The sequence below is a fragment of the Rhamphochromis longiceps genome, linkage group LG6, assembly GCF_057381845.1.
Source record: "Rhamphochromis longiceps isolate RC_006_pf linkage group LG6, R_longiceps_female_GT1.1, whole genome shotgun sequence".
NCBI lineage: Eukaryota > Metazoa > Chordata > Actinopteri > Cichliformes > Cichlidae > Rhamphochromis > Rhamphochromis longiceps.
In genome coordinates, this window is record NC_140562.1 from 14,096,603 (window position 1) to 14,161,133 (window position 64,531).

The following is a 64,531-nucleotide window of genomic DNA, read 5'->3' on the forward strand; positions in this document are numbered from 1 at the left end:
AATTTCTACAGGGGGAAAACGCCCAACCCAGAGAAGGCATAAAAGACTTTTGGACTTGAAGAACATAGAAATGTGAGTTTTGGGTTATGGACTAAGAGGAACATGTGTCAGATCCAGGAATTGTTTCGTCATCTCTGTGCAAAATCTTCCTTGAGATGAAATAAATTTTGCCAAGAGCTGTGGATCACCGTGCTGGGCTACTGTAAATTACACCTTAGATTTACAGCAGGAACACTCAGTGGAAAACCATTTCATCGACAGCAATTTTCAGTGCACTCCTTCTTTCCAGATTATTAAGCCAAGTAAGGTTTTCCTTCATGCTTAAACAGCCTTTGTGCTTTCACTCTTGAGTCACCGTGGTGTTGCGCAGCAGCAGTTCTTTAAACACAGCTTATTTAAGAAAAAAATTGAATACACTAAATGCACAGATAAAACTCAACTATAATTTCCATATCTATCATTTCAAGTGGTTTAGTGTCAGTTGAAAGAAACATCGTTGTAATGGGAAAAAATTCGCGGCTGGTCAGTGATTGAATTTTTAGTTCACAGTTGCAGTGACCAGCTGGTCTTCCCGAGGTTGAACTTGCGACACCCTCAACATCTGGGTCAACTGGTGGGAGGCAAACTGTCTCCCAACTGTCATAGTCCAACTCACTAGGGTCACTCTCAGACATACAGAGCCATCTAATGTTTAAATGCATCAGTGAGTGGATCTCTAAACCAACTAGTTGCCAACTGTTACATTCTGGTTATACTCTTACATAAAAGCAAGGTTACTAAGCAGTCATACCTGCTTTAGTTAGCCCTCCTATCAACTGAGATCTGTGCAGGCCACAGAGGTATATGTTTTTGTCATATCTCAGAGTTTAACGCAGCTGTGAGACATGACAACATTCATCATAATCAATTATTTAGTTTACGGCTATGTCGGCCAGTTTGTTCCTAATGCTACAACATCATTGTGTCACGGTCTGCGGAGACAGGCCGTGCGGTGGTGTGTGTGATGGACCCAGGTGCGTACACAAGTGAGTAGACGGGAGTGAACTTAACAGAAAGCGAGCCTTTATTATGGCCGAAGACAAAGTGTACAAACAAAGCAGGGATAGCGTGACTAAACTAGACTATAACTAAGGTGGGAAGACTAATACTGTGACAAACTAAGAAGACTCAGAGACTATGATGATCACTGCAAAGACTGACCGTGAAAACATGGAGGTGAGAACACAGACGACGCGACACTGAACACAGCAAGACTGAGGACTAAATACACACATGAGGTGATCAGGGGAAGTGGAGACACATGAGGACACAGCTGACTAGAATGAAACATAATTACAGCCAGTGTTGGTCAAGTTACTTGAAAAAAGTAATCAGTAACTAATTACTGATTACTTCCCCATAAAAGTAATCCCGTTACTTTACTGATTACTTATTTTCAAAAGTAATTAATTACTTAGTTACTAAGTTACTTAGTTACTTTTTAAAAACACGATTTACAACCTGAAGAGGTGATAAAGCGATAGATCTTTCAGCCCAGTTCTACTTTTTCTGCATAATCCATCCTACAAAATGTAATCAAATGGAAAAGTCTCTTTTTTTTAAACTTGTTTTATCAGTTTTAATCTTTTAACTTTATGCATCAAGCAAAAATTTAATTATATGCAACATTCTCTGACTTGAATAAATTAGTTTAACATTTAAACCTATTTTCTACACATTCCAGCACATAAGATAAAATATTTTTTGTGTTTACACTCACTCTTTCAAATAGATGCAAGTAAAACACAGCAGAAAATAAATAAAGTCAAAGACTTAGCGGTCCTGTTGCTCTATTTTCACCTGTAAAGCAGGACTAGGGTAGGCGGAGGTTTACTCTGGTGCAGGTGTGCCGCGGTCAGTTGAAGAATCCGCGAGTTTCTCTCTGAGTTTCCCATTACGTCGTTGCGCACTCGGTGCTTGCTTGGAAGTTTAAGGGTTTTTTTCGCTGTAAAAAGAAGTTTTCTTCCCACGCACGATGGACGCTAATGTTTTTGTCACTTTTTATGGAATCAAACTCAAAGTAAGGTCAGTACTTCCACGCTTTAAACGCTGCACGCTCATACTCTCTCCCGCACTCGATATATGATCCATTGTTGATCTGCACACAGCTGTTGTCACTAACGGCGCACTCGCTTACGTCACTGTTGTGAGACATTTTCGCAAAAAATCACGGTTTTAGTAACGCAGTAACGCAGCGTTCCTAGTAACGGTAATCTAATTACCGTTTTTGCAATAGTAATCCCTTACTTTACTCGTTACTTGAAAAAAGTAATCAGATTACAGTAACGTGTTACTGCCCATCTCTGATTACAGCACAGGGGAGAGTAAACCTAAATGCAGTGAACAAAGAACACCAGACTCTTTCAAAATAAAACAGGAAACCCAGAGACATGAAGATAAATCATGACATGAACTTAACATAACCACACAGACATGAAACATGACAGGTAGACGCACGAATCAGGGAGACTGAGTACAGGGGGAGATGACAGAAACGACTAAGAAATAAAGGACTAAATAGCCACCTAGAAATTAACTAAAAAATGGATACAAAAATACACAAAACTCAAACACTGGGTCACACGACCCAGCCCATGACACATTGTTTTCTATTGCTGCTTTGATTAGTGCTTTATAAAAATACAAATGTTTTGGAGTCAAAAGCACCCGTCTGCCTCTGCAGTTTTAAAAAAGAATTGGTATTTCTACATTTAATGTTTGCCATAATGCACTAAGTTAAAGTAACACAAGGGGGGAAAGGGATATTCTGTCAGTCATCATAAAGAAGAAAGACTCAGATGCTATCACTGCCTTCATCATTTGGATGGGGAACTTCCCATTTTGGCAGTTATCGGAACATTAGAGACGCCTACCTGAGGCAGGTGGGGCATTCCCTGTATGCCACACATGAAGAGGAGAGCTGATACAGCTATATCTGAGCAATGAACCTCCTGGGAGTGAAAACTCCATCTGCTGACGTGACCGTCCGATACCCAACTGGAAGATCTACTTGAGAAAGTGCTACCTTTGCTTCTGAAACACAGACACACAGAAAAAAGCATCTGTTTGTTCCTCCTGTCACATACCAGAGTGCTCTGAGAATAACATTGGCTAGTTGTGTGCAATAACTGCATGCAGTATATTTCATTTTAGTTGATTTTAGTTGTTTTGTGTGTCTCTACAACCATAGACAGAGCTAGCTCTACATTACGTCAGAATGCTGGGTGCTGCTCAGTACCAGGGCTGCACTTTTTCACCTATTCTCTTTATATTGTTCACAGACAGAGGCCACAGCAGGGGGTTGGAGAGTGTCTGGTTTGTTGGTTTCAGAATCTCATCTCTGCTTTTTGTAAATGATGTGGTTTTCTTGACTTCATTAATTCCTGACCTCCAGCTCACACTGAAGCAGCTGGGAGAGAGGAGAGGAAATTGACATATGAATTTGTGCAGCATTTGCATTAAGAAGGACACTGTGGCAGTCTGGTGTGATGACGAGACTTGAGTGTGGAAGTGAAGCTGAAGGTTTACAGGTCCTACCCTTAGCCATGGTCACAAGCTGTGGGTAGTGAGAGAAAGAATAAGATTGCAGATACAAGCAGTGGGAATGAGCTTCTTCTTAAGAGTGTCTGAGTGATAAAGATCTCTGTCATTTGGGAGGAACTCAAAGTAGAGCTGCTTCTCCTTTGCATCAAATAGAGCCACTTAAGGTCATTCAGGATGGAGGTATTTTGGTCATGACCTACTGCGGCCCCGGGGCAGACAGGATGGGCTGGAGAGATTACATTTCTGGGCTGACTGGTTACATGTTTCTTTCAGTGGTTTTATATTAGGATTAAAATGACACAACCATTCTCTTAATGAAGCAACCATTTCAAAGGTTTATTGTATGTTTATTGTAGATGGTGACAAACATTTTGCTCATGCCAACAACTGTTTTCCCAAGCATGTCTGTAGCATAACGCTATATAAGAAATACTTGAGTCTCTGAGTCCGGTGTCTCTACGTATTCCTGCCTCCCTTATGTTCCCTTGTCTGGTCAGGTGAAATGGTTGGTTCTTTGTTTTGTCTTGTATGCCTTCGTGTTGCATTCGTTGTAATTCTTCGGTGTTTAATCCCCTTGTTATCCCTTTCTCTCTGTGTTCAGTGCTTTCAGTTTTTGGCCTTCTTAGTTTTACTTTTACTGAGGTTCTGTTGTCAGTTAAAGTTTGCTCTATTCTATCCACCATATTGTGCTTCCTCTGTGTTTGTCACGTTTTTGTCTGTGATGCCATGTTTAGTTACGTCCAGTTTTAATTTGTTAGCCCTTTGTCTTGCATGCTGTGTGTTTAGTTTTTTCCCCCCCTAATTAGTGTCCACCGTGTTCCCAACTGTTTCCATTCTCCTGGTTGACTTCTGAGTATTTATTGTCTGTGACACCCTCTGTTCATTGTCAAGTCCTCTGTCATTGCTGTGTGTTTCCTTGCTCCATGTGCTCCCTTGCTCTGTGGTTTTCCCTAGATTCCCCCAGATCCTTAGTGTTTGTATTCCTGGCTCCTACGCTTTCTTTATTTTGTATCTTGTGATTTTGAAAAGTCTTATACATCAAAGCAGTTTTTGTTTTCACGTCTTGGCTCTCGAGTCCCACATACTGGGTCTTCAAAACATGCCTGCTGCACAGTGTTACATGATAGATGCGTTACAATAGCCTAGCTTTCCTATCTTCTCAGAGAAATATTTAAAGCAATAAAACATCCAGTTCATAATCACTGACTTGCTGACTGCTGCTTGCTGTCTTCGGTCAGAGGTTTAGGCCATTAGTACCGTTTCTTAATCACAGGGTGGTTATAAACGATGGGCCACCGTGATGTCATCCATTGGTTTTTAGCAATGTTCTCTAAATCGTCAGCTAGTCTGGCAAGTCACATCTATAAACTGTGATTTTCTAACACAGAGACACACACATCTAATGAACAAAATACACAAGTTTCGCCCACCAGCTTTGGTGAGTGAAATTCACCAATTTTTGGTGGGTGGAAAGCCAAATCATTTGCAAGGCAAATCAGAGTAAAACCCAAAAATTAAGCCTAAAAAAACAGACAGGTGACATATTTAAAATATTCACCCTCATGTTTTGACTTTATTTCCTAACTGCCATGGAGACGAAAGAAGGAACTTCACGGGTCAGAGTTGAGTGTCTTTTTGGGTCTCACCATTCTGAACCATGTTTCGGTTACAGGGTGCTTTCTTACCTTTAGACTATTATTAGGTCACACAGAGTTTAAACTTAGGTTTGTTTTGTCCAGAATTCTTTTTTTTTTTTCATTTTCAGTTACATATATACTGTACTTTCATATGACCTGGAAACAATTAGGAACAGATAATCATGTGTCACCTAATAAGAATGCATCATCCATCTGGCTGAACAGTACCTGTTCCAACTTCCTTTGTTTTTTCTGGCAAAAAGCTGCATAGCTCCAGCTTTCTCCCGTGAAAGCCTGCATGCATTAATTAAGACCTGCAAAGGCTTCTGATGCCCACACAATGATTGCTGATCCCCTCCTGGATAGTGGGAACGCTGGACTGATTTGACAAGCTTAGAAGGAATACAGAGAAAGTGAAGGTAAGAGAGAAGGGGAACTATAATGTAATTTTCAAAAGGGAGTTTGATTTCATCCTGCAGGTATTTGGAAGGGACCAAGAGGCAGTCTCCAGGGATAAAGGCTCTCCTTTGTGCATACTTTCCGCTGTATGAAAAAAAGATTGACAAAGGGGGGGGAGAACTACTTTAATTTGTGTTTGAGAAGGAGTCGGGGCAAAGTCGGGGGCAAAAGCTGGGCATGGTTTTCATTAAATGTTATGAGGTATTGTAGGGAGAGCTGCCAGAGTGTTTGCACATTGGTAATTCTGGATGTCAGTCAGCACTCAGTCGAGTCGTACCTCAGAGAGGGAAAGACATTAAATGAGAAAAGCAGATTGGAGCTTTAGCTAAGGAAACATGATGCATGCAATGAATTCATTGGTGAATTTTAAGCAACACTGGTGGAACTGTTGAGCAACTGTTGAGCTTATATGTAACTTTTTAGATTATCCAATGCTAAAAAAAAAACAAACAAAAAGAAAAACAAAGAAACACTCCAAAATGTGCTGGATACCTATACTGATATAGATTGGGTAACTGGAATGACAGGATGTTGCATTATTTGACTGAAGAGAGAGTTATCAACCCACAGAGGGCTGATAGATAGATGCTAAGTTATTATACTTCAAATGGACAAGATACAGAAATAATTCACACTGTATACATTAACTATATATAAAAGAAGAGGAATAAGCTATAAAGGCCTATTTTTTGTTTCTATTATGAAGTTGGATGTTTTATAAAGGGTGTCTGCAGGGATTTATTCACTTTTGCAATCGGCCTCATTAAAGGAGCCACAGTTTTGCTGCTTCTGCATTGGCTGCATTTAAAAAAAAAACCCTCATCATCATTAGATTTTTGTTTTCTTTCCTTAACGTGGAGGACTAGTTTCCAAAGGATTTGATAAGATTTGTTGACATAGACCAGCAGTCTCTTCAGCTGTTTCCATCCAAAACACCACTTTGGTGACAGTCAGTGTGTCGACAATGAAAAATGGCAAGTTGAGGAACAATGGCCACTTTTTAATGTTTTTGGATAAAGAATAGTGATTCAACATTGCATGGAGGTGGACGAGAATGAGTCACCAAATTAAATCCGCTCCTGTTGAAGGGATTAGTTTAGAGATTATGGTTTGGAGCTTCACTCCTCTGAAGAAAGTAACAGTCAGTATACAGTATCCAAAATCTAAATTGACCCAGTGAGAGGCCGAGGAAGAAAGAAAGGAACTTTATTCAAGACTGAAAGCAGTGGTTTCTGTGGTTTATCATTTAAGTTTGAAATCTGTGATCACAAGTCTGAACGGGTTTCTGGATTCACAAAAAAGAAAATCATTCACAGAGTTTTAAAATCAGATTACAAAAAGCAGCAATTGCGTTACAACAAATCAAATAAGCCCCATGAGTCATTCCAATAACATCTCCCTGCACCAGTATTTTGAACACTGAATTCAACCAGAGACCCATTTGCAAAGAAAACACCAAAACGTAATTTTCATTTATATATTTTTGACAGTATCAAACCCAGATTTAAACATTTAAAGGAAAATAAACAGATCACACTGTGAAAAAAATGTTTTAGTATTTAATTTAGAGACTCTGTGGCACCAGGACGAGTAAGGAACTGCTTTACAGGAGCTGTCTTGGACTCAAAAAATCACAAACTCATGCATGCGCGTTGCATGCAGCTTCATGATTGTGCAGAAGTGGTCGGACAGGCTGACTTTCAAAGAAGAAGCGGGAGCTTTGTCAAAAGCCTGAAGATTAAGTTGTCATCGCAGGTCTAGTTTTAGCCTCTGCTGGAACTTACTTGTGTTTTTCCTGTTTGACTGCTGCAGCTTCTTCCACTGTCTGTCACAGCTAATGCACACATGTCTGACATTTTGAATGACAGGCTTATGAACAGTGGAAATTTTTCCTCAGAGACACTTAACTGTGTTTATATGAGTCTCAGCAAGTTGGGGCTTTAAAAGGGGTGCTCAAGATTAAACAAATACAAACCCCTGTATGAGGTTAAACTATAATTAGTAAATAGATTATTGAAAATGCAGACATTTAATCTACTGTCAGTTTTTAAGGAATGATGACAGCTAAATTATAAAGGAAGGATAATTACTCACATATTAAAAAAGACTTATAGACGTGTTTGTTTTGAACAAACATGTTCAGTAAATTCTGTCTGTGATGCACTCATAATGCAGTGTCTACTCTCTCAAACACCTCTGCTCCATGTCCTGTTTTTGTTGCTGGTCACCTCCAGGGATCCTATCAACACGCTGCGGTAATTTCTCAGTGTTTCCTTCTCTCATATCTCCTCTCAACGGGCTCCATATGACCTGCAGCTGAGTTTTAATATTCGATCTCCCGCCAGCAAGCTTTTCAGTGATCACACAGCTCACTGCTGGTCTCACACAATCATAATCTCCCTGTAAGATAGAACAAGGAGGACAACAGTGTGTGTGTCTGTGTGCGTGTGTGTTTGTATTATGTTTGGCACAGCAGTTGCAGTGCGGGGAGTTCCAACTGTTTTTATGAAGTTAAAATTAAAATAACAGAAGCGCTTTTAAGCGTGTGTGTGTGTGTGTGTGTGTGTGTGTGTGTGTGTGTGTGTGTGTGTGTGTGTGTGTGTGTGTGTGTGTGTGTGTGTGTGTCCTTTCTATGTGGAGCTTGCATGCTCTCTCTGTGTCTGCTTGGGTTTTCTCCAGGTATTCTGGTTTCCTCACACTGTGGTTCAGATAACTGGTGGTGGAAAGGTGTGAATGGACGCTCTCTGTGTTAGCCTGGTGACCCGTCCAAGGTATACCCTGCCTCTCACCTTATGGCAGCTGAGATAGCTGTTCTAAAGTGTTTGATGAAAAGTTTCTAAAACATTTTTGGCATGAGATTAATTATGTAAGGGTAGCACTATCAGTTCAACAGATTGCTGAAGTTCTAACACTGGATTTTAGCTAAACTCCCAAAAATGATTCGATAATTTGTAAATTCTATATAAGTGTGCTGCTCTTACAGAGAAACAACTTGTTACCCTGTGCGAGTAGACATTTGAATATGTGCAGCAAAATTCAGGAGACATGAAAAAATATTGTGATTCTTTGTCTCTAACATAAAAATAACATAACTTTCCAGTGAATGTGTTTCAGGCATTTACTGGTGTGTGAAATGTATGAAATGATGTATGATGAAATCACAAGGATAGCCCCTCAGATTTGAACCACAACTTGTAAAGCATAACCTACATTGATATACATAACCAAGGAGAAAAAGCAATTGTTATGGTTGGCACCTTATATTTTGTAGTAAAAATATTTCTATTTGCATTTAATTTCTAACATTTACCAGATGACCTCCTCTACCTCTAGAGCAATAGCCACACTGCTGTCTTCCAGGTTGCCTCTAAATGCCAACTTGAAGGCACGTAAACATACTATAGTCAGAAGATTTACTTTCCAAGTTTTAAAACAGATCCATCCATGAGGCATGAGTGCACAGAGGCTTACACAGTGTACTTGTTGGTTTTCATAAAGAAAATAATATAAGTTATTAATTTACCCTCCATGTTTTGTTTTTGCTTTTGTTTCTTACTTTTTGTCATTATTTCTGTCTGATTGATTACATTTTTCTTTTCTTTTTTTCTGTGACAAATTGAGCCTTGCTCTAAAATTGAGTTAATCCTCACAAACCAAATGAAAATCAATGAATATGCGTACAGCCTGGTACAAACAACAGTTAGGCATTTACAGCTAGTTTTACTCTGATTTTTCATCCAGCCCAACAGATGAAATAGTTTTAATGCTTAATTTTGTGTATTATTAGTGGTGTCCATCTTTTATCTACAGTTTATCACTTTTAACATTGCAACTGTATTTTCAGATGGAAGTTAGTAATTACTTTCCAGAATCACAATAAGCCTCATCCAGCCACTCGTCAGCTTGACCAACTTTGGATGTGTGGCATTAATCCTAACAAAGATCGCTTATTAACATCTGAATGGTTTGACGTGTTACATGATTTTATGAGCGTTGCTTGACAGCCTTTGGGAACATGCAGTCTAGCCTGTGTCCATGGGTTTCTCTCAGAATGGGCGCATAGCTGACCTTGTCTGTCTGGTCTCCGAGGTGAAGACATTGTGTCTTCTCTCTGCTGCACCTGCTGATCAAGTCCGTTCTACACGCAGAGTGTAACAAGATTAAAGATTTCATCACACTCACAGTTATTTGAGTCGAAGGAGACACAATAATGTCTTTTGTTGGTGGAGCAAAACCTCATATCTGAGAGTGGAGGTCAGTCTTTTGTTTAGAGACTCTTGGGGACTTATCTGTGTGAAAGGAAATGAACTGGTGTTTGTCAGTCAACAAGCTCCAGGCAGCCAAATATGAAATACAAAAGCTACAAAAAATGTATATAAAACTCAAAGAGTCTGTTATATCAACACTGTGGATAGCTTAGACACGCAGCATTTGGCTGCAGTTCATCTAACATGGAAGGATTCCTTATAGGAGAGAACAGATTTATCTCTGCTGACAACTGAAAAACTATTTCAAATCTAATGAAGAGAAGTAAAAGGGCTTAATATGCTTATAAAAGTGCAGAAACAATATGGGTTTTATGAAATATTGGAGACTTGAGACAGACTACACCCTATATGAAGCCTAATGTTTCCTGCTCTTGCTAACTGTAAAGTTGCAAACAGTCTGCTCACAGTTCATATTGCTGACCTATGATTCATACTCCACAGAATTTAGAAAAATGTCACTCATTTGGTTTCCTTTTTCTTCCTCACCTTCATAAACCGTCACTCACCAGAGTCACAAAAACAGGCTTAACCACTTTTGGTAGGAAACAGTGAATGTGAATGCAGAGAGGGCATGCTCAGAGGCGGGCTGCCAAAACCGCAATGGAAAAAAACCAACATAATTCTCCTTGAGTTAAAAACATATAAAGGTTATGATGACTGCCCATCTCAACAAGCGTTCATAAGCTCCTTTTTTCATTTATCTGCTGCTGTTGAAAGAACTTGAAAAAAAGGTCTACATATGTTTGCACTGAAATCCAAAAAGTGCCTCCAAATCGTACCAACACATTCATTATATCTTGATTATAATTTCTCGTATTTAACTGGTAAAAAATGGAAAGCTGTGGTTTCACAGAGAACTTTGTGCTTGACTATTTGGCTGAGAGCAGAGACTTCCAGGAGTCTCTGTTGATTACCTGTAACTGTATCCGTCCAAGAAATAATCCACCTTAATAAATGTACCACATATTGTCATATTTCATGCTTCTGTTTTTGTGCAGATTAAATCAGAGCTACAACATGTACTTACCGGCCGCTTTTTTAGGTATTATATCTTGAACGGATTGTTAACACAGAGTTGTTCTGCTAGGATGTTCTCATACAACTATCTCTAAGGTTTATGGAGAATTGCTAGAAAAGGTGAAAATATCCATTCAGCAGCAGTTCTCTGGTTAAAATGCATTGTTGATGCCAGATGGCCAGCCTTCTTCCAAAAGAAACTTCAATAACCACTTATTACAATCGAGGTATGCAGAAGAGCACCTTTGCATGCACAACAGCTTGAACCTTGAAGCAGCAGAAGACCACACCAGGTGCCACTCCTGTCAGCTAAGACCAGGAAACCGAGGCTACACTTCACGCAGGCTCATGAAGATTAGACAATAGAAGATGAGAAAAACATTGAGTGGTGTGATGAGTCTCAGTTTCTGCTGCAAAATTTAAGATGATAATGTTGTTGCTAACCATGTCCATCCCTTTACAGCCATCTTCTGATGGCTCTTTCTACCATCATAGCGCTCCAGGTTACAAATCTACAAATACAAAATTAGGGAAAACGTGACTACTTTGTGTTCTTGTATCAATTAATGGCATTTTTAGTTTCAGTGTTAATGACTGGAAACAGTAAAAGAAGAAAAATGTTTCATATCTGGTCTTAACTGGCAGAGGGAGAAATGAGGGACCTACTGTATGAGCCTCTAACAGGGAAATATAAAAAATGCAAAGTTTCCGTGAATACTTAACTGGCTTGTATGTTTCTTTTTTTTCTTTCTCTTCTCTCCCATTTGTCCTCCAGAAAGTCTGATGGGAGTTGGAATTTGAGAGTTAAGGCCACTAACATGTAAAAAATGGCTTTATATGTATTTTCAACTACAAGGTTACAATTTTGTTAGAGCAGAGCTACAATTATCTGATTCTTGCTGCTGCATCCCACTTTCCAAAAACATCTAATCACCATGGTTCCATTGTGGAACTCTTACAAATGTACTGTATTTATTAAAACGAATAAATGCCATGTCACGAGGCATTAACATGTCCAAATTTGTCGGCATATATTCTCTTCTCCTACCTCCAGTTCACTGCTCTCTTTTCCCTCCAATTTCTCCCACCCCCTTCCTGTTCTCCTTCCTGCCAGGTCATGTTAAAACCTGCTTCACATCTGTCCTGACAAACACCAACCAAACAAGGCTCTTTGTTACCCGGGTGGCAGTTCAATAACTCAATTGGTATCAATTTGAGGAGAGGAGGAGAAAAGCCCAGAGGCTTGCAAGTAAATTCTTTAAAATGGGAAGGAACAAACAGAGGCAGGAAGAAGGATAAGATAATGACAGCTGACAGGTTAAAGCAAAGAGTTGCTAGAAAAGAGCTTGGATGTAACTTATGGGTCATGCTGTAGTTGAGAGCCTGGATGGCAAGAAGACAGAAAGGGAGGCAAAGAGGAAGGAGAACGATAATAAGCAAGTAATTAAAGTTGACAAGTAGATGAGACGTGTTACTGAAAATAGCCAAATACTCTAAACACACCCTTTCATATATGAGTGGCTTTAAAGAGCTTGGTTATGCCCTATTTTTGCCCAGGGTGAAAGGTCACCTGTTAAGAGGTGAAAGGTCAAGGGGAACAAGCCCTGCAGCAGTAAAGTGTTTATATAGGTGCTTTCTGCGGGAAAGCTGAGTGGCAGCAATGGTAGAGTAGATCTGAGTGTAGCAGCTGGAAACCAAATTATTAAGAATTGCACAAATAAACTCTTGGTTCAGTATCTTGCCTAAAAATACTTCCGCATGCAGACTGGATCAGCCAGGGATCAAACCACCAACCTTGTGGATTAGTAAATGACCTGCTCTACCTCCTGAACCACAGCCGCCCCAAAAAGAACGTTGCTTGCTTTCTCTACATACTTCAAGTTTCCCCCAAAGTCTAAAGACATGTTAGATTAACTTCCCTTAGGACTGAATAGCTGTTGGTCTCTCTGTGTTAGCCCTGCGACAAACTGGTGACCTTTCCAAGGTCTACCCTTTCTCTGACATCTGGGATAGACTCCAGTCCAACTTCAAACCCTTAATTAGATACATGGATGCATGGATGCATTGATAGATGGATGAATGGATGGATTTCAGTCAAGCTTTGTCAGCGCTGCATCTGCTCTCTGCATGAGCACATGTGAATAGGCCGTTCTCAGAGAGAAAACTAAAATTCAGTACAAGATCTCTCAGTAAGATTTCTTCTTTGTCCACTCTTTTTCTTCAAGACATCAAGCAATATATGAAAAAGTGATACTTCTTAAAAGTTCCTCTTAAAGCCATTCAGTCATGTCTGAATTATAAACAGATTTTCCTTGCAAACAACAAGGGTGCATGACAAAACTTTCTTTGGAGTTCCCATCCTCCTGTCTGATTTATGCCTCTTTCACAATGTATGCATGTTTGCAGCATGTATTTTACAGCCAGTTAGTGCACTATGGTGTGGAATATTAGCGTGCTATTAGTCTTGCTTGTTATGCTTCACCGTGAAGGCCTAAAAAGTGCAAGCCTCTTCTAATCTCTCCTCTGTGCAGTCATGTCATCTCCTATCACAACATGACCCTGCCTGGCCCAGAGGGCCTATTGTTGTGCCGAGAAGTAGCTGCACTGGAGCCCAATAAAACCTCAGCTGCTGCCCCAAGGCTCTGAAGTCCTCCCCTCATACTGTCTACCTGGAAGCTGCCTATGCTGAGTGCACGTTCTTCCCTTTTGCTTCTCTCTGTCCATGGTGGTTAACTTTTCTCTTTAATCTTCTATGGATCCAGCAACTGATGTACCAAATGAAAGAAAGAATTTCTGATTTCATTTGACAAGACAATAATTTATTGGCACACAAATTCAAATTCCTTTCCCTTTCTGCTCTCTTTTCTGCTTTCTTTGTCATCATCACTTCATTGCATTTATTAGTTACAGCAGAGATGGCAAGATCTCCAGTTTGCATACTTTTACAAAAATGTTTTTAGCTAGCAGATCCAGCTCTCTGTGCCATGTCGGGTGGTCCTGTGATATGCAGTGTTAAAGACTTAAATTTTAACTTCTGCCTCAAAGAACATGGAAATCATTAGGGGCCCTGGGTAAGAGGAGACCTTTGGGTTCTATGAGCAGATGAATGGCAATTAAAGCTAATTCAATTAAATGTTGTATTGCATTTCAGAGAGGGTAAGAGCTATTCACAGCTTTATCCACTTTGTTTTTCTCATGAGAAAAGGAACTTGAGCGCTTAACCAAGGCAGTGTGGGAAGCCATTTTGAAGGCAACTACAAAGTGAACCAGCATTGCATCTCTTTAAGTGATGCATTTTATCGAATAGCAGTGCTGTAAACACTGTTACCATCAGTCTGTTCCCCATGAAAAAGGTAAGTTTCCTTAGAAATAAGAAGAGACTGTTTTTAGTATAAGCAGTCAATTTTTATTTTTGCTGCTTCAAAAAAGTTTGTTACAAGTTCATTACAGATATTATGTTCCTCTGAGGAAGATATCTGTTACCTTCAGTGAACAGATTTGCATTCATGTATGCCAGCATGGATACTGTGTGCCTACATGCATGTCCGAGTGCCAAGAGTTAAATGTCAGGTATATGCAGGTATGCTGACATCTGAAACTATGGCAGGACAAATGGAAATCATTGTCAATTTAATGCTCAATTTAATGTAATATTAAATAAAATACATCCTTGATTAGCAAGTGATTAAACAACTTCAGGTGTGAAACAACTTCAGGTGTGAAACACAAATATTAGCTTGCTAATATTTGTTTTCTTAGAGCAAACACACCCAGGGCAGAGCACTGCATGGGTTTCACTAATTCTGAAAAGCTGGCCAATGCAAATTCATCAAGTTTCACCTGATCAAATGTATTTATTCAGTTCAGACCTGAAGCACAGTGGATTTTAGTTTGGAATTTATTTTTCTTGTTTTGTTTGATTTAGTTTTTTACATTTGCTTTACATTAAAGCCTACAAAATTCAGAGATTGTAATAATTATTTTTAATTTTTGGAGTGCATTGTATCAGTGGGACTAGGCATTTTAGCAACTTAGTCCCTAATGATGTGAAAAAACAATTAAAGCAAAACTAGGGTGTTCCTGAGAGGTTAAACACACTGAAACCTAGAAATAAAAAATAAAAGCTTTTAAAAAAAAAAAAAAACCCAAAAAACCCCAAAAAAACAAACAGTGGAAGTGACTTGGGGGACACAATGTGACAAAACAGTTTCTGAAGTGACCGATAGCAATTCCATTCTGAGTACTTTTGCAGCATTTTCGCAGTGCAGGTTACAGTGCATTTGCCCTGTCAGAGCCACTGTACATTTGCTTAACCAAAAGGATTGTTTGAGTCTATCCCCCAGAGCCAACCTGCCATTTCTAACATGATCACCTCCTACACTACAGTACATTCTCTTCTCCTCTTTCATCATGGCCATTTCTTTGTGAGTTATTTGTTCACATAGGACTGGCATCCTCCAAGTCCCCAAACTATTCCCACTGGCACACCTGTATCTCCTTGGCAGTTACACCAGCTGTGATAAAACACCAGTCCTTCGTCACACTCATCACCACATTGTTTCACTAATTAAATGCTAGGCTTGCTTGGGCTTTTTAGCTGCTTGACTTCAATGTGCTTATACTTCATGTATTGGACTTAATCTTTCACTCTCCTCTGCAGAAACTCTGACTGTTGGATCACATTTTTACTTTTACCCCCATTGCACGGTTAAAGAAATAAACTTTTGAATTTACTGTATAAACCCAACAGAAAAAGGGAAAAGTAAGTAACAACTAAATACAACAAACATCATGAGGTCATGTAATGCCAACAAAGGTCAATAGAAGAAAAATGACCAAAAAAGTTTGCTTGAAGTGGTTTGCTTGTAAATATATTTAGCTGTAAGAGAATGGATTTGGGGTTGCAGAGCAGTCTGGTACATGTCTTGTTTCACATGTTGAAACTGGTGAGCTAATTTAAGTCCAAATTTCCAGTCTTAAACTCTACATCTCGTGCTTGAGGGCATCAAAGATTAGTTCCAGAATATTTTCCAATTTAAATGCCACAGCATTAATGTGGCTGCCTTAAATAACAGAATGGCAATTTAACAGTAATGTTATGAGTAATGACAGACAACAGCTGGGTCTTTTTATTTTTTTTGTTATCTGTCAAACTAGTCAATAACCAACCAATCACACAGTGGAGTTGGTAAGGCAGGTGAATTGGTAACCAAGACATTTGTTTAATAAACTGCAGCTCTGCCTAAGGGAACTCCAGTGTGGATAATCAGCAGTCTCTGGCCTGGCTACAAACCCTAAGACATAAAGTTGAAGTTGCAAATTTCCCTTCAAAGATTAGAAATGCATTCCAGAAAAAGACCACAGATCTCTGATAAGAATTCTTGCCAAAGTGTTTAGCGCATTCAAAACAGATTTTAAAACCTATGAAGCGTGTGAATCTTTTTGAACTGAGATATGTAAGCTTGTTTGTGCCAGAATTTTCTTTGTCCTAAACATATAAAGCAGTGTCCAAGCAGCAGTAGTAAACATCTCTCTATCTCTGTGTGGTACTTACTTATATATTACACAGGTATGTGAGTACTGATAGGAAGATATATTGCAGCACAAATGAGCTGCGTGTGGTATTCATGGTTGGAAGTTATGTGCAGTATCTACACATAAGTATGCATGCACATTGAAGCAGTGAGTTGAGGGATTTCTGGGGTCTGTTCAAAACATTATCAAGACCAGCGATCTGTCTGCAGTTGGATTTCACTTCATTCACTCTTCCCTCACCTCTCTTTTCACCGCTCACTCCATCTATCCACCCCCAGCAAGTCATGACTGCTTTCATTACAACCAGACTGTTCAAATAAATCAAGCCTCTCCCCCATTCCCCGCCTTCTTCGTTCTCTCTGAACACCAAGCACATTAAAAAACTAATGAGGGTGACAGACTCTGAGGTTAAGGTTTGTTTTAATCTAAGGACTTTTAGTAACCTTAGTTAATATTTTGTATGGACTGGCTGTTAACATTAACTGGTTTTACTGGTTCATTTTAGTAAAAAACATAGATACCAGATAGGGCTGGGTGATATGACCCAAAATTCATATCTCAATATTCTTTAGCTGGATAGTAATATACGATATATATCTTGATTTTTTTTTAAAAGCCATAAAGTAAGAACAAAAAGAGAGTTCTTAGTCAAAGCTGTGTCCCAGATCTCACACGGGCACTTTTATTAACAAACAGTGTAGATGTACAAAAATTACTCAGAAACGAATTATCGGCATTTATTAAATAATAATGCTCCATAAATAAAATAAAAAAATTTATTTTTGTGCATAACAAAAAGCTCACAATTGTGCGCTCAAAATGTAAACTAAAAGACGCTGAGCATAATAACAAAGACAGACTGATTTTGCAGCTGCTCTGTTCCCAAGTTCTACTGCGTGACTGACAGCCTGGAGTTTGAAATCCACTTCGTAAACATGTCTCTTAACAGGTGCCATTTGTGGTCCTTATATACACACAATACGGTAAATTACATTGAAGCAAAGTATGTATTACTCCACGAGGCTCCCGACTTTGGTAGCCGTCATGCTCCAACAATGCATCAAGTGGTGCACTTCAGAATCAGTGAGCTGTCGGCTTTCAGCCCCGACCGTGTCCGTGTCGTCGGGTGAGAAAGTCACATCTCACTGATTCTGATGCGTCGGCGGGTCCGTGCTTTGTGTTCACGTCTTTGTGCAGAATCCGTGTTCAGTTTTTTACTGTTTTAGCTGTTTGGTGGTTGTTGAAATTTTGTGAGGTTTAACCTGAGATTCTGGCATTTCGGTCAAAATAAATTTATATTGAAAAATCGATTCAGGATTTTAATGAATTGATATCGCGTTATCCAAATGAGAATCGATTTTAATCGATGTCTGTGAAGGTTCTCAGTCATCCAGGTCATCGTAGTCAAAGGAGCTTGCAAAGAAAAGCGTCTGGACTTCTTTAAGTAGCTTGAAGATTTTAATCGATAATCAAAACCCACCCCTAGTGTCAATGCTGTTGTAGTAAGGAAACCTCTGGCAGTTACTTGAAGGTTCTGTAACTGGCTCGTAGCCGGCAACCAGCTTACTATACAGGTCAACTCCGCTAGCAAAAAGATCGAAGGAGGCGTAGGAAACTGCTTTACCGAACTTTATTTCTTCTCCAAGGCACGAACACCGCGTACAGTGGGCTGAAACAGTTTATTCACAGCGAGCATCGCCGACACAACTCTGGCTGTCGAGGGAGTTATTATATTCCTTTTATTTATTCTGTTTCCGTCTCTTCTGTAGCTAACCGTTACTTTTCCCCTTCCCCGCTCTCTCTCTACACACACACACCAGGGCAGTCCCACTACACACATCCCGAATACATTTCCCATCAGGCTTCACCCTTAAAGGGCCATGCCTGTACCCATCCTACTTTTAAATACTCTAGGAACAACAAGTAGGCCTGCAGAGCGAGAGCGAAGATTTAACAGGGAGCCAATGAAGGGAAGCCAATACAGGAGAAGTCTGCTCTCTCTTTCTAGTCCCTGTCAGGACTCTTGCTGCAGCATTTTGGATTAATTGAAGGCTTTTCAGGGAGTTTTTAGGACTTCCTGATAATAATGAATTACAGTAGTCCAGCCTGGAAGTAATAAGTGCATGAAGTAGTTTTTCAGCATCACTTATTTAAAACAACATATAAAAGCACAATCATAAATATCAATGTACAAATATGCTAAAAAAAAAAAAAAGGGTATTCAGAGCCGAGGCTTAGCAAAAAAAAACTCAAAAAAAGAGAAAAGAAAACACACTAATACACAAGTGCAGCACACTATCACACACTCACACTAATAAACAAAAAAAAGACAGGTGTGTAACACTCAAAAGTTCCCACCACCAAGGCGCCCCCAGTCTCCTCCACGTCAGCTCTCCGCATCTGAATAAAAGAAAAAAGAAAATTATAATATATTACAACAAAACTTACATGCAGTGCTGGGGGGGGTAACCCAACTGCAGGACCACACTGGTGATCTGCAGCTAGAAAAAGGGCCTCCCACCAGTGGTAACAAAAATCAAAACTACAAATCAAAACAACAGAAAACAACATACAATCTAAATAAAACTTTAAAATCTGGAGCAGACGGAATCGCCGTATTATTCCAACTTTCCGTCTGCCCGACTATAAGTTAATCATCCAGTCAATCAATGTGCACGCCAGCCGACTTCCGTAGCCAGCATGCATATGGCTGCTGTCCACGCCGATGTCCACTTTAAAAGGCTGGCAGCAGCAGGAAAAGAAACCTTGCAACAGGAACAGACGGTAAAAGCAAAGGCCCACACTTCCTGCAAAGTATAATAAGCATTTACTATAAAAGAACAATAAAAGGCAGAGATCGTAACAAACTGAATTACGTACCGAGTAAACAGCGTCACGAATCATGAGGACAGTGGCTCATTGGAGGCTTCCACAGCTACAACTTAAAAATAATATCTGTTTACCACCAAGTAAGGTAATGTACGCACTACACTGAGTAAACACCTACCAGCTGCGATGGAGGCTTCAGAAGAGTGACCCGCAGATGATCTCTGCAATACCAAGGGAAGTCAGGTGACCAAAAAGGAGATCACAGGTAAGCAATCCAGGAATGCTCAAATGCGGGGCGGATCTAGAGAAATTTTCTTAGGGTGGCAAAGAAATCAAATGGGGTGGCAAAATCAGAGCACCCCCCCCCCCCCCCCCCCCCCAAAAAAAAAAAAAAAAAACACATATGCAGGTGGTTACATATGGTTAAAATGATTCAAATGCGGTAAGTATACACGTTTTTCATATAAATATTTTCTATAACTTAATTATTCTCTGTAGCCCACATAATTACACACTTAGAATCAAAACACATGTTTTATGTATGTACTGTATAGCCTGTATAATAAATAAATATTTAGCCCAATAAGTATAAAATCCAGAAAGCTACACAACACAGGGCGGTTCATTTAAAAACACAAGTCTAACTTAAGTTTCACACTGTTTTTTGTTAGAAAACAATCAACTCATATGGCTCCTACAGTTGCGTAGAGACAAAAGTGGACAAAAGAGGGGCAAACTTGTGGCTCCACAAATATAATTATAACGTAACATATACTATATCAATATAAACAATATTGTCACATCTCATATCTCGTATAACAATATATCAATATATATTTAAAGACTCGATATATCGCCCAGTCCTAACACCAGACATAAAAAAGTAAGACTAGGTGTTTTCATGGTCCCTGTGCCTCGCTGGCAACATGTTTGTTTTGGTTTTCGCTCTCTCCCTCCTCCCTCTCCCCCTCTCGCTCTCTCTCTGTCGCTGCGGCGATGCTCATTGCGGGCTCCCGCTGCTGGCCCACACACCTGCTCTCATCACCACACCGGCCACTGATCCCAACTGATTGCAGTACTACTGAAGATGGCGAATCTACGTTAGTCTTCGCTGGATCGTTGAGCTATCAGCGTCAGTCAACCTGTGCATCTGCAAATCTGAATCTGTAAGCTTTTGTAACTATCCCGCTAACCTGACCTTTTTGTGTGTAGATTGTTTCTGGAACCCGATTACGAGAGGAGTGGCAGAGGAGGAGGAGGACTTGGAGCTTTTGTACAGAGAGTGTACCTTTTCCCTGATCCCTGTTTCCCCACGGACCCTGGCTACCTGGACCCCCTTTCCCCTGCACATTGTATATAGCCACTTGGTGTTGTGTTCACTGTAAATAAACGCACTGTCTTTCGCATATAGGAAACAACTGGCCTGCGCCTGAGTCCCTGCTCGCTGCTGAAGTCAAAGTAAACTTTATTGTCATCTCCGCTACATACAGTCCAGTACATAGAGAGACGAGACGATGAGGCTCCAGTTACAGCAGTGCAAGTAAACAAACAATAAATATAAGAAGAGTAAGAAAATAAATATGCACTTTAGGACTCGGGGTAAAGGGATCAATAACAATTTAAAATTTATATTTTATATTTTGATGATTTAAAGTCTCACACACAACCCGTGGAAAGGGGAGGGAGAGGGGGGCACCAGAGGGAGTCTTCGCCCAGGGTGCCAAACAGGCTAGGACCGCCACTGCATCAAGACATCACATATTTGCAAAAGTGCTCTAACGTTTTCGGAGATGCCTGTTGCCCACAAGATGACCGCACAACATTTTTATTCTTGTTTGTTTTAACGGTATAAACAGTGAAAGGTGGTGGATTAGCCACTTGGTCATGATCAACTCTGGGCTGGACCAATTACAATACAGCCATATTGAGGTGAAAAGGAACACGATTCGTCTCGTACTTCAGCTAGAATGAAAAAAAGACACAAAGCTGACGTTATTCTGTGTTTTTGCTGCACAACTGGCTGTTCTTCTCTCATTCTCTCTCCCTCCCTCTCCTGTTGCTACTTCAATCATGAAACTGATCAATGATCAGCTGATCGGCTTTCCTCTCTTGTTTGTTTATCGCCCACTTTGCGCCAGATATATAACAGTGTACACAAAGAGTTGAACGCACGGGCAGAAATGTTGAGAGCGCAAGCAACACATTGCGAGCAAGCACAAGTGCAAAAACTGAGCGAGAGGGGCTGCTATTGTGTGTGTTTATGGATAATAGCAAACACTGAAATACATTTTTTGCACACAGCAATGAATTTTGTTCACTCAAATTTAGCTTTTCTTCACTCAAAATAAATTTCTTCTCAAAATGCAACACTTGCACCTGCAAATGTTTTTTTTACGTGCGCTCAGAATAGTGGCACAAAAATAACACCATATTTGTCAGGCTAAAACAAACTGAGAATAAAGGTGTTTGTTGTTTCTTAGCTTCCACTGACTCTCCTCTGTCAGAGTCTGTTAGAAAATGCCCTCGAAAATTTGCCTTCTTTGTAAGTTCATCGCTGAATTTTACAGGTTTTACTGTTGATCAGACATTCCCAAACTCCCTTCCCACAGCTTATTTTGGTCTTCCAGCTCATGTTGCTCTTTTTATTAGGTTAATTGAGTGACTTCTAAAAAAGCAACCCATCTTTTCTTACCACAGCTATAGAATGCCATAGAAGGGTTCACCCATCAAAAGTAGTTGCAGCAAACACACTAAACACCCAAACAAAAAAGTTTACCCTCCTAGTAATTTTCTGTGGAATTTAGAATGATAATCTATAAAAGCCTGCTCCCCAAGCCACAGTGGCTTCTGTCAGTTCTCCAGCTCTTTCAAAGAAATCTCCTTAATGTTAATCTCTTCCATGTTTTAGATTCCAAAAGGCTATAATCTTTTCCATGAATATATAATTAGGTATTTGCATTTTTATAGAGACTCCCTGCCTTTATGTTCAGCGGGTCAACCCTTCATGCAAAACTTTCACGCAGTGAAAGTGTATTTAGTTTCAGTCTTGCTTTTAGTTCTTCTCTTTTAAACTGTATCCAAACAGAGCAGTTTGTAAATGTGTAACTTATCCCACAAAAATTGGATAAGCAGAGTAGGAAAGATCCAGTCAGTGATATCACAAAGCTAAAAATAGCAGAATAAGTCTAATTAATAGCATTTCGGCATTTTGTTCCAAGACCATGGCATTTTTGCATGAGACATCTGAAAGATAACTCATGTTTCATGAAGAACATACCTGAAGAGTGAGGTCAAGATTGTTGCTGTTTGCTTGGATCAGCAGGCTTTTTGTTTACCTGACCTAATAATCTAAACTTCCACATGGTTATTATTAATACCTTGGCTACCTGGATTTTCGTCAATTGCTTGGACAACCGGGATACTAAATTGTCCATGAATAGCAAGTCCTCAAAGGTGCAGTTTTTTTTTAATTGTACATATAAACATACATTGTTTCGTTTTTAACTGTCTTCCAACAAATTACTGCATTTTTGTAAATGTAATTAATCCATTAAAAATACATAGGAATGGGACGCCGGATTGCACACGCTGCCATGTTGCCTCTCCATCAATACTTTGGCCGAGATGAACAATGCCCTCTTGCCCAATTGCAGTTTATGTATATGGATAGAAACAGTCCACAGTACATAGTACAACAAAGTGGAAAAAAAATGTGAAGAAAAGCAATAATGTGACCCTCATCTGGATAAAATCTCTTCCTCCTCTTCTCCTGAACTGAAGTCGGGGCTCTTACACATGAAAATGGGCATTAACATGCCTCCTACAGAGTTAAGAGCCATGGACGTTCCTTGAGCTGCCATACACTCCTATTTTAAAATATTCAACTCTGCAGCTGAAAGAAAACACATTTCCAGCTGTCTGAGAGAAGTGAACAGGGGTGATATTTTCATAACTTAAAGCCAGTGTGAGTGTTTGAGAGATGCTGACAAGACAAGGTCAGTCAATGGCACTTTGTCGTCATGTTTGTCATTTTGTGCTTTCTGTAGCATGTTCGAATGCTCGAGATTTGGTGAACAAAATGGTCATTTACTTGTGTGGGACCGCAAATTAGCCTCTGTGGAGTCTGTGTGAGACACCCATACATAGTATAGCTGAGGTTTGCTAACAAAGCCTGCTAGTGTTAGCTGATAAACTTGAATGTCTGCTCCAATATCTATGAAGTAGCAGAGTCACTTAACATCTGATTCTAAACCTGTTTGTTAGTGTGTAAAATTTTCCACTGGCATCTGTTCTTCGCTATTAGGGGAAAAATACTTAAAAAGACCTCCATCCACAAACCAACACAACGTCACAAAGTAATCATGTTGTGGTTTAGGTTAGCTTAAGCGTGTGCATGTGTGTAATGAGGTAATAAGGAGTTACAGGCTGCGTGTAATCAGCTCCTGTTGTTAATGGAAACCCTTTTCCCAGTTGTTTACCATATTTCTATGACGACACTCGCGTTCATTTAAAACTAACATAAAGCCTCAAAATGAGCTCGAATTCTTCTAAACCACACTGGCAGGATACACTGCAGTGAAAGATCATATAAAAGTATCTTCAGGCCTCAGCCAACACCTCTTGATCAAACACAAAACCACAGTCGTGTTATCATCAGAGCATTTTAATACTGTTCGTTTTCTCAGCATTGCTTTTATGGCAAAAAAAAAATGTACACAGAAATGCTATTGACAGACAGAAGAAAAACATACAACAATGACAAAAATACAAGTTTCCCTAAATAAACAGGGAAAGTAGTGTAACAAGCATGTTGAAAATATTTCAAACATTTCCTTCTCCTACGACTGTCCAAAGCAACACAGCGAGTGTTTCAGCTGATATGTTGGGATAAGGGGAAAACATGAACATCTGTGGCTTTGTTTGGACTGGAGAATTGACAAAATAAAACAGTGAAAACTGAAAATGGGTGCTTGATTTTGGACACTTTGGGAGTATTATATAAGGACAATATGGGGTTGGAAGCATAAAAAAGGGGACACAAAAACAGCCGTGAAAACACACACACATACACATCTGAACAATCAAACTCATGTAAGTTACTGCTGTTAGATAACTAAGAATCAAATAAGGCCTTTTTTTTGTCAAAATCCTCACAAAAATTGATTGCATGGTGCTTCATTTTTAGTTTGTAATTTGATGCAATGCCATATGTTGTGAGACAAAATAAAGGCTCTATTGTTCTCGAAATCCACATCAGCATGTAATATGACACTAAAAGATGTCGGTAAGGCTCGGGAGCAATGTTGCTTAGGCATTTCTCTGTAAACCTATTATACTCAGTGATAGAGTATGAATCCTTTTTTTTAAGGAAGAAGATATAAAAAACTGCAAAAAATTATTTAATCTCTACCCCAGACAGGAGAAAAAAAATAAAACACATACATTTCATTGCTTTTAGCATTTACATTTCACAGTCTGGTTGGCAGTAAACAAGCAAAACTACACAAACCAATAATAGTCACTGACCAAAAACACACAATGATGATGATTAAAGTCAAGTGGCAGACAAGTAAGAGGGTAATAGCAAACAAAAAGCTAAAGGGGCCACTGTCTAGACGATATCACTGGAACGATACAGTCAGCAGCCCCAGGAGAAAACTAGTGCCTAAAACTCTAAATCTTTGAACTTCCTTTCTTGGCACGTGTGTGCTGCTTTATAGGAGTGAGCTCTGAGGCTGAAGGCCTTTGAACAGTTTAGGGATCTTTACTGTTCAAAAACAGTCTGAGCCTTGTTTAACTATGTCTTTGTGGAGTGGAGGCAGACCTGGCAGAGAGACTAAAGTATCTGACACTGAACTTTTACATTCAGTTTAAATTTTGGAAAAAACAAAAAGCAGTCTGTATTTTATGTAAGAATGGCTGAGTTTTAATTAAAGTAGTTTTATGAATCAGCTTTTAGTAGATATTTAATTACTCCTCGCTGCTTTTGGATCTCATCTTTGGAGAACTTTAGCTTTGATTTACTTCTCCATTTACTTCTCCACTCAGGACAGTCAAAAATCCACCATTTATGCATGGGTTTATAGGCAGGGACAATTACTGTTTAAACTCATGTTAGCAATACTGCAAAAAAAAACAAAAAAAACAAAAGACATGCTAAAAATACAAAAATACATGACAAAAATGGAATACCATAATATCAACTAAACACTAATAATCTGCCTCTGATGGCACAGAACAATGCAGGCAAAGTCCGTTCCCATTTACCTTTCACAGCAAATATATTTCCCACAAAAAACAAATGATGTGGCAGAATTATGGTTGATGGGTCAGAAGAATCCAAATCTGCACAAGACACTTGCATGTTTTTGTTTCAGATACTGTCCACAACATAATATAGAGTTCACACAGCTCATATGGTCTTCAGCTTAATGCTGATTTTCAAAATATTTTTATTAATTCCACTTCCTTTTGAGCATTAACCTTGTGACAGTCTATAAGTGGAACATTTGAAAGGAAAATCCAAATGTTTTTTTCAGTGCAAGATCTTTTTATAATCCTTATGGTGCGGTCAGAGTTGGTTGAAACTCCAGTTTGTATTGGGACGTGTGGTCCAGGTGTTTTCATATACACCAGTGACGTGATCCAGTTCTGTAGCTCAAACACTCAGGCACTTTCCCCATACCATATCTACTAAATCCAGCAACAGGATTACAACTCAGTCACATTGTTTCTGTTTTATAAACAAAAACATTTTAAAAAAGAACTGTCAGTTACAGCTGCGTCAATGCAAAAGGCACTTCCGTTTTCAGTTCGCTAAGACCTTTCTAGTAAATTGCACTCAGTTAGGTTTCACCACCATCTAATCCTGCTTGATGACTTTTAAACCACTTCCCATTCATTTTGCAAATTTCCAATATGATGTCATCGTAATTTTACCATTCACTGACTCTGAAATAAATCATCCACTTTGTTGTGCCACCTTTTGACCTTGAAAGGATAGTAAGTGCCACTTTTTGAATTTTGGATGTTTGGACTGAAAATTCGATTTCAATCACTAAGTGAGCGATATCAGGATCAGAAACTATGGAAGGGGAGTCTTTACAAAATCTTCCCAACAGTTAGAAATAAGATGGTTTTAGTGACGTAACATTGTTATTTGAAGGGCAGTGGCCTTGCACTAAGAGTGCTACATAGTCCAACCCCCCGTTTTGTTGCATGTATGGAAGTGGCTGAGGAGTAAAACAATGATCGATCTCCGGCTGTTTGAGGGGTGTTGTACCGTTTCCTCCATTCTCCAGACAAGGTTTCCCCTCCAGTTCCATGGGATCAGGATCAGTGGGGCCCAGTTCAGGCTCCAATCCAGAATTGGCCTGCTTCCTTTTCCTTAGACAGATGATTGTCCCAGCCACCACAGCAAATCCCAGCACCAGTGCAAGAGCAGCTAAAGCAGGTATGAGAGTATATGTCATAGATGGCTGTGTCTCCACCCAGGGCTCTGAGGATGTCACTGGAATCCCTTCGGTACGAGCCTCTGTACATGACCCCATTTCAGCAGAGTTGTTGGCCCGAGAGCTGATTTTCTCTCCCAAAGGACTAGCACAGACTGAATAGGTACAGTTTGGTCTCAGACCACGTAAAGTGTATTCAGGATAGTTGGGTGGAACATTCAGTGTAATGGATCGGCGATCAGGCCCTGAGAGGTTACGGTAGGTCAACTTGATGCCACGAATATGCGGCTGTGACTTGATAAACCGATGCAAGTCAAGAAGGATTGATGTGGAGGTCACCTGACGTGAACTGATGGCATCAAGTTTATCAGGTATCTCGGTGGTAACTATAGAATCTTCAGTTGCTGGTGGTTGAGGAACATCATCCATATTTTCACAGTAGAGGCCAAATGTCCCTGACAGACACAAACAGCCGAGTTCTCCCACTGGGTCAAAATAACAAGTGCCACCATTAAGGCAGATGTTTGGTGGACAAAAGTGCTCATATTGCCCACTGGTGGAGCTTGGGAAGACTGGAGGTTCTGTTTTTGGAGAGATAGTTTCTTCACTAGGTGGTGGAGGAGGAGGAATAGCATTGGTATGGGTTGTTCTTGGAGATGTGTATGGCAACTGTGGAACAGAAGTACTTCCAATGGGAGAGCCCATTTGCAATGTTGTGGTTGATGGACATCCAAAATCTTTGTGATCCAGTTCTGAAAGCATCTTCCCAGCATTAACTAGAGGAAAGTGGCATCTGGTCTCTTCATGTCTCTCAAGAATCACTTTCTTCTCTTTTAGCCAGACAGGGAACCAGGCTAATGGGCACAAACAGTCAAATGGATTCTTAGCTGCTGTCAGGGTTCTCAACTTGGGGAAAGTGTGAAAAAAATGTGGTGGGAATCCCTGGAGATTTAGACTACTGAGATCCAGTTCTTGAAGCCCAGATAATTTATCAAAGTCCTCCACCCTCAGATCCCCCAATGGGTTGCCAGCCAAGCTCAGCTTGGTCAGCCCTTTTAGGAAATCATGTTTTAGGGCCCTGGGCACCTCAGCTAACTGGTTTGATGAAATGTCTAGCTCATGAAGATTCTTCAGGGAGGCTACGAGATCCTCATGTAAAGTAGTAAGCTTTAGAGAGGCCACCTTAAGTGTCTCCAGGTGGGGAGTCTGTAGGTCTGAGGGACTCAAAGTTGGAATATTGTTGTTGCTGAGGTCTAAAAGGAGAAGACTGGGGAACTGAAGTGATGGGAGCGAGGTTAGCTGATTCCCTTGCAGTTTTAGTTCTAGCAACTTTTCTAAACCTTCAAAAGCTTCCAAATGAATGCTCTGTATGCGATTTGAATGAAGATACAGCCTCTCCAGCTGTACCAAGCCAGAAAAACTGCCTTTGGATATATGGGTAATCTGGTTAGTGGACAAGTCTAAGTTCTTCAGTTTTGACAACATCTCAAATACACCATCTGGAATCTCTGTAAGCTCATTCTGGCTCAGATCTAAAAGCTCCAACTCCATTAGACCTTTGAAGTCTTCTTGAGCCAAAGTAATGATGGCATTTTGGAAGATGTAGAGATTTTGTGTCGTTGTTGGGACACGAGGCACAATGGGGGCAGGAAGATTAATGCAGAATATAGACCCCTGCATTGGGCAGTCACAGCTTGCTGGGCAGTCAGATGATAACACCAGCCCAGAAGACAGGACAAAGAGCAGGAAGTATTGTATCATGGCGATGAAAGGCTTGCAAATCTGAAAGACATAAGTGGAATAGAAAATGGTTAGTGTCAATCATTAGTTGCTTGCTAAGGTGCCCATATTTACAAGACAAATTGAAACATAAACCCTGGTAATTTATAAATAGCTCTACAGGTAATATAATTAACTACTCTATGAAATAAATGAATATTATTTAAGAATTTTGTCAGCCTCGTACTCAAACTTAGATTCGTTTTGTCTAATAACAAATGCAACAGTTCCATAAAACATGTCCAAAGGAAGAAATTCAAGTATCAAAGAACACAGAAATATAGAAAAGTACAATGAGGTGGATACACACATACTTATGCTAGGGCTGCTCAATTAATCGAATTTAAATCTAAATTACGATCTGGGCTTTCAAGGATTAGTAAAAATGACTGAGCCGATTATTAGCCCCTCCCTCGTGCTTTACTCTCGCGCTGTGTGGCAAATCGAGCGCACCTCTCTGCATTTCGAACACGCGTCACAACAATTAAGAGGACCCGAGGGAAGCTCGGAAAGCTAAGCAGAAGTTATTTGGAGAGGAGAGTGACTGCTGTTGGTTGAAAAGAGAGGTAAAAAACTTCAGTGGTGCAGAAACATTATGGGTTCGCGGAGTCAGACGTGGATCAAGTAGACATAGTGTGTAAACTTTGCTACGGTGTCGTAGCTGCACCACAGAGCAACACTGCAAAGATCATTAAACATAGATGTTTACATTTTTTTTATTTTTTATATTGCAAACATTTGCACTGTTATCAGTATTTGCACACTATTTTATATTATTTTTTGACAATCAATACATTGTTATTGTTAAATAAATATCGTCAAATAATCAAGATCTCAATTTCAGTGAAAATAATCGTGATTATCATTTTTGCCATAATTGAGCAGCCCTAACTTGTGCTAAAAAAAACAAAACTTTATTTCCATAAACACAAATATGTATGCAAAATATAATGCCTAGAGCCTCATTATAGTGCCTTTGCTTTTCATATCTGTAATGATCATCCTCCCCAGGGATAAAGGCCCATAGGTTAAGTGAGAGGTTAGCACAGGCCACCCAGGGTGACTATTTCTGAGTAGATAAGAAGTCAGTTCAGCCACTTCTTTGTGTTTATGGCATCGTTTTTAGCCCGTGAAACCCAGTCTGCTGCAGTGAAGCATGACATGCACAGCCGCAAGTCTCCCATATACAAACATATCTGAGGCGAATATGGTTTGCTGACAGACACATTACACTATTGTTTTATAGTGCCAAAAAACACAGGACAGTAGAAAACTGTGGAAAATTCAAGCACTGCATTGAAAATTTCCAACTAATTTTCCAGTGGATGTGTGAATGTTTTTTAAATCTCATCCCGCTTCCCTCTTAATCAGCACAAGATTTTACAAGGTAGTGTACAAACAGTGCTCTACAAAGAGATAATTGTGTCATCAAGCGTCTTTACTTTGCCCACTTTTATTGTTTATAGTCACATGTCTTATAGGAAGAATAAAAATAAGCCCCATGTATGCAGCTCACCCAAAAAGAAAGAAAAAACACAAAAAATGCACTTAAATGTATAACTGCTGTGTAGTGAGTAAAGAAGTTTTAATAATGTGTCTGGATTGAGCATAAAAACAGTAACAAACTGTTCTGCTGTGGAATAATGAAAAATGTAAAAAACAATTAACTTACAAATATGTTGCTGTTTTTTTATAATCACATGTTTAAATGTTCCTATTATGGTACACCATTTATCAATGTGCATTTCAGTCACCATCCTTAACATTACATCAGCTCTTTGTCTTTCATCTTCCTCTCTCTCCCCTCCACTCCCTTGGCCTGGTTTCTATTTGAAACCTAAGATGTTTTATTAAAGTCAGGCGTGCACACATAGGGCCATACCTCTATTCCCTCCCTGCCCTATTTCTCCGCCATTCATTCCCTTCACCTCATAACATGAAAGTAGGAATTTGCAATATTCTGGGAAATTCTTTATGTAGTGACAGGAATGGAAAAAAGTGGTGCTGACAAGTGTTTTGAACACAACACAAGATTTTTTTTAGATGAATTAATATGGACGGTGCTCTGACCTGCTGCTCTCTTGATTCTCTGTTAACCTAAAGACACACTTTTATTTAACTGATCTTCCAGGACCAGTTAGAATGTTTCTAATGCTGTTTTATACAGATCACAGCACACTGTCTGGGAATTAGAATCTTATCTCTGATTTTTGTCTCTTGATGCCATACTGTATCTATGTGGGAAACTGGTCACTTTGCTAGTTTTTGCCAAAGAGAACAACACTGTTACACTTCATGTCCAATAAGAAATAAACACGGACACTAAATTGAACAGCTTTACAAACCTGCAAGTCTGCATATACTAGTAATTTTAACTGGTGTTTGAACTTTTAGGTAAAAAAACAAAACAGCAATGCAAAGACATGTTTTCAGACCCAAAGTTACTGGTGTGAGTAACATTTTGTGGCCATTTATCAAAGCAATATATCCATCCATCATTCAGTTTTTTTCTGCTTGTCCAGAAAGGTCACCAGTCTGCTGCAGGGCTAACTTTGCCTGGCATTACTTTGCTTTAGTCACCAAACCAGTACTAGTGGGAAAAAAACAAACAAAACAAACAAAAGCTACAGACACAAACTACAATGCACACCCTAATGCATACAATTAAAAGATCTAAGATGACAGCGTGCTCCACTGAACTATTCCTGCTATGACGGGCTTTTGTTCAGGAGAATGTCTTTATTTAAAGCCACTGCACTCCAGAGTCTGGAGCTTTCTTCGTGTGAAGTCAGTTGTTGTTTACAGAACATTATAGCTGCCTTTCAGTTCTTTAGGGTGCTACCTCTGACACACTTGCTAAGTGAATAGTGTGATGAAAGGAGAGGAACGACTGGAATATGAATGGTTGGAGTATTACACTCTTAAAGATAGCCTTTATAGGCTTTTATAGAATATGTTTGCAAATCCAAGTGTGTAGGTAATCTTGAGGCCTTGCGCTTGCCAACTAACCACTGTCAGGACATGCACGTTTACAGCCTCTGTGAATGTTCTAGAATAGAATAGAATAGCTCTTTATCCGATTGTTCAGTCTGACGTCACTAGCCGTGTCTGGACCTAAACTCCGCTGCAGGTCCATATATCAAATGATCACTATGGCATTACTGAGAGTTGAAAAACTGTCTAAAGTCTTTCATCTTTAATAAAATGATCAGCGTTCTGCTCTACTAGGTGTAACAATTGAGTTTAACATCCAGGCATCCATGAAAACGGAATTTATGACATTTAACGGAGTTAGAAGTTAGCAGGGAGTTAGCTCGCTAGCTTCTATCTAAATACAATATAGCATGTCCTGACTGCGGGGTTTTGGAAACAAATTAAAACGTACAGCTCTGTTATCACTTCCAACATAAATGAAGACAGAAAACTAAACAGCAGTGATGTTTGTAGGGTTACTGAAGTTTGGCTAGCTGGTATATAATGATGTGCTACGTGACCACTAGCGACACAGCTATGTTAGCATAATATAAACAAGCTAACTTTTTTTTCCCACTCGATAAACGTTAACGTGAGTGTTCTCGGTGGTCAGGAACAAATGTAATCGCATGGCAGGATGCTGTAAAAGGACCAAACTTCAGCCAGGAGAACAACTGAGATAATCCATCCACAATACGAGGTTAGTCATTCATATACTGCTGCATGGGCTGGGCTGTAGCTACATCCTAAGGTTTTAAAAACTGAGCTTAAATAAATGATTAGCGGTAATAAAAGCCGAGGGAGGTCAACAGTGATCACTGACTGTTTTAGGAGCTTTTTGAGATCAAATAGAAGAAAATACAAAACATTAAACATGTTAACAACACAAAAGCCATATTAAACGCAGACTACTTTAGGCCCGGAAGTAGGATTCATCGCGTCATCACTGAACAACCGGATTGTGACTGTTACAAGAACAATGAAAGGCAGTTTGGTATCTCTCCGTGTGAAATACACAATAGCGTAAGCAAGTATTTACATAATAACACAGACAGATTTACATTTACACAAGACAGATATGTACAACTTATTCTTACACCTGCATACATACAGATACACCCATAAAGACAGATATGTACAACTTATTCATACACCTGCATACATACAGATATACACATATATATATATATACACACGATATACACACATATATATACACGATATACACACATATATATATACACGATATACACATATATATATATAAAAACACCCAGCACGCCCCTGCGGGCGGTTTATCCTTCAAGCTCGGGTCCTCTACCAGAGGCCTGGGAGCTTGAGGGTCCTGCGCAGTATCTTAGCTTTTCCCAGGACTGCGCTCTTCTGGACAGAGATCTCCGATGTTATTCCCGGGATCTGCTGGAGCCACTCGCCTAGCTTGGGAGTCAGTGCTCCGATTACCACGGGGACCACCGTTACCTTCACCCTCCACATCCTCTCGAGCTCTTCTCTGAGCCCTTGGTATTTCTCCAGCTTCTCGTGTTCCTTCTTCCTGATATTGCTGTCATTCGGAACTGCTACATCGATCACTACGGCCGTCTTCTTCTCTTTGTCTACCACCACTATGTCCGGTTGGTTAGCCACCACCATTTTGTCCGTCTGTATCTGGAAGTCCCACAGGATCTTAGCTCGGTCATTCTCCACCACCCTTGGGGGCATCTCCCATTTTGACCTCGGGACTTCCAGGTTATACTCGGCACAGATGTTCCTGTACACTATGCCGGCCACTTGGTTATGGCGTTCCATGTATGCCTTGCCTGCTAGCATCTTGCACCCTGCTGTTATGTGCTGGATTGTCTCTGGGGCATCTTTACACAGCCTGCACCTGGGGTCTTGCCTGGTGTGATAGACCCCAGCCTATATGGATCTTGTACTCAGAGCTTGTTCTTGTGCTGCCATGATTAGTGCCTCTGTGCTGTCTCTCAGTCCAGCTTTGTCCAGCCACTGGTAGGATTTCTGGATATCAGCCACCTCCTCTATCTGCCGGTGGTACATACCGTGCAGGGCCCTGTCCTTCCATGATGGTTCCTCGTCTACCTCCTCTTTCTTGGGTTTCTGCTGCCTGAGGTATTCACTGAGCACTCGGTCAGTTGGGGCCATCTTCCCAATGTATTCTTGGATGTTCGTTGTCTCATCCTGGACTGTGGTGCTGACACTCACCAGTCCCCGGCCCCCTTCCTTCCGCTTAGCGTATAGCCTCAGGGTGCTGGACTTGGGGTGAAACCCTCCATGCATGGTAAGGAGCTTTCTTGTCTTTATGTCAGTGGCTTCTATCTCCTCCTTTGGCCAGCCTATTACCCCAGCAGGGTACCTGATCACGGGCAGGGCGTACGTGTTGATGGCCCGGATCTTGTTCTTACCATTCAGCTGACTCCTCAGGACTTGCCTGACCCTCTGCAGGTACTTGGTGGTTGCAGCTTTTCTAGCGGCCTCTTCATGGTTCCCATTCGCCTGCGGGATCCCCAGGTACTTGTAACTGTCCTCTATGTCTGCAATGTTGCCTTCTGGTAGTTCAATCCCCTCAGTTCTGACTACCTTCCCTCTCTTTGTTACCATCCGACTACACTTCTCCAGTCCGAACGACATTCCAATGTCATTGCTGTATAGCCTGGTAGTGTGGATCAGTGAATCGATGTCTCGTTCACTCTTGGCATACAGCTTGATGTCATCCATGTACAGGAGGTGGCTGACAACTGCTCCGTTCCGTAGTCGGTATCCGTAGCCAGTCTTGTTAATGATCTCACTGAGGGGGTTCAGGCCTATGCAGAACAGCAGTGGGGATATATATATATATATATATATATATATATATATATATATTAGGGGTGCAACGATATTCGTATCGATATTGAACCATTCGATACAGTACTTTCGGTTCGGTACGCATATGTATCGAACAATACAAAATTTGTAATTTATTTTATTAACTTTCCTTCTGACGATGCTGTCTGTGTTGAGCGCTCAGTGAATCTGCGTTCGACTACTCCGCCTAGGCTGCACTGTCGAGCGCAGATCCACTGAGCGCTCAACACAGACAGCGTCGTCAGAAGGAAGAGCGCAGGGCAAGCTAGCGAGACAGAAGTTAAGCTCTCCTTGCAACATGGCAAATTGAACCTCCCCCACCCTCATTCAGATCTGGCGTTTGGAATTATTTTGGTTTTCATGTGACGTATGACCCTGAAGGTAAGCGCGTCATGGACTAAAGTAAAACAGTATGTTGGATGTGCCACGCAATGCTCAATTACATGGGTGGGAACTAGTGTGTTAGCGCAGTTAGCTCGTTAACGTGTTGGCCGTCTAGCCCCATGCACGGGGCGATCAGGGGTAGGTCGTTAACGGAGATTTGCCGTGTTGTGGAGTTAAGGTCATTTCAACGAGATTAACCTGAAAGCACTAGTGGTAACACAACGAATATGACTGCACATTTACTCCGACATCATCCTAGTGCAAAGACAAGTGGAAGCAGACAAAAACAACAAGCAAGCATGCTACAAACTTTAGCTGAGTCATTTAGACAGCCGTTAACACATGATTCTCCTTATATGTTTAATATGCTGCTGAGAATATAGCCCAGAAGAAGCGGATAGTATAGCTTTTATTTTGGAAAGAGACATTTCTCTGTAATAAACTCTCTTTTCCAAAGATGAGTGATTCCTCAATCAGATACAGGGCTCGCAATATCGCTAGCCCGACATCCCGGGGCTAGCGATTTTTCCAGTCGGACTACCAAAATCTATCTCTGCCCTGCCCGTCGGGCTATCGTAGGAAGGAAAAATATATGTCAATGCTTTTGCATTCTTTCGGAAATGTAGCTGGGTAATTATGTCATTGGCATCGGTGAGCCACTGTCAATATGTGACATATTGAAATCGCGTTTGAAATTGCGCTTGTTTTTTGCTTTCACTTTGCAATCGCGCGAACTGTGTATAGAGAGCGACAGCACTGATTGGTGAGTGATGATAATTTGCGCACAAATTCCTCTGACATCGTCTTATCAATCGTTAGCTTACTATGCAAACATGACAAGTGAAATCTCCCGCAGCTTAAACATGTGAGAGGTTGATCGCGCAGAGAATCGCTGAGCGTTATGTGAGTGCGTGTGTAAAAGCAGCAGGATATATATTTCAGTTCTGCTGAGCCAAATAAGACAGGTCAGGGTGAAGAAGTGACAGCCAAAGAAAAGCTTACCACAAAACGGAGTAGTTATGACAAATCAGACTATAAGGCAAAAAGAAAGTGCAGCTTTATGGTTTCATGGACAAAAGAATTTCCGTGGCTGCAATATGACGAGCTAATTAACCAGGGCTGCACATAAGTGGTCCGCAGGTGCGCATTCGCTGTCAAAATAAAAAACACGCACAAGGGTTAGGGTTAGGGTTGAATTTAAAAACTGTACTTTTGAGTTAAAATATATATTTATAATTTTAATAAATGACAAATTAAAAAGGCATGAACATCTTTTTTTGTATCGAAAAAATATCGAACCGTGACACCAAAGTATCGAACCGAACCGTGAATTTTGTGTATCGTTGCACCCCTAATAAATATATATATATATATATATATATATATATATATATATATATATGTATATATATATATATATATATATATATATATATATATATATATATAGGAGCTGAACCTAACAAGCTGCTTTAAGTTACTCACGCCCTTATTCAGACATCCCAACAGTAATGGAAAGAACCATGTCACATGTGATATTTATCTTAGATGGTGCACAGAACTGTCCATGTGCTGATTCCAACATGTAATCCAAAGGCATACATGACTTATCAGCAGTAACAGTAACATGCGTACATGTATAATTAAATGTGACTTTTAGTTGCCCATATAAGTATTTCATGAGCTGTTTTTATTCTTCATGTTTCACAAAAAGAAAAAGTACAATATAAAATAAACTGCCTCTTTGTCCCTGTTTACTAAATAACTTTCAAAATATCTTTTAATAATGTTGTCACAAGCTGTAGCTACAATACTGTAGCTGTGTGTTTGATATCAACACACAGGAGGTTGGGAAGCGTATTTGTAACCGGAAGGTCGCCGGTTCGATCCCTGGGCTCTCTGTCCTGGTCTTTGTGTCCTTGGGCAAGACACTTCACCTACCGCCTACTAGTGTTGGCCAGAGAGGCCGATGGCGCGATATGGCACCCTCGCTTCTGTCAGTCTGCCCCAGGGCAGCTGTGGCTACAACCGTAGCTTGCCTCCACCAGTGTGTGAATGTGAGAGTGAATGAATAGTGGCATTGTAAAGCGCTTTGGGTGCCTTGAAAAGCGCTATATAAATCCAATCCATTATCAATATCAGTTGGTGTAAATAATTTTCAGTCATCTATCAAAACCTTGTCTCATTATGTCTTTTGACCTTTTTGACCAGAAATATTTTTCCAAGACTTATAAAACTTACCTGATGTCAGACAGCAGCAATGTAAATTATTAAAACTTGTGTATGCTTTACTTTCTACATCTTTGTTTAATCTTGACCATTGTTAATTTCAGTCAAGTAAAAGGAAAATAAGTTGGCAAGGCTTTTAGATAAGTGTTAAACACCACTGTGGCAGGCCAAATGAAATGCCTTAAACATAATATTTTCAAAGAGCTTACAGGAAAGCACATTTATTCTTAACTTTCTGCTTCACAAACACCTCATCTATTTTGAAATTTCAAAGGAATGACAGGATAAGTAGGAGGGGAAATAAGGAAAGCTTAAAGCTCAATCTCAACATAAGCACTTTAAGTTCCTCTGTTTCTTCTGCTGTCTGATATTAACCGGGTGCCAACATCATAAAGCCAAGAATCTGCCAAGCACAGCACTCCAAAAAAATGGACATACACAGTGCACGCAAGTAATCCTGCATTACGCTGCAGTCACAGAACTTGTTGCAAAACCAGTTCTCTTTATTCTTTCGTACGTGTATAATTAAATGTCACTGCTTTTTGTTGTCACAGTAGGACTTAATGGCACACAGCATATCCTTAGCCATGGAGGCTGTGTGTTGAAAGGGGAACGTGCTCATCAGAAGATGAAAATTAAACAGTTCGGCACACACCCGACCTGCAGAACAGCAACTCACAGGCCTCTGAATGTATTCACACAGGCACGCACACATTCTTGCACATGTTCACGCCAGGAGACACACACAAACACAGAGTCTACAACACAGCTGGATTTTGTTACCCACAATACACTGCAGCCATCTCTCACTGTGAGACAGAATGAAAGGCCCACATAAACTTTACTCCTCCCCTGTGATAAGAAGTGGGCAGCAAGAATAAATGGAGATGGGGAATTGCAGAGAACGAGTGTGAGAGGCAAGATGTTTAAATAGCTGGTTCGTTGACGCCTGCCACAGTTCATCCACAATTTGCTGTATACAAAGACTCACTCATCTAAACTTAAAGTGCATGGCAAAACCCAAACATGATTGTGTTGTGTATTCTCTCAAAGCAAGGTGCAAGGAGTCTTGGTCCTGTAGAAGCACAACTATGGTGACTTGACGACATAAGAAAGAAATTCCGCAGCATTATTATAAGTTGAACCTTATTTTGAAAATCCGCAGAACAGTTACATGGCTTAAAAAAGTCATAACAACAACCTCAAGAAACCTGAGCAGGCTTGTACAAAACATTCTGCTCTGCTTTTGGTTTGTTGCTATGACTTCTGGTCCATCAAACTTTATTGGACTGATGTCACTATTTTCCCAAATGTCAGCAATGAAATTAATGAAAAATAAACCTCAAATTGGTACTTGCTATGAATTATAATTTACCTCAAAAAGAACATATGCTCTCTCTCTCTCTCTTGCCCTCTTTCTCCCCCTTGCTATGGCTGGCTGTACTGTATTGTACAAAAGAGAAGTATACCACTGTTAGTTGTCAAGAATAGGATCATAAGAAGATCAACAATGGAAACAACACTCTTTGCAGAAAGCTTGTTATCTGACGCATGACCTTAGGGGGTTTGCACTGCCATTTCTCCCACTGAAAACTATCATTCGGTCACTAGATTGTAGAGGTAGATGCTGCTCTTATCAATGATTATCATGATGACCCTTGAGATGATAGTCATATCAGAAACTTTACAAATAGCAACTGCACTAGAAATATTCCAGAGACGCACAAGGAAACAACCATGAAGGGGAGATCATCCAAATGTCAAACAACTTTTGTATTTGATCTTATTATTTGTGGAGTTGTGAAACTTTATAATGGCAAATTTTATAGTATGTTGAAGGTTAAAGATTGCTCGTGTTGAAAGCTAATATGCAAATTACGGAAATTTGCATTGTTCTTACTGCTACCAAAGGCTGTGCTGCGTTTCCCTCTTGGCTAGAATATCCAGATAAATGACCAATGCAAAAGGGCAGAATAAATTTAGAACATTGTTGTTTAATTATTGAATAATTATTGTCTTTACTCTTTATTCCTATCCAGTTTAAGTACTTACATGTCAAAGAAAGTAGGACAGCTAGGTGGTGAAGGCTACCTAAAACACTGGTATTAATTACACTTCATACACAGCAAAATCTCCAGTGTTAATTTAACACTGGAGATTTTGCTGTGTACCAGCATTATGAGGATTGGTAAACAGAAACTGCTAAAAAAAAAAAAAGAACCAACTACAACGGCTGTGTAAAAGTGCAAATAATTGAGCAGTCATTTAGAAAAATTATGTAGAACACAAATGCTTTTGGTAGCAAATTATTCACATTTGTTTTTCTCCTGACACTAAATTGGATGATGGAGAGACTGGCAGATGTGAAAGAAAAAACATCAGTGGTGAGGGCACAAAGAAGTAAAGTGGCGATCATAAATTTGTGTTAAAAAGTTGTTCTGCAGGGAGGTTACTTCATTTTCTTTTAGAAAATAAAGGAGTCTTGATTTAGTGGTGCCAAATCTTCCAAAGAGGAATATCGTGTTACCTCATGCTTGAAAAGCTTACCAGTAAAATCAGTTTAACAAGGTCTTTCTTTCTAAAACTCTTACCCCACAACTGTTTTGTAAGAAGATCAATTATAGCCATGCACTGTATCTGTACTGTACTGGGGTTGCACAGGAATGTGAAAGCACATGGACAAACATGTGTAAGGATATTATAAATAAAACAGATTAAGGCTTAACACACACAAAGTAAATAGAAATGTTATTCTGATGGGCGTGCTGCATGAAAGTTCAGTTGTGTAAAGGATTTTGTGGTTGAGCAAGTCTCTTTATTTTACCATGACATCAAAAGTTATGATGACTTCTAGGATTAGTTTGTTAATCTGAGCCTGACGTGACGTCTTTTCTTTCTTGCCTTAGGAACATATAACGGAGAGTTGCATCAGTCTTATCTGGATAGAGCGTCAACAAGCTGGATTTATGTTGCATCACCTATTCTCATAACCCAAGTATCAGTATAGTAAAAAAAATTAACAGAAGATTAGATTAATATATACCATTGGGTGAGATTAAATGAATATATAATCAGGGCTTTATGGTCTGAGATTACCAATGCAATGACTGTAAATACAAATCATCCAAAAACTATAAATGACAATCCAAAAATTACAAAACGCAAAGGAAATGTTTATATATTGTATTGTTTTCCCATTGATTTGATTTTTACTCATGGGAGTAGTACTTTAGTAGTAGTTTTCCTCTACAAATATAATTAATTAAAAAGTCTTCTGTGTGAAAAAATAACAGAGAAAGATAATCAGCTGTCTCCGATGAGCCTCTCATTCTCCATATGGAGTAGTCTTGTACTGTAGCTAGGATTTTTTACTTTGCACAGCAGCTGTGAGCTGGCACAGTGCAGCAATCTGTTGAAGTATTGAGTCTCGTGCAGTCCTTTAATGTGAAATAATACATTTTAATGATCGAAACTATAAAAGAAACATTCCCACAAAGTTAGTCATTGCCTGTGAGGTTTTTGGCATCACATGTGCTGACAATCTATATTAGGATGAAGAAGAATCGCATGCACAATGAGCCACATGAAAGCCACGATAAATAAATTACATTAAAAGCTTAGGTACAAATACAATTTATATTTCTTTGTCATTCTCTTCAACTGCATTTACTCCTTGACTTGTTCTTCTGTGTACTCTTAATAGAACCATTGTTTTTGGCAAAGTAGCAGCTCCACACTTAGAGACGTATCTGTGACTCCTCTTACTATGTTCCCCTCTGTCTCTCATTAACCGTACCTGCTTTTGTACTGTTAATAGAAGCAGTTACATACCAGCTAAATTGTATGATAGGACAACCTTTCTGACACTGGTGAGGGTAGCTTCAGATATATTATGAGGTTTGAAATATCAGATAAATGGCAATTTGAGCTGAAAAGCCAGAGTAGGGATCCAGTATCTGCCCTCTAGTAACTTACAATGGGTGAGTTGCAGTATCCTGTAAACAAAAATCTATCAGTGAAAGTATTATGACTTTAAGTCTGCCAGCACATAATGACAATTAACCTGGTTATTGCCTTGTAGATATGAGATTCGTGCAGAGGATGTGTAATTACCAGGAGAAGCCATTATAGAAGCACTGAACAAAGTAACCTCAGTCAGCTTTGTGGATGGTTTTGGCCTCTGGCGGTTTCACCAATGCCTTGGTGTGGTGTTTTAAGGTGTGGAAGTGTTCCAGTTATGCTCCTGCTATGCTGAAAATGCAGAGCAGTGTGCTGCGGCTGCCTGTTAGACCTTGAGTCCTATCTGTGGGTTTAAGGAACATTTCCGTAAGGAAATCCAGTCCCCTTCCCAGTAGAATACTAGAAGGTAAGCTTAGCTTGAGGTATTCATGGGCAAATGTATACAGAAGAATATCTGAACAGATTTAGATTTCCTCCTGAAGTAAATCCAAACAGAGCTGTACTGACAAGTACTTGACAGTAGAACAGTGTTAGTGTTGTTGTCGTTTTGTATTTGATTGGACTTTGTTTTTAAATAGGTGCAGATACTTTGGCTAATCTTACAGGGACTGAATGATTCTTAAGAATTGGTTGGCTTTATTACTCTTCATTGCTATCTACTTTTTAAAATCAGAATCTTAGCCATTACCAGGACTTACTAGGACACAATTTCTAACAAGCACATCTGTTATGCCCCAGATGTACCTTTCAACAATGATAATTGCTGAACTGCATTTTGGTCTCTCTGTGCCAGGGTTTCTGGCAAACCTTAAAGAGTCGTTTTTTTCATCACGTTATAAGGTAACGTGATGAAAGGTGTTTACCAAGGTGATAAGGTGTTTACCAAGTGAAGTTAAAAGCAATTATGTTGTTTTTGTGTCTGATCCACCAGCATAACAAGAAGGTGCTATGGAGCTATTTGCTGCTCCCTTTAGGGTTCACCAAAGCAGATAATCTGCCTTCATTCCACCCGATCCCTAGCATGTCCTCCCCTCCTCCATGAACCTCTTTTGTGGTCTTCTTCTTTTCTTCTTCTTTTCTGCCAGCTAAATCCTCAAGATCCTTGGTCCAGTAAATCCACTATCCCTCTGCAAATGTCCAAACCATTTCAGCCTTGCTTCACTAAGTGTATCTCCAACCTGATCAACCTGAGCTGTACTAATTTCTAATCCTATCCACTCTGGTCACTTCCAGTGAAAAATTTAACATTTTCAATTTTGTCACCTCCATCTCCTCCTGTCTTTTTATCTGTGTCACTGCCTCCAGCAGATCTCACTATCAACTTATAAACCTTCCGTTTCACTACTCCTGTCACAAATCACCCTTAACATTCACGGTTCACCCCAGGGATGTAAACTCTTCAAACTTGGGGTCAGCTGTGGCTCAGAGTGATTCACATCCCAGCTCCTCCAGACTGCATGTTTGAAGTAAAGCAAGACACTGAACCCCAAGTTGTCAGAGTACAACTGAGTTCACTTCTGTGAATGTGTGTGTAACTGTGTGAATGAGGCTTATAGTAAAAAATACCTTGATTGCTCAGTTGAAGTAGAAAAGCGCTATATAAGAAAATCTAGGGCAGAAAACACATTTATTGTGCCTTGCTGCTATTAACTCATCAAACAGCTCTACACCACACTAACAGAACACAAACTGAACTTTCATTCATTTTGCTAACTAGAAGAATATGTCTGTGTAAATAAATAAATAAATACATTTTTATTTATATAGCACCTTTCAAGACGGAATCACAAAGTGCTGAAAGATTTTTCAGCCTTTCAATGAGGATGTGGTGGTCAACTGTGTCGAAAGCTGATGTTAGGTCCAACATGAGTAGAACAGAGCATTTTCCTGCATCATTATTCACCAGGTTTTCACTAGAGACCCTAAGAAGAGCTGTCTCCGTGGAGTGAAATCGACGAAAACCTGACTGAAACTTATTGTAAATGCCATGTTTATCTAGAGCTGCCATAAGTTGCTTAGCCACAACCTTTTCTAGAAGCTTAGCAAAGGTTGTGTATCTTGATATGCTTTTGTTTCTTCTTGATGTGTTTACTTGTGGTACACTGGCCACATGCCTGCATTCAGGGTGAATGTTGGTGACACCGGGTTTTCCACAGAGTTGAAGCCTCAACATCAGCAATGAGGCACCACAAGCACAGTTGGGTATTCTGATGTAACAATTGGAGCAGCAAACAAGTCACAAAATCGAAGGTTGTGTGCATGTCTTCACGCTCAAGTGCTTCCAAATCTGTTTTGTCAATCAACAGTTGTAAATAAGCCTGTCACCTGGAGTCAGCTTCACACAGGTGTGCCAGCAGGCAAAGGGCAACAGGCACAACCCATACAAGCATGCCTATTCTTTCACCCACCTTCTCTTCTTACTATTTGTAAAAAAATTTCTAAACCGTCCCAGTGAGGTATGTAATCCTCCAGATGCTCCTTTTGTGGGTATTTTCCTTATAGCAAGAGTAAGTGCATAAAAACAAGTCTGATATAAGTAACGCACACGTAACTTGCTATTGTCTTTTTGAAATGTTTGTAGAGTCACCCCGAAGCAGTGAGCCTCCTCATTCACCTTCCTTGGATCTATCACTTCTTGGCCTGCAGTCACTTGTCGCTCACTTTAAAGCACTGTTCACTGTAAACAGAATCTCTGCAGCAAAGACAGTGATAGAAGTCACAACAGCAATGAAGACTTTTGAAAAAGAGCCAAGGTTCTCTGAGATTTTTACTGTCATTTTTCTCAATTAAGTAAGCCCGCCCCATCTTCATTTCTATTGCATCCTACAATCATTATTTTATATGACAAATTACGTCTTTAATGTTAAACACACGTGTGATGTAACTGTTCCTCCTTCATCTTTCTCCCTTACCTCCACCCCAGTTACTGACTGATGTTTGCCTGTTTGCCAACAGGGCGCCCTCATGTGTGTTCAGCCCTCTGGCAGGGTCCCTGTTAGGAATGACTGTGAGGGAAAAGTCGGATGGTAGAGGCCTGTTCTCCGGTTTGTGCAAGTTTAAGACAGATAGCATCTTCACAGCTTATCTGCACTTTGAGACATCAAGCTCAGGTTTGGTTCAGACTAATTTCATTTGTTTGGTTCATCACCGCAAACATACACAGAGACAGAATGTTAAGAAAGCAGAAACTCGAACTGAAGCTTATCTTAATTGGCCGTTTACTGGTCCACATGAACCATCTGTAACCATGTGTACAGAGTATCCCATTCATATGCACTCAACTAACTTTGAGTTACCAGAACCCAACAATAAAATTATCTTGGATAATTATTGATTTTAGGGGTTATAATCACTTTTGTGTTTGATTGTATTGAACTAGTGACCTGTCCAGGGTGTACAGCTGCCTTTTAGCCTATTTCAGCTGGGGTACGCACAAGTCCATAACTTTAAATCTTCCCCCCCATGAAAACTACATTTAACCTCACCTGTACCCTGATGAATTTTGACAACTCAATATACATCAATAAATGACAACTTGATTTTCGTTTTTTCTAAGGCTAGGTCTAGTAAGCCAATCGCCCTCACTAACTTCTGATGCAAACCCAGTTATTTTGTCCTGGAATCAGGCCTAATATAAGACAAAAACTGCTCAATTCAGAAAAAAGAAACAATAGTTACTCCTAGTATGCTTAGAAAGAGTTTAGTTGGATAAGCAGTTATAAAATTAATTCATCCAACGATTTCCTCAACCACTTATCTAATTTAGGGTTGTGTTGACCTCTTTTTTGTTGTAGCCTCACATTTCATAAATTTGAGGATGTGAAGTTAGTTTGAGGATGTTAACGTAATACTTATTCAGTCTAATTTAGAAGAAACTGGAGGTCTCATTTCCACAACATTTTTAGCTTACTGGAGAAAGTGTATTAAAAACGTGTATTCAGGTTTTTTCACCTGACTTTAAGTCAGACCCCGATTTCTGCAAACGTGCAAACGCTGGGAATTTATTTATTTTTGGCTCACGCTGATTATGTTAGCTTATCCAACTAATATTCTAGTTAATAATCTTTTATACATATACAAAAGGGCTGAAATAATTACAGAAAAGCAAAGAAATGTTCTTACTATATACTTTCGTTTACCTGCATATAGGTGATATGCAACCAGCTTCTCTTTTTCCAGCATGTTACACTATATTTATTCAGACATTTCTTTATATTATGTTATATTTCTTTATGTTTTAGTGTTCAAAATATTACATAGAACCAAATTTGTTCTGTGAACATGCCGGAACTTATTTTCACCACAAGCTTCGGATGCTAGAGCACCGCTTGCGCAACTGTCATGGGAGTTCTCGCTTGACCAAAATGTACTCTGTAATTTGTGCGGAAATTTCACTGGGGTGGTGAAAAATCAGAAGCAGTGTTGTTGTTTACAGTCACACATCTAAAGATCAAATTTCACCTTCTGAAAAACCCATTAATATGAGGCACAAGCGGTTCATGTTTGTATTTAGACGTGCATCACTAAAGAACGATTTTGGCATCGATGTGGGATGAGTGTTTACTTTGTCACTTATCTATTTACTTTACCTCCTGACAGATGCTTTAAAATAAACACACGCACACATACACACACACACACAAGCCCATTCTTGTCCCTGCTGGAAGGGGAATCAATTAGTGCAAACTGAACTGCGTGTGTGTATGTTTGTTTGGCTCAGTTAAAGCCACTGACCTTGACTGGTTCATGACCCAGAAACAAAGGCTGCATTTTACACAGGAACAGATTTTTAACTCTTTGCAGTGCTGTTCAGAGCTAAACCAGGCCGTCTGTTCTATCAGCTTTACAAGACCAGACCTGTTCCCTGCCAGCATTTCCACAGTGTGAACGCAGCTACAGACACATAAAATGTGTCCTGGGAGGGCGACTTTGCTGAGAAGCCTTTGTGTCGGTGAGAGACGGGAAATATATGCGTATGAAACATACACACAAACAAACACACTCTCTAAATTACTCATCTTCCCAGCACACCATTTATAATGGCAGGAACCAGGTTTTCTATCTGTTTGTGCTTGCCTCACTATCAGCGCTCACAGATAATCAAACTCATCATCACATACCTCGAATAACCGGTAACTGCCTTCCAGTCAGTCTGCAGTAAAGTGACTATAACTTACTGTGGTGCACCGCAGAGTGTAAGATTGCGAGTCGAACCACTTAAGTCGTCCAACGAATGATGTAGTGTCACGAGGTCAAAGGTCATGTTAACAGTCTGTCTTACTTCTTAGGTTTGTTTTCATTCAAGAAGGAATGTGATGGATGTTAAACAGCAAACTATACAGAAAAAGGAATAGGTTAAATCAGAAATTTGCCTCTGTGTGCAACCGATTCATTTCTGTTATCGCTGCTAGCATGCTTTTTTTTGATGGCCCCACATTGCAAAACTATGACTTTAGTATTATAGCTAACCAAAAATATGTTGATTTCAGTGATGAGTAAAGCTGTATCGTCTCTTTAACCGATCGACTGCTTGAAGTAGAGGAGGATGTACTGTAAGTGTTTAAATCAAGATTACCTTAATTTGCTACAGCATATATAGTGCGCTCAGTGTTGGTGTTGTTTCTTCATCATCATAATAATGTTTGTCCAGGATCAATATTACAACAGACCAATCACGTTGTGATGTCATATCTTTGGAATGTGGAGGAAAAAGGAAAAGAAATGCCTTTGTTTACATATAACACCCTTCTAAAATAAATGGTAATCATTCCAAGTGTTTTCTTTATTCCTTTATGCTTTAGAATATATAATAGTGCTTTCAGCGTTAGCACGGTTAGCTCGTTAACGCTTTAGCACCGTGCAGCCCCACGCACGGGGTGATCCGCATTAACTCGCTAACGGAGATTTGCCGCGTTAATGCAGTTATGGCGTTAACGTCATTTTAATATGCAAATGTTTGCAAAGTTTAACCTCACATTTGGCCCATTCGTTTTTAACAAGGTGTTACTTAGATTGGTGACAATCAGCAAAAGTTCAGTAAACACAAACATAAAGTTTGCAGGTGCTAACAGGTTTTGGCACTTCCACAGAACTCAAAGTAAAGGGTGGTTTCAAAGGTTGTTTGTTCCTCCCGCTGCCAAAAATTATTAATCTGACAGGCTTTTTATGTTCTCCCTTATAAAGTAATGCTCATGGTTGTCTGTCCAGTGAAAATAGATCGGATGAGAGCAGACTGACCTAACCATCGACCAGCTGATCCTGACACTATGTCACTTGATGTCAAACAGAGTCCAAGAAAATTGATTTTCAAACAATAAGAGAGTCAATAAAGAATTTAGCTTGGAGGAACGACTTCTAATACCCATGCCACTGAGCAGCTGTAGCTGTGAAGCAGTCAGACAAAACTACATAGTTTTAGCACTTCACTCAGCGTATCAACAGGTAATTGCTACAGCCACTGGTGTGTGGAAAAGGAAGCTTATTAGACATTACAAAAATTGTGACTGGCTGATTATCATCACCTCTTTTGGCTGTACTGTACTGTTAATAGCAGTAGCCGTATGTTTTTGTAACAAACTGTTTTTGTAACAAACTGTTTTTAAGGAGTGTGCTACAGAATCAAATCAAACTGGTTTAATTTAACTTGTGGTGCAGAATGACAGCATGTTGATTTAACAGCAGTTACACAAAAAGATCCATGAAAGCAAAAAAGTGGAAAATGCTACAAAGTCATTAGTTGAAGCTAAAAATATGAATGCTGGAGAGTCACATGTCACACTGCTGTGCAATAGCAAAGAACACTGTAGCTGCTGGAGAATGGTGAACAAGACATGAAAACTTTTATTACATTTAAATTCCACATATGCTGCCCTATCTGCGACAAATCCAGTGCTTCTTTTTTGTTTTAAATAACAGACATGCCATTCTGCATGTCTGCAGTAAAATGCACAGCGTGCTGGAATCAGACTCCTGGGAAGACAAATGTGAAGGAGCAGTGCTGACACGCTTCACTGCAGGCCAGGCGTTGACACACGACTCAGAAAAGCCTCGAGGCTCGGAGGGATGTTTGGAAAAGGAACAGGAAGAAAAAATGGTGTCGTGTTTATGTAGATGGATGGAGTGTGAATGCACAATTGCAACACATACACACAGACTCCCACTGAAGCCACAAGTAACCTCCTTTGATTTTGCACTGATGGGATAAATAAGGCTGGCTTTTTATGTATGCCAGCTCCATTTAATAGCTAGACTTGATATATATTGTAGGTACCTATAACAGTTAATTTGCAGAGTGTTAACTTTTGCAAAGCAGCTGATGGTATCTGCTTCACATCTCTGTTTCACAGAAGCTGAAAGAGGCCAGTGACAGCAATCAAGCGTAGTACTCTAATGCTCAGGTTATTTAAAATAACACTATTTTAGTTAGGAAAGCATCAGTTTGTAGAAAGTACGACAACAAGACAAGACAAAAGTTCCTAAAATACAACATGTAAAGCTTCCATTTATAAAAAAAAATTGTTTGTTTCAACTAGAGGAACAAGGCTGAGTCAATGTGCACTTTTTACTTTAATGTGCTCTGGTGTCTGCTTATTCAGCTGTCCTGTGTTGCTATCTCCAGCTGACAGACTACACGGAGTTTAAAGTCCTTTGGATCCTGTATGAACTCTTAGATTTCTATCTACAAGTCATTTTACATGCAAGGCATGCAAAGAAAATCTGTAGTAAGTTTATTTGGTTTGTCTCTGATCTTCTTACTGGTTAGAGGGGGTAAAAGCTCAGTTTGAAAAACATGAAATCACTCCATGCTACAATCAGTTTAATCTCAGTTTAACAACTTCTAAATTAGAACTGGCAGCTCTTTATAGTGTTGCAAACATAGTGACGTTCCCTCTAGATCTGGCAACTTCTGAGGCCTCTTTAAAGATCCCTGCATTAAAAAAAAATGGCGAAAGTCGACTGTTTTAATGAGAACAATTTATGTTACAACATCAAGAATGTGCAAATTATTTTGAAAAACCTAGCAACGTTTAGCAACCCTTATAGATTAAGCTTTAGTTTCTTAGTGTTTTCTCACAACTAAACTCACTGAAGCAGAATAATGAAGGAACAAAGAACACCTAAAGATCTTTTGCTCTTTCTTATTCCTCATTTTTTAATATTTTGCTTGGAAAATGGGTGCAGGGATTTAGTCTTTGGCCTTAAAAACGTTTTTTTGTAGAGTTGTAAAAAACACAGTTTGTACAATTCCAGTAAGCTTGGAAGTTTTTCAGGAAATGTTCTACAGAAAAAGGCGACAGTCTTTTCAGTGGTGGCTCCTAATCTTTGGAACAATTTATATTTGTCAAACTGTGTTATGTTCACAATTTGACAAATAAATGGGGACAAACTGTGTTTGTGCAACAGGGTACAAGTAACAAGGTGCCTAAAAATCTAATTTATGACAAAATACTAGCTTATTCCTTGAGACAGGCGCCTTTTTTAAGTTTGAATGATTCATAGGTCAGTGTTGAGTGCCTTAACAAACAAAAAAAACATTCCTCTGAAAATATTCGTTTTCAAGGACTCGACTGAAAATGAGTGAAAAGAAAGGCCTTCAGAAAACCTGGAGAACTATTGCTCAAGACCATGATTAAAAAGCAATTACGTCTGGCTCCTTGGACACAAAATATAAAGAAATAAAGGGGTGGACCAAGACTTTTGCAGAGTACCATATATGAAGACTAAAGAACAACAGCTAACGTTAATGGTGCGTGAGGTTATCTATCACCTTCATTTACTGGCAAACTCTGGGTTTAGCAGGACACATCCCATCCTGAACCCCACCATATGCACACTTTTTCTATCCCTTTGAATAATGGCAGCCATCAAATTTAACTAAGGAGGGGGTTTAGTGAACGCCAGAAGTCTGTGAACTGAACAGCAACCCAATCAAGACTCAGCACAGATATATTAAGACCAAACTGCTGCAATTGAGCCTGTGAAACTGCTCCATCAATCCTTGCAATCTCAGTCTGTCTAATATATCCCATCTGTTCTGGGGAAGGGAGTCTGGTGTGTCTTGGCCTCATCCGTGGTATGGAATAAGGTTTCTGCAGTTGCCTGACCTGCTGACTGCTTGTTTTGGACTTTGCATTGGTCTGTCTATGTTTATGGAGTGTCTTATCCAGCAGTCACAGCTAATGTAGAGCACATTTGACGGACACTAGTAAATCAACACTGGCTCCTATCTACAAACTTAAAACAGAGTCTGCCACGTATCTGAGAGCAAATTTTAGTTAGTGCATCCTAAAGATTAATAAAACGTGTCGTTATTTGCTGTCTCAAAATCAAGCACAGCATTAGTTGCAGCAGTCCCAACAGATCAGCTCACCTTTACTCATGGCTCAGCTGATACTTAATGCAATCCATTTGGATGCAAAGACGTAAGGCACGGCTAATCCTGCCTACAGTTGCGGCACATCTGCAGGCTGCTTTGCAACCCATCTCCAATTCCACGGAATAATTGATGGAACAGCTGCTAATTTGCTGCTAACAATTCACTAACAGACCCCAAAGCAGCAAAAAGTGTGGATAATTTTAATTTTAGGGGATAAAATTATCAAAAGAGTCCCATCTTAAGCATACACTCTAAACTTCAAAGTTGAATTTTCATATCTTATACCATCCGTGTTTGGCATCGATATGAATACACTTGAATACACAGGCTACATTTCCACTATGAACCCCTCTGCTTGCCATTGTTGTTTAAGCTGCTAAAAGCTAACTCTTGATCCACCTCTGCGCTCTTTGAAGTGGAATTCATCTGTGAACAAGATGTCCAAATTAAAAATACCACAGGCTCGCCCACAGCCACATTCTGCTATGCAGGATTTAGCGAGACGGCAATGTGTGTAAAGTGCCAAGTCAGATGCATGTTAGACTACAGTAACTCAGACACACAGCTGCTGTCAGACACCGGGGGAGTTTAAATAAAATGTGATTGCCACTTTTTACCCAAAATGTTGTTGTACCCAGGTAAACATTGTTTGTCTTGAAAATAAAAGCAAAGCTGAGTCATTCTTGACCAGGAAATAATCCTCCTCATGATCTTATCCATGTTACAGATAAAAAGAACAGCTTTAAAGTGGTGACGTGCACAGACGTTTCTCATGAACAATAATTACTTGGCGTAATTCTTCTCAGCTTTCTGCTCAATTTAAAATCCGAATTTCCGTTTTACAGCAAACACAGTGCTGAGTCGATAAAACACGCTTTGGCCTTTGATTTTTTTTGTCACTGCAGTGTGAGACATAAACATTTACATATGTAAATACTTTGATCTTTTTTTCGTTCAAAACCCCAAGATGCATTGGGCATTGTAAAGCAGTGAAGCCAGAAAAATCTGAAAGATATATTATCATCTTGTGAAAAGCTTACTTATCTTTTCCTTTATATAATAATTTCTAGGTTTTATATTCCAGACTTAACTGCAGTCAGTTTCACCTTTCAGAATGCCGCACACCTTGGAACATCGTGACCCTAACCTGCTCTCATACTAATAAGCAAGCAAGTAACAGTTGCACAAGCCTCTTCAAACTCTTTTGTCTTGCTTTGGTGTTCCAAGTATCACCACAGGCTCCTGGCGAAACGGAAACCAGTCGAGTGAGTTTCTTCCTATTTGGATCACCTCTATTGCAATTTTGACTCAGACTCAACACTTTTTTTTTCTTTCTTTTTTTTTGCCTGTCCTTCTTCTGCTTGGTCAGTTTCTTGTCCCAGTCTTCTGGTTGACTGAGTCCCCCTTTAACTCCTGACCCCTTAATCCCCTGCCAGCTGCAGCGAGGCCCCCAAGGAAGACCTGTGACTGTGCGTGCCTGTGTGTTTCTATCAGTATGTATGTGAGAGAGGCAACAAAAGTTCTATGCAAGATATGAATGAGCACTAGCATGCACTTCTGTACTGATTAGCACTGTCTAAAAGCTTTTTTCTTTACACATCATCATTGTGGATTGACATGTGCATGACATTTATCCTCTTACATGAAAGAATTTCTGTTAATTGATAACAGTAGTCTTGCCAGTTATGGTAACTTGCCAGTTACAACATAACTGGCAAGACTCAACATTCATACAAAGAGCCCATAAAGTTGCTACTAATCCACCCGAGGCTGTTATTGAACAGCGAAGCAGTGATTTATGTTATTCACAGACACTAAGTGTCTGACTGTTGAATTTCTTGGGTAACAAGTGTAGCATCACACCTGCAGTCATGGATGTGATTCAGCCGACTTTACAGTAACTTTTGTTGATATCTTTTCACTGTTGCACAACTCCTTTTACCCCCAAAGGGATCAATTATGCCTCTTCATTCATTAGTCACTGTTACACTCCGTCTATCTATTGGAGGCCATCCCAGCTGACATATGACTAGAGGCAGGGTACAACCTGGACTATCCAGCCCACCCCAGTCCATCAGCAACCATTTTTACTCACATTCACACCAACGTCCAGTTAACCAAAGACTATGTTTTTCTTCCGTTTGTGGGAGGAAGCTGGAATACCCAGTTTAGTTTCACCTAGCATTTTAAAAAGAGGAATCCTGAAACTAACAACCATTAATTAGTTGGTTTGTGGGTTTTTTGTTGGTACTCCCTTAACTTACACCAAAGCCTGATCAACCGCCTAGAGATTATCCTTCCAGTACTCTCATGTACCAACTGACTGTTCTGTTGCTATCACAGGGAAACTCTAAGGTCTTATTTAGAGTTAAGATATCAGTCTCCAAGTTAGTAATTTAAAAATACAAAATTTAAAACCAGATTCCTACCGAAAAACAATGGCCTGAGCCCAGCTCTAGAAATTAGGTACTAAACTTGCTAGCAATCGGTCCTAAGAATACTCTTGACTTCATTCTGCCATAGCAAGCTTTCAGTAACTCTTCACTGAGTTAAATGTGCAATCCTGACAACACAACACCAAAGAAGACTGCAGAATGCTACCAAGATAATGCATGCTTTGAGAGCCATTGGTGCACTCCATTTGAAGTCGAAATGTCTAAGGTCCAAGATAGAATTTTCAACTGGAACGTCCCCTCAGGTCAGACTTCCAGCCTTACACCAACACCCGCACGACCAACGCACGTAATGCATGTTAACATTAGTAAAACTGTACAACTTGCAATCTTTAAAGTCACTGTTGTGTATTTGTGATTGGCTAAATAAGTGATATCAGGGCATTGACCAGGATCTGCCTTTCAATGTGCTGCAGCTGTGCTTTTAAGCCAAAATAATAACCATTACATTGCATTGCTAGTGATGCATGGATGCCTGTACCTTCCTAAGGGGCTAAACAGGTCCTGTTTTTCCTTGCTTTTCCAAGTTGACTACTAAAATGCGCTCAACACAGGAGTGATGTCACTCCCAGCACCGATATCTGACTTCTAAGGCAAGAATTGAGCAGCGTAATATTGTGACAGACCAGCATTAACATTTTAGGAAACATATAATAGAAGATTTAACTCACATCCTCTCATTATTTCTCACTATACGTCTAAAAGCAAAAGTTTCTGTAGTTTGCAGAATTCTGTTGTTTTATAAGACAATGTAGAGCAGGAAAGGCAACAGCAAGTCGAGGTATTGCTGCTAAAGGTGCTTCTACAAGCTACTTAATCATCTGTAGTCAGCTCTGTGCAGTCTCACAGAGCTGAAATTTAGAGGGTGTTTAATGTAACCGAATAACTGTTTATGTTAATGTGCATTATATTCTCTATTTAAAAAAAAACCTCACTCATGAATTGTGCAAATAGGCAAACGGAGATTTGAAAACAGACAAAATCAGGTCTTACCTGTCTGAGAGTAAACACGATACTACACATGCACCTCTATGCAGACTTATAGAGGTCCCCTAAAGTAACACCTCACCTAACAATGGCTCAGCGATCTTTCAAAAGTCCTGATGCGTACAACTAGTTAGGCACACACGTCAACTTTAGTGCACGCGGCTGTATTGAGCAACAATGCCGGTTTGTCAAACGGCCTCTGTCCTCACCTGTTGTCTGTCTGACTTGTTGAAAATATCACAGGTCCAGACCTCTGATCTTTGAAATGCTTTGTGAGGCCCTGCAGTCCCCAGGCCATGTGTGTTTGTGTGTGTGTTGACTTGTGCTGTGAATGGGAATGAAAGGGTGTGTATGCGTGCAAAGCAAGACTATGTGCCCCCAGGAGGAAAAAAAAAGATGGAAAGGGGCTCAGAAAGAGGGGGCTGGAAGCTGGGCTTTCTCTAATCTACTACACTACCCCCATCCAAAGACACACACACACACATATACATAGATACACACTTGCCCTCAGGTATATCTCCCACTGAAGGACAGGGTGGTGAAGTGTTATCTTAAAGGCAGATTAAGGAGCAAGTCTGAATTTGAAAGCTTTCTTTATATGGAACAGAGACTGATTCTCTCAGCTCTCAATTGGCAAGGAAAATGCTTACTTGCTTAATGGTCATTGTCATTTTTAGAAGCTGATTTTGCAGTTTTATTAAGGTCTCAACCCCAAGGGGAACTTTTGTTGAATACTAAGATTTTGTTCTTAAACTCGTCACACATTAAGTGCTATGACCGAGTGGAAAAATAGGTATTTTCAAGTCATCAGAAGGTTGACTGTCCTGCATTCTGCATAAAGCAACACAGTTGTTCTACTGGAGGCATCTTACATCTCCTGGTGTCTCCTGGTACCACGCAGGAATGTTACAAGGAGCATGCATGTGTCACGCTCTTTACCTTCCTATTGACTATTGAGCCGCCAGTGTTTATACAACACACTGTGAGGGTGGGTGTTCAGGGGGGGGCATGCTTCACGGGTTAGTAAAAGGAGTAACAACTCCTAAACCATCCTTGGTGGTGGAAGGGGAGTAGGCAGGGTTTAAACTCAAGGAGGTTCCCCTCTGGTGAGCGTGTTAAGCCTCACGTTGTTATGTGTTGTTTGAGTCTTGAATTCCTCGGCTGTCAAGGAGGCTTGTAAAGATGTAACGTGAGCCTTTTTTTTTAATGTTGCTGAAAACAGAGACCAAATTTAGCAATATAGCCCAAATCCTGTCATTCAAATGAATGTTTTAGTGGATTTAGGCAAAAATTAGATGCATAACAGGCTGCAAGAAAAAAAGAGGCATCCACTTCCAGTAACTGAAACAATCTTTGTCTCGATTTTTTGGGGTTTTTTTTAAAGTAAATTGAGTATAAGCGTATTTTTTAAGTGGTTGTGTGTTTCATGACGTTGCAAATTTGCTGTCTTAAAGGTTTTGCACAAAACAATTCAAAGATGTTTTTTGTGACTGTGGAAATTAGGATACTTCAGTCATTGAGATAATAACATGATACAAGTTCCTCTTTCTGACACTTAAATTGTTTAAATTTATCACACTAGTTAAGTTAGAAAGAAATGCATTCATCAACTGCTAAAATAACAAAAGGGAGCAAATCCAGAGCAGCGTAATGACCCAACTCGGCAGAATGATTTATTAGCAGTCGGAGGCTTGATGTTGGACGTCTGCTCCATCAGCGTAGCCCTCACTTCCTTAAATGTTCTCAATTGAGCTGACAAGCAGCTCAACCCACCGCACATCTGCAACAACAGCAAGAGCGAATTCTTCCCTCTATCTTTACACTTTGTGCTCAAATACCAATGTGATGGAAATGACAGTTGCAACTGAATAACAGCAGAATAACAGCTGATGATACTGATAAAGCGTTTGGTTTAAAGATACAATGTGAAGACATATCTATGTAAATATTCAACTGTTCAACTGATATGTTTTTTTGTAGAAAATGTAACGATTCCAGGAATGGATTTTTCCGAGAGAGGAGATATGCTTTAAAATTTCTTACAACTATGAACAACAAATTAAACACACATAAACTCAGTATTGGACTTTATTTGAGATTCAGACACGTATTTCTATGTTATTAGTGTATACTGAAACAAATTTAAGGCTAAACACCAGAACAGCACTAAATAAACAAGGTAGCAGATGAAAGTCAGTTTCAAATGAGGTCTCTTACATTAATTTTTTCCATTGCAAGGCTTCTGTTGAAAGCTTTTTGGAGTTCTAAACAGACTGAGGGTGTTTTCGCACATTCGCTGTTGAGTCAGTTAAACTCGAACTCTGTTTCATTTCCACCCTTGGTGCGGTTCACTTGTGCAGATGTGAACATGGTAATGGCACTTGGGTGTGGACCAAAATGACCACCCCTGATAGGAGGTGGTCTCAGTCCAGTATCAGGCGAACTCCAGAGTGGTTCGTTTATGTTGAGAATATGATCTGAATGTGAGCTCGCGCCAAGCCAAACACCATGTGCACGCTGCAAATTTGAGCTAAACGCTGTGCATTCTGGGCTGCAGCAGTACCGCAGATATGCAAAGTACACAAACTGTAACAACCAGAAGTAAAATGATTAAAGTCACCCAGATAAATACAAATGTCAAGAGTAAAAATTATCCACTAGTTCAGGCTACAGCACTTTCTTCCTATACTGACTTTGATGCTCCCACCTCAGACACAATCTGACCTTCAGGCCTGAATTTGGTCAATAGCTGACTAAAGTTTTTATAGGCAATATAGTATAATTAATATAATTGAGAGTATGTACTGTCTGGTGCCTGTAATAAGGTAAAGTTTCCTCCAACACTGTGCTATTAATATTTCCATTATTTTTTCAGCTTCGATGCACTGACCTCACACTACTTCCTGGTTTCTCAAACCTCCTCACATGGTTTTGTAGTGACGCATTTCAGTTCACTTGGAGTTTTCTCTGTTGGAAAAACATACAAGTTTACAAACTCGTCAATTGATTTAGAACAGAGTGTAAAAAAAGGTGTGAAAACGCTCCAAAACTTAAAAAAGTGTCACTGAATGTAAACAAATTCTGTTACTGATTATGATACAGGGAGGGTGGTTATCACAATTTACCTTGGATTAATTGGGACTTTCTGTTCCACATAAAAGAGAAAGCCACAAAAAAGCATTAGTCTTACAGAAAAAAACAAAGCTGGATAACAGAGAAGAAGAAACCAGAACAAGGGAGCAGGAGGGTGAGGCTTGACGGGAGTCTCTCTGCAATGTAAAAATGTCACATCTGCACATGTAAAACGCAGCGGACGCAGAGAAAACAAGAAAGGAATGACAGGATGGTAAAAGTGTCAGGATGAAGTAGGGAGGGAGAAACTTTTCATTCAGGAAAGCCAAGAAAAACAGTGCCGCCAGCTCATCGAGGCTTACAAATCTACGGAAATATAAATAGCACGATGTTGGAGGGAAGTTCACTTCATTACAAGGGCTAGAAAATAAGTACCGCTTTTTGTGTCACTAATGTTGTTTACCAATAAAAAGCCTACTCAAGTTTGGTACAGTGACCAAATTCTAACCTCAAAGGAGGGGTGTGTGTGTGTTTGTGTGTAAGAGCTAGGTGTTATTCAACTTATGTGGATGTGAATGCATTTGCAAAGTCACATTGTGGAAAGTCTACCTAGTGTTATATACCTAGAATATATAAAAATGAATGTACCGACTATGACTTCACCCATCATTTTGTGGGCCTGGCGTTTTGGGTGTTGTCATCTTGGATTTTTGAAAGCAGACGATCAGGAGTGGGACAGTAACGAACTGCCAGTCAAAATCACAAGACAGCCACACCCTAAGGCATAACCCTGCTCTATCGCTCAAAATCATAATTTACAAAATGAACATCAGACTGCATTGACTAAGATTTTTAAACTAGCACCTGAAACCATGAACTCGTTAAGAACGGGTTTACTGAGGTCAGAAATAAAGGGAGAAGTGGGCTCACTACTGTAGAACGTGGCTGGTGGGTCGCCACCTGTTGGCCATTAGTAAGAAAGGATCAGGCTATGTTCACTCCTTTAGTAAAGAGTCAAGATGTTAAGGCTAGGAAAGAAGTCAATAATGTTGAGCTTAGAGGAAGACTCGTGGAAATGCAAATAAATGTAATGTCTTCTGTATAAATGGTTACTTTTAGCTGTGAAACATCTGAGGACCACAGGGCTCATTTAAACTCCACTAAGAGGGGGGGGGGGGGGGGGGGGGGGGGGGGGGGGGTGTTAGCTGGTGTGGCTGATAACAAGTGAAATCTCACACACACATCCATCCAACCGACCCTCTTCACCTTGTACCTCTTTACTTCATTCATGAGCTTATTAACTCCCTGATGGAGGAACTTTCCTTCATGTTCCCCCCTATTTAGTTGTCATGGTGGCTCGACCTGAACACTTATTAGCTGACCCCTGGGATTAGTCCAAGCTTGAGATGAGGAGAGTTGAGGTTAAGCCTTCACCTCGAGGTGCTCGCTGCAGCATCTCACCAGAAACCTTAATTAAATTGCTGAGACACCGCGTCAGGAATGTTTGCTTTACTCTCCTGTATTCACTTCTGTCCATCCCATCTGTCTCCACCTTTCTTTGCTTTTCCCATAGTCATACTCCACGCTGGGTTTGTTATACTACCCCAAACTCATCACGGAGCAGACAGTGAAGGCAGCGAATTGCAATATAAGGAGAAGACGGGAGGTCAGATTCAGCATATTGCTGTCTAGATTTATTAGATCAACAAGTCAGCCATGCATTGCAGGCATTCCTTCTACATATTACCACTGCAGTATCAGAGAGTTTAGACATGAATATTGATGACTAAAAGTGCTCTTTTGGATGGATGAATCGAAAAGATAGAAGGATAAGGATGGATAAGATATAAATATTGTTTAGAATAACTGTTTATTTTTCAAAAGTTAGAAAAAACCTTTGTACCCTGCCTCTTGTCCTATGACAGGCTACCCTGAAGTGGATGACTGGAAAACAGTAAAATGCCCAGCACAGCTTTCCAAAACCCCTAGAGGAATCTTTGACTCCTTGCCTTCTATTATCAAGTTCAGAGGTTTATGCATTTGTGTTCTGTTGCTTATTCTATAAAATGTCAGGGGGGAAAGTGAGAAATCCACACCACATGATCCCAAAAATGACAGCACCTTGTTCAACTTACAAAGTTTTTCATTGATATCAAAAGTTTTTTTTAAGTGTTCAGTTTACAGAAACATCAACCAAAGACAAGCGCAAAAAAATAAAATAGTCCTTAAACTTGAGTTGGAATCTGTGTTTTTGATCATCATCATACTTTTATATTTAAAATATAAGTGAAGGCAAACTCTTTAAAACAGCCACTAAATAAAATGTGCATACATATATATATATATATATATATATATATATATATATATATATATATATATATATATATATATATATATATATATATATATATATATATATCCAGGCTTGACAGGATAACATCACAAAGAAAACAAAATGAAATCATCACTCTGAACTGACTGGCGGTATGTTCCAGAGGTGATACCTTGATTTGTCTCTGGGGAATCAACAGCTAATTGCGGAGATTAAAGTCTCAAGCAGCCAGAGGTGGGAGAGACAGAAACGGTGAAGGGGCAGATAACGAGTTCTAATCCGATACATGCGACTCCAACACGGTCTGAAGCAACGACCAAGATAAGAGCTAATCCTGTTTTCCATGTATCTCTGTAGGAAACGGTCCTCTCAGCGTCTCTTCTGTTAAGTGCGTCTCCTCTGAGCGCGTCTGTCCAACAGATCCTGACCCGAGATACTGACCCGTATATGCGGAGAGGAATGCGAGGATATGCTGACAAAATCACAACCACAAAGGAAGCTTTCACGTCCGGAGCTGGCTGAGTAAAAGGTACTAGAAGGAGCCGATGCCGGATTAATTACGAGTGTGCTTCGGAGCGTCCAAGTTTGCAGAAGAACGGATTAACTCTGCACATCTAATCGATATCACAGCACCCAAACGCATGAGCAGATTTTCTTTAATACAAATCGCTTCAATCCAAAGAATTAAAGGAACCACAACACAGTTCACTGTGCACACAACTTTCAGTGTGGCTATCAAAAAGGCTTACCTTGGCAAAGAAACCCAAAGTCCGCAGGAATACGCTGGAGCAGCTTCTACCCGGACGTTTTATCCACTTTGTTCCTATCAAATGCAAAACCCTCCAAGAAAAGTTCAGAAACCTCCTCTTGCAGCGCAGCGTGGTCGGCGTGTGCACGGAGTTCAGACCAGAAGGTGTCTCATGGCACTGCAGCGCGCAGGCTGTGCTTGAAGACTGTGGTCCGCTGGCGTTCAGCGGCGCACTGACTTTTCAACAATATTGCTCATTGAAGTAAAGGAGGCGAGCACTTAAACAAGCTGGGGAAGTGGGAGGTACGGTGCAGAGCCGGAGCGCGCTGCCGTGCGCGACCTCGAGGCAGGCTGCACCTGCGAGCGCCATCCATTACTCTCCACCTCACTTTATAATACGGCCTATTTTATTTTGAAAATAAATTATATTTACATACAAATATAATAAACACCAGGAAACAAAGAAATTATTTTACCCTATAGGTCATTTTCAGTGCTGCGTCATTTCTGGTCATTTTAAAGAAAAACAATATTTTGGTGTGACTTGACTTTTTCACAGCGTCATTTTTTTTACATTGTTACTTAATATTCGTTATATAGATCAATGTGATTATGTCAGTGATGGATTTTCTATTATTCAGTTGTCCTTGTTTACTTGCGTGTCTCCTTTTCGGTAAGTTAAGCAAAGCAACCCGCACCCTGAGTACGGCGTCGTACTAAGTCAGATGGGAAAATGGTGTTTGTTTTTCTGCTAAATTACCAGGAAAAGGCAGTACTTAAAATTACTCACGCACTACTTCAATGTATTAAAAGTTGTTTTTGGGGATTGTCTGTGTGTGTGTGTGTGTGTGTGTGGGGGGGGGGGACTTTTTACCCCCTATATGTACCTACGTTTAAGTGTTTAAATATTTGCATCTGAATATGGTTATATTGTCATTTCAAATAAAGTTAATTAAAATTCCATTTAATTACAGGGTAATGACACCTTTAGTCATGGGTCATACTATTTTATATTTATTTATTTATTTTTAAAGTTGTGTCTTTGAATTTTTTATTCATCCCTCTTTTTCCATAGGAAAATTTGTAGCTTTTAGATTCCAAATCCTGCATCCTCAAGAAAAAGCAATGAAGCTGAAACGCAGACTCAAGTGAGATACCATGTCTTCTCTTCACCCCTCCAAGCTAACTGCAGGGAGATTTGACAGAAGTGAGAATTTAATCTCTAATCAGCTACAGGAAATGATCTTATAACAGGAGAGCTTACAGGCTTACAAGAATCGGGTTGTTGACATCTGAAATCAACCAGTGTAATCTGTCCTTAGATTTCTCTGTTGTTTCCTTTAGTTTCACCCAGATAGAAGACAAATGAAGGGCATTTACAACACATAACAAATATGTCTGTCATGTTTAGAATGAGTTACAGGTCACTTTTGATGGTTCTCCCAGCTTTCTCTCAGTGTTTTTCCACAAGCCCCCGTTTGCCACAGTTACAGCTAATGAACACATACATAATGTAAACCTCTTTTTTATTGGCTAGGCATTTTGCCTTAATTTTTAGTTAGTTAACACAAATGCTGTAAGGTCAGCGATACCTTTATAAATGCTTATTTCTGTCCCTTCTACGGTGATGAAAAGCTTGAATCCTCGTGCAGAGTCCACATTTCCTGTTGAAGTGATCTCATAAACATTATGTAGGTAACCTGCTAAGTCATAATTAGCTGCTCTGAAATCATTCAAACATATATGCGCCATTCATGATAAAAGTTTGGTCTCCCCAATAAGTCTCTCCATAAACTTCAACTTCTTCAGAATTCTGCCGCTCGGGTCATAACTTGGACTCCCTTAAGAGACCATATTACCCCAATTCTTCAACAGCTTCACTGGTTGCCCAGAAGCCAGGATAAATTTTAAAATCTTAGTTCTCACGTTTAAGTGTATTCATAACATTGCGCCTCCTTATCTCTGTGAACTGCTTCATATCACCATTGCTTCCCGCTCTCTCAGAGCTTCATCTGCCACTCATCTTGTTGTTCCTTCTGCTCGTCTTATCACTATGGGGCACAGAGCTCTCAGTCGCTCTGCTCCTCGGCTCTTGAACTCACTTCCTTCAGCCTTAAGAACTATAGATTCCCTTCCCTTATTTAAGTCACAACTCAAAACCTATTTGTTTAAACTAGCTTACTAGCTTTAATGCAGATTTTACTTGCTGTCACACCTGGTTTATTTGGGGGGTTTGGGTTTTTATTTGTTGTTTTTTGTATTTTGTTGTTTTTGGTATTTTAATTTATTAAAATCTAATAATTTAATCTACTGTTTTATTGATATCTTTTTCTCTTTGTAAGGTGATCTTGGATTTTAGAAAGGCGCCCTCAAAATGTATTATTATTATTATTATTATTGTTATTATTATTATTATTATTATTATTATTATTATTATTATTATCATTAAAAGAGGGAAGTACAATAAATCTGCTTTACTCTTGTAGACATTTCCATGACAACTGCATTGCAGAACCTCAGCCACCTATCGCATTCCTCTGTCTTTCCAAGTTTGCATTTCCATATTAGGCCTGTATATTTATACACGGTCTTGGGAAAGCTGCTGCAGGTGCACCGCTAACCAAATACTTCCGCCCGTCACTTAAGCTGTAAATGAGCTGTTGGATGGAGAAACTATATTCAAGTGCAGAGCTGCACTGTGTGGACGGGAACCCACTGAAACCTGAAACTGTCGTCATGGTCACCAACTCTCAACCTGGTAAAATGTGTTTAACAACATCGTTGATAGTGAACCATGCTCACTGGTGTCACTAGGGTATGCAGCAAGGAAAAAATTAATAATCCACCAAAGAGAAGACAGAGGAAAAAGAAATGTTTTTAATACAAAACTTCGGTACATGTACAGCTGCTCCCCACACACACATGCCTCTCGCACATTAACACATTCTTGGAGATCTGACAGTCAGTCAGACAAGCCGGGGCATGTGTGAGCAATGTCCAGATGAAATCCATCTATGTGACACACGCACAATAAAAATATAAAGTTAGCCAGAGACACGGCTGATTGTGTAGAAGATCATTTTAAATTCTCTGTACAATCAGTTTGTCGAGCTTTACGCCTTCCCCAAGGTAACCCATGACCACCTGTTAGCAGTCCACAGCATGGGGCGCATTTCACTGAGTGGATCATGCCATACCATGGGATGGCATCAGGTACAGTACACTTAGTTGGTTTTATAATTGCTTTTTACTTCTCTTTGGCAGCTATAGATAATTACTCATCATGTACATCTTATATTATCTGCACTGCAGCCTTGAAGGGTAAAATTGAAGGTCCTATTGTGCGAAACCTACTCCAGACTAGCAATAAAGGCACACCTTTGCCATCCTTTTTTTTTTATTTCATATTTTACTTCTTATGATGATATTTTCTTTTTGGGCATTTTTACCTCCACCAAGGAGGTTGTGTTTTATGTAGCGTTACTGTGAGTGCTTTTTAAATGAATATCTGAGGTTTGTAGAGTGGCTCATGTTAATAATCCATTGCAATTTGGCTTACATCAAGGTTCAAGGTCAACTCAGTGATTTCTTGGTAAAACCTGACAAAATGCCTTGTAACTTAGAAAATATGATTCTTACAAGTGTGCTGTGTATTGTCAACATATAGGAAGAATTGTATAAAGATATAAAATATCATGTCACATTTGACCTCTGACCTTTTTATTCAAGGCCAACAGAAGGCCAAGGTCATAACAATGCTACGTAGAGCATTTTAAAATTATGTTGCATACTGCCATTGTTTGTACTGACAACGTATAGATATATAGGTAATGATATGTGGGTATTGTAAATTCTTATTCTAAATTTACTTTATTATGATATTGTAAAGTACATTATAGTAACAGGTCATAACATTTAAATGAGTAATATTTTAAATACATGTACAATGTTCCTGAAAAAGAATTTTTTTTTTTTGGTAAACAAAATAAAATTGTGATCAAAAACTTGTTTCACTTGATATTTATCACAAAAAAATGAAATGTATTTTACTAAACACTGCAATGATGTTTCAGTGTTTAGTAAAATGTTTAAACAGTGTGGAAAACAAACAATGCCTGCACTTGGCACGTGGTTTTACTGCACTACAAACCTTTTAAAGTAGGTTTAAAAAGAACAAAGAAAAAATTAGTTTACAAAAAATGCAATAATATTCCACTTAGATTAAATACTGCTCAGATAGTGAGCTGCCTCGGTTGAAGTTTAAACGGTCTGAGTGCTTCTTGTTTTCTTGTCGTTGTAAATCATAACTTCGCCTTTGTGTTTTTCTACTTTGACTCCCATGTGATACAACATCATCTAGTGGTACTCTAACAAAATCAGATGCGATTAATCATTTAACCTCCATTCTTCATCTGCTGTACATGGAATCAATCCGTAGCCCCGAATCTCTCACGAACATCAGCTGGCTTTTGTTTGATGGGTCCCATCACAGAGCTGCTTTGCCTCGTGTGAGCCTGTGCTTGGGTGTTTGTGTGAGCGCACATGCGAGGCTGAGAAAGAGGAACAGATTTTGACAGGAGCGCGAGAAAACAAAC

At 39.7% G+C, this 64,531-nt stretch overlaps 1 protein-coding gene across 3 annotated transcripts; it reads right to left on the minus strand.

Moving 5' to 3' along the window:
• Positions 1-24,679: 24,679 nt before the first annotated feature.
• LOC146667657 (vasorin-like) lies at positions 24,680-60,401 on the minus strand. Of its 3 annotated transcripts, XM_085409308.1 has the most exons (3): positions 59,938-60,401; positions 56,672-56,748; positions 24,680-28,560 (listed from the first exon to the last, which is right to left on the minus strand). In XM_085409308.1, exon 3 carries the CDS (start codon positions 28,537-28,539, stop codon positions 26,449-26,451), a length of 2,091 nt encoding a protein of 696 aa, XP_085265434.1. In that variant the 5' UTR covers positions 28,540-28,560; positions 56,672-56,748; positions 59,938-60,401; the 3' UTR covers positions 24,680-26,448. The 3 variants fall into 3 exon arrangements, with proteins under 3 accessions (XP_085265434.1, XP_085265433.1, XP_085265432.1); XM_085409307.1 differs by lacking the exon at positions 56,672-56,748 and having other exon boundaries at positions 59,938-60,399; XM_085409306.1 differs by lacking the exons at positions 56,672-56,748; positions 59,938-60,401 and adding an exon at positions 53,788-53,969.
• Positions 60,402-64,531: the final 4,130 nt, after the last annotated feature.

Bases quoted from the DNA above. Each gene is read 5' to 3' on its own strand.
- LOC146667657 (XM_085409306.1), bottom strand. From the start codon at position 53,817: ATGTGTAGTATCGTGTTTACTCTCAGACAG. The intron at 28,561-53,787 runs GTAAGACCTGAT...TATGTCTTTCAG, and splicing joins TCGTGTTTACTCTCAGACAG to ATTTGCAAGCCTTTCATCGC.